Genomic DNA, 72,089 nt, shown 5'->3' on the forward strand with positions numbered 1-72,089 from the left:
GTGCTCATGGGAAGAAAATAGTGAAGTCAGCCTGATGCCGGAGGAGCTGCAGGCTAAAGTGCATGCGAAATTACTGGACCAATGGGGGTTGCAGGTACCAGGCCAGAGGTAAGAAGGAGGGGGGAGGGGCTATGGGGCTTGGCATAAAGTTTTCTTTTCCTCTTAAGTAAATAAATATAGATAGATTTCTCCCAGATGCCCCACCACATTATAGACATTATAGACACCTGACACATACTACACCACCTCGCATACATACAGCACCCCCCCCACACACAATGCACCCCCCCCCACACACACTGCACCCCCCCACACACACACTGCACCCCATCACACTACCCTAACCCTATCCCCAACCCTAACCCTACCCCTAACCCTAGTGTGACAATCTTAACCTCGTCACTGGTTCTTGGAGAAGTCTGCTGGCCAGCCTCTCACCTGTGACTATGACCCCTGCAATAGACCTGGCTAAAATACTTTAAAATGCTCTGTTCATGTGATGTATGTACTTTTGTACTCCAGACAGAGAGACCGACCGTTAGCACTATTTCTCTGGAACTGTTTTGGGCATGGGACCATTTGCACGGTCGGTCAAAAATAAGACTTCAATGAAATTCCTGAACCCCTGAACTGATCTGGGTGATTTTTGGATATGTTGGTCACCAAAATCAGGGCTAAAAGGGGATTTTGGGGGCTTTTATGTATTTTTAGGGTACTTTTGGGGTGTTTAAAAAAAATATATATGTTTTTTTTTCTGTGTTTGGAGATTATTGGATTAGAATTAGTACAGTTATTGCTCCAATTATCTCCCAAGCAGAGAGGAGGGATTGTGTGCTATGTATGGTAGTGCCTTACATTGTAAATGTGTTATTATTGGTTTGTAAGTTTGTGTCCCTGCCCCTAACAAGGTCCATGTGGGCATACACCTTGCTTGGGGACTTGCATAAAAGACCAGTGGTACTCCCATTAAAGAGATTTGTTTAGCCCTTCATGAACTCTTGGCTCATGTTTGGGGGATTGGGGAACTACATATACTCTGGGGATTGCTTTATTATAATACTCCTCTGAGTATAATCACTAGCTCTTATATGAGCTGTTCCTGCTACGCTTTCTGGACTAGGAGAGGTCTACCCACTGGAAGCTGAATCCTGGTCTGGGGTCCAGGGTGGGTAGAGGACGGCGAGACCCCAACCAAGCTGCGGCAGTTCATGGGGTTTACGGTGGTTATGGTGTTCCAGTGCAGAGCTTATGGTACTCACAAGTACTAGGAAGCAGCGATTGACGGAGGTATCCGGTTGGGGTGCCAGGCAGTCCGTCACACCTCACAACGGTATGGGTACAGAATTCCAGTGGGTATTTGTGCAGTAAATGATACTCTAACACCTAGGTGGGGTCCCCTTAACCATCACCAATAATGGAAATCACAAATATATACAAGGTGGAGTATCTTACATGTACATTTGGGAATACGTCTTTTTAGTAGGTATTAAAGAGATTTCTATTACAATCTGTATTTTGGGTTTGAAGTAAGAGAACATATCAGATGTTTGACCTGATCCGACCTGGATGACATCTACACATTCTGAATTATCAGTCTTTCAGATGTTGGCAGTGATGGGTATGCAAGGAGTATTGGAATTTCAATATATCCAAGTCGATAACAATGCTCGGTAAAATCTTGCTCCAGGATGCCAGTGCACTGTTAATCCTCTGCAGTCAGTTGTGTCCTATCTAGTGTGATGTTTGGGATTAAAGAGCCCTCAAGGTTGGCTCTGAAAACTGTTGGTATTTTCCACACTTTCAGGTTGATGTGGTGTATTGTGTTTTCTCAGCAGGTTCCCTCTGGATACAGGATCATAATATAGAAATCAGGAACCAAATAAATATAAAATACATAGAGAAAAATGATTAACAGGATAAACCCTATAATCAGTGGGTGGAGTGCTGAATAATAGAAAGGCAGATAATAGCTTACCCCTCTGTATGGTAATATAAATCTCGATATGGAGTGATACATAAAACAGAAAAAAACATAAAACAAGTCTAGTGCAGATTGTATAATATAAAATACACTTTATTTTAACACAACAAAACAGAAAGGTGATAAATAAAAAAAGCACTACGCGTTTCGACCCACTACAGGTCTTCCGCAGGTGCATCTCGTCCGTCACACCTAGACCTTAGCTCCCACAAGTAGGGGCATGCAGGAGGATTTAACCTTCCTTTTATTAATATGGGGGTCATAGTGACCCCAATAGGTTTTAATGCAGGGGATGTGGGTTTGATTATGTTTATTACAAGGAGGGAGCTGGTAGCACTGCCGGCTCCCTCCTTGTTTTATTTTGTTTTGTTTTTTTGTGCACGCACAGTATTATTTTCATCCTAATAGACAAAAACTGAATTTCGTCACAAAAATGAATGGTTTATGGCCGAAATTCGGAATTGCCGAATGAAATTTTTATTTAGTACAAAATCATTTGTGCGAAACAAAAATTTCACTTGTGCACATGTCTAGCAGGCAATTTAAACAATTAAAGAAATATCTTTCTCTAGATAAATAGATAGATAGACAGATAGAAAGGACCACATATTGCTTATAATAATAGGTAATAACATAATGCCTATTTCTTACATTATTTAGTAAAAATTGGACTGGGTGCAAAGTTAGATCAGTGGCTATTGTAATTTTCCTTTTCTTTTATTAGACAATGTAGACACAACAGATGAAGAATTCTTCTTAGTATCTTGTTTTTCCTCTCTCATTTGTATTTGAAGTGTATTATACACAGAAAAAAATCTACAACCTGTAGAGTAGCAGTGAAACCCTCATACATTGAAAACACGGGAAAAAAATTATTCTCATAAATGTCACACTTTAAAAACACAAGTATACAGTGTTCTTATAAAGTATTGCAAAGCTGGTCTCTCAGTTGAAAGTAAAATATCCTTCATCCTCCTAAAAGCTCTACAGGTGCTTTCGGAGACCACGAACTCGTCGTATTATGAAAGCTGACTTTGGCCAGAAACGATACACAAGGCAACACTTTTTCTGTTTCATGAGGGAATGCTTGAAAGTGCAGTGATATCTATTCAATCTGCAGATCCATATGTCTCTTCTTAAATACAACAAACTCAGCAAATACAAAAAACGTTCTCTACTTCTAAAGAAAAAAAAAACATTTTATCTAGACTGTTTTTCGTGTTAAAATGCTACACCTTTCTCGTTTCTTGACAGATACAAAAATGGGATGCTGCAGCAGGCACATCTTAAGCCTTTCTAAGTTTCAAATAAATCAACATTTTGATTTGATACAATTCCATCTAATGGGAATTTATTCATTCTTAATATGGTTTTTTAAATTCTACTTGAGAAAATATATAATTTTACAGTATTTTTTTTTTTTTTTTTTTTTTGCCAAATACCTTCCATTGTAGATCCAAAGTGGGATGAAGCTGACAAAACATGTATTTGGGAAAAAAAAAATATGGTGTAAATTCAAAGCCCTCCTTGGCACCTGATTACGGATTAACATCAGAAATAAGTAAGGTAATACAAGTATCTCCAAGTAGATATTAAGGTTAGAAAACAACAGTGAATAGTCAAGAATCTGACAGTGAATAGCCATAAGCATAAGGTAGATTGTATAGCAGTAAAGAGAGAGTAATATCAAAATGCTAAATGTGCTTCAACATATATTTAAATTTCACTATCAAGGTTCAGCAATATACAGACTGATACGTTACAGAACTGGGATATCCTCCAAGTCACCAGACTGGGAGGATGTTAGAGTGCCTTGTGTGAAATATTTATTTTGTTCCATTCATTGAAATGCTCAGGAGTTGCCTGACACCCCAGGAATGAAATGTTTAAATAACATTGCAAGACACCAATAGCTTAAAGGGACTGGAGCAGTTTGGTGCAGAAGTTTCCCTTCTCAATTCAAAGCCATATAGGCGTTAAATCACTTTTGTTTCTGTTTATGCAGCGCTACACCTCCCATGGCTATGACTGACACAGCATGCATTAAAAAAAGGGTTTCATTTTCAATCAGATGTTAACTTACTTTAAAAGTTTTTATCTCCTGCTCTATAAATTAAACTTTAAACACACACGGGAGGCTCCTGCAGGGTCTAGAAAGCCATTAACAGAGCAGCAGATAGGAAATTCTAAATTAAACAGAATTTGAAGTAGAGGAAGTGTAAGCATTAGATGTCACTTTACAGGAAGTGTTTATGAAGGCTGTGTAAGTCACATGCAGGGAGGATGAACTAGGGCTTTATAAACAGAGTGATTTAACTCCTAAATGGCAGAGGATTTAGCAGTGTGATTGCATGGGCATGATCTATACATCAAAACTGATGCATTAAACAAAATATGTTTTGGTGACTATAGTGCATCTTTAAACCTCTGCAGGCAGAGCAGAAATCTACAGCCACTCTAACACCCAATCATTTGAGACACAGGCCATAATGCACAGTGTGGAGTAAGGACTGATATTTTATAGATACATATTTATTGTCATTAGTTAGAAGTTATACATTGCAGAAAGACTTGCGACATTGGAAAAAGTTAACTCAGCAATGAAATGGCTACAGTTTAAGGTGGGCAAGGCCATGTGTTGTCAGACAATCACAGTGCAAACAGGATACCCTTACACCCCTCCTCTCAGCCTATTTGAAGCTGTGACTACAGTAATATATCACATCATAGATTTCATACTTTTTGGGCATGGAATAAGCAATTAGATTGAATATCTAATTTAAACCTTTTTGAGAGAGGGACATGTCATATAATCAGGGCAGATTTAGTTAGAAACTGTCATCTACTCTTCAGTGCACACATCATCTCTGCTTGCAATCACACAGCTATCCTGTATGTCATTCCTCCGTGTTCACTTCAACTCTGCTTGTATTCATACTGTTATTCTGTATGCAAGATTATTTACTTATTTCTTTCTTTCTGTTATTTTCATATACTCAGTACATGCATACTTTATTTTATTTTTGTCATGGTCTAATTTATTCCATAAATATTATGCAATGACCTCAGGGTCTTCAGGCATTGGGGTTGTTCTGTTGGGCCTTTAAGGAGTACCTATCATGCAACTTTCCACTTGGCCGAAATAAATTCCTCTTCATATTTCATGAATATAATCTGCTGGCCATAAATGCTAGCAAATGTGTAGAATTCTTCATAAAACAAAGCTAAAATCATGCTCTCTCTTCCTCCTGACAGTCAGATTATCGGCATAGACTCTATGTCTATGTCTGTTGGCATGAGAAGATGCCTAAAGACAATTCTCAATCCCAGCTTCAATGTGTTGCAATGTACACTACTTCCCAAATGGAGGCAAAGCAAACAATGAAGATTGCACTCATAAAAGAGGGTGTAGCGGACTGGATCCTGCACCAGAGTCTGCCCCAGTTTCCTGGAGGGGACTGCTTGCTCGCCTCCTGCCCTGTGATTATGGTCCCTGGGAGATAGTGCCCTTCAAGTACAATATTTGGGCATAATGGATTATGTATGACCTTACTGGCCCTTTAAGAACCATCTGGGGACATTCTGTGGAGTTACTGGGTGACCACCATTTCATGTATCAGAGGCACATGGTGAGAACAATGGATGAAGCACATGGTGAGAACAATGGATGGCGGCCATTTTAACTCACAGACATTGTTGTGACTTTTCTACACGGTGCCATCTCGCTGGTATTTGGCACACAAAGACATCGTGCAGAAGTTTTAAACTATACAACAGGGGACACATTATACAGTAATTATTTTTTATATAATCTGTATATTTTCTGCGGAATCTGCATTAAACTGTATCTTTCAAACTACTGAATGGATCTGGGTGAATTTTGGATATGTGGTTCACCCAGATCCCCTGGTTCTGAGGATATACTTTATATGGGGTTATTGCATGTTTTGGGGTCCCTGTGATATTGTTTTATGAAACTGTATTCCTCTGACTGTGATAATGAGATTACCCATTGTGTTCAGTAATCCTATTACAGGCAGAGGGGAGGATTTTGTGTGGGAGTGTCTGTGTGTATTGTACCGATTGATTGGTTATTTTGTCCCTCCCTGTGGGCGGACCTGTATTCTCAACAACTGTAATAAAAACCACGCTGGGAGTGCCAGCCTCAGTTCCTGTTTAACCCTCAAAGTGAAGTGTCGTCTCATTATTGGGGGAGGATTTATTGCATGCTGTTCCAGTTTGACTGCTAGGAGTGCAAACATATTCGTATGGTTCCTATTCAACTGTCTACAGCATTCAGAGGCTTGAGAGTATTCATATGCTTCTCCGATACGGTGATTGTGGTGTCTGCCAGAGTGCTTGGAGTCCTCAGGAAACGCTAGGAGCATCCTTTAACGGAGGTACCCAGTCGGGGTGCCAGGCAATCCGTTACAGAGGGCTAATGGCAGTGCTGGATCCGTTAGGAAGGAGATGAGTAGGCAGAAGACTCGATCAATCTCCATAAAAGGTAAGAAAAAAAAACGTTTTTGGAAATATAACAACAAAATTAACAGGTTTAAAGAAAGCATATGTTTTAACATGTTCCTTTCAATGACAGGATATTAGGTAGAGCACTCAATTTAGCCACATTAAATGATTGGACCCTGGAGTGTGTCGGTAAACATCAGTCATATCTGAGAGAACCATACTCGCATAGATTGAAGGGCCAAAACTGACATAGAGTATGTTAAAGTAATTCAAAATGATTTGATGAACCATCTGCAACCCTTCAAAACAGGATGACAGATTTATAGGTGAAAAAGATTAATAGTAAGTGGCTTTCTCCCATTTGTACAGGATCACTTAAAACAAGTGATAAAACAATGCAGAGAAGCTTGCATGCTTGGCTCTTACCCAGAGACTATGAGCCCCAGAGGTGGAATATCCCCTTTCAACTCTTAGTGAGTTAATGGACTAAAATGTAATTAACTCAATATCAACAGATGTGTTTCTTTCATATAAATGATCAACCTATATAAAAACTAAACATAACTTGAGATTAGACGATTAAAGCTTAAAGGGACACTCCACTGCCCAAACACAAAAAAATATCAAACTATTTTTTTAATAGTTATACCCCCAATAAACATGCATGCATTAATATATGTTTTTGTATTTTTAATTAGGGGTATATCTAAAGACTTTCTGTGTCTGACCAATCACAGACTGCCCAATGCAGCTCAATGAGAAGTCTTTGCAAGGCAGGTGCTCTGACCTGTTGTTGTTTCTTGAGTTTAGGAAGGGATCTGTGGGTGCAGTGATTCAGTTTGTGCTGGGAGCTAGTTGCACCCTCAGCAAATGTGACTTAGTCAACATGGAACTCTATATTAGTTGTTGCCCTGCCACTGTGTAGAGCTCCCTCCTCGAGCACCAACCTTCTTCATTATCACTCTATGAGCCCTGCACACACCTGTGATTGAATCTTCAACGCAAACTAGATGATGCACAGTAACAAAAGAGAAGATGTGGAAATGGTAAGTGTTTCACCATTTTAAAATGTTTTTAAACAAGTAAGTACTGATATTTTATAGATACATATTTATTGTCATTAGTTAGAAGTTATACATTGCAGGCATACTCCTGCCCATTAGAGTGGTCTGCCAACTCCTACCACCCTTAACCCTGCAAGTGTAATTATTGCAGTTTTTATAAACTGCAATAATTACCTTGCAGGGTTAAGTCCTCTTCTCATGGCTGTCTATCAGACAGCCACTAGAGAGACATCCGTGTTCTTAAAACACAAAAAGTGTTTTAAACGATGCTGGACGTCCTCACACTATGCATGAGGACCTCCAGCGTCGCCGGAAACCCCATAGGAAAGCCTTGGATAGTGCTTTCCTATGGGGAGGTCTAATGTCCGCAGAGGGCCATTGCCACGTATGTGTATTAGGTCTCCCCCGCAGGCTGACATCGGCAGGGGACGAGAGTGGGCAGAGCCTGACCCAGTGCCGAACGACAAGGTAAGTCACTGAAGGGGTTTTAACCCCTTCAGCAACATGGGATGGGGGCTGGGAGGGAGAGGGGCACGGCAGGGTCCTGCAGTGCCAGGAAAACAGATATGTTTTCCTGGCACTGGAGAGTTCCTTTAAGTCAGACATGCACTACAAGACAAAATCAAAAAATACAATGTAACATTTTAAAGAGACTGGAGTAACACTTTAAAATCGCACTACAGGCACTATAATTATTTAATATAATTTCTAAACCAATATTGTCAGCTAGGAAATAGCTCCAGCTGGCTAAATGACAGTCCAGAAAGTTTGGCCTACACACAATGGCAATAAGACCCTTTAACTCTCTAATAAAAGGTAAGCAATCTCAACAAATATAAATCATTTTATGTGTTTAATCTTAGTTACTAGCAGCTTCCAGTCGAAGACTTCCTCAATTAAACCTCGGACCATGGAAACCAGGGGGTAGAGTGGACGTGTGGCATTTTTGCAAATTTGTGGTTAAAGTGTTCATAAGCAGTTTAACAGTGCCTAGGATTTCCTGGTGCAATAAGAACTATGTTGAGATACATTTGTTATGATGTCGGCTGTATTCTTTTAACCTTACACCCTGCTGAATCAAACATGTACAATACATACACTCTAAATTTGCAAATCTGCACTGAAACAAGTCACCCACAGCAATAACCTCCTATACTGTGCTGTATCATTTATTCAAAATAAGATGCATTACATTGTTACTGTGACAAATTTTGTTCTGGGATGTGTTCTCTCATTTTGCTATATGTTGTTATTTGAGTATTACAGGGGACTCAATTAATGGATGCCAAAATCGAAACCTATTATTGGTTTCTGCCTCGCCCCCAGCAACACTCCTGATAGCAACTTATTACAAAGTTCCGTTTGTTTACAGTGAGATATTATTTAACAATTCTGTAGCTGCCTCCATTTTGTGACAATTGTACATGTTTTTATAAAATTATGCAGTATGTAAGAAATGTATGAGGTGATATTAACTGAAAACACACAGTATCAAGTGAGGTAAGCAGATTACGAATTAATAAAGAACATTTGTTTCATTTCTAAACAAAAACATCTCCTTTGAGGAAGTTCTACATTCAATATTAACTATGCTTCTCATATTTTTCTTTTCAAATATATATTCAACTTTCTGAAATACTGCCCAAAAGACAAGAATATTAATAGAACCACATTTTCATACCTTAATATAACTTAGGTTTCATTATTTTCAAAGGTTCTCTCTTACTACCTACTATTCTTCTTGACAAGTATTATTTTGATATTCAAACATATTGTCAAAAATATACCATAGGGAGTTGCTATTTTGTTTCAGTGGATATAGAAATCTTATGAAATAAATCTTTTGTCTGTTCTGACACTCAATAGAATGAGCTTCTTGTGATATAATTGATTGCAGAGTAGAACAATTGCTATCACTTACACTTATGATCAAAAGTATATGCAGGCTGTGATAAATCTAGAATGTTAGCTATTTCAAACTTGTTTAGCTTAAGGATTAGAAGGTCCAGCTTATAGTCAATTGGTCGGTAATGTGTGAAATATTGCAGTTTCCCTGGACAGAATCAGTGACTACGAAAAAACAAAAAATGGATTTAACACATTTTATTTTCTTAGCTATTAATTCAGTAAGAGGATTGATGTTTGATTTTACAGATGAGATATACATGGAGACAATATTATGAGGACAAGTATGAGGTCATATTCTACAGGATTCATACACCATGAACATGATGGTATTTATTTTTCCTACAATTTACTTAATGCCGAGGTTTCACTTTCCTGTATCCAGTGTGTATTTATCTAATCATCAACCCGATGCGGCAATATATTGGATTAAAAACACACTTGCATTTTAAAGGATTTAGTATCCTTCTGAGGTGCAAAAGATGTTTAACCCCTTAACCCCTTAAGGACCAAACTTCTGAAATAAAAGGGAATCATGACATGTCACACATGTCAAGTGTCCTTAAGGGGTTAAAGGGACAGTCTGGGCACAAATACATGTTTAATTCACTTGATAGATTTTGGCCTCATTAATATGCTGTATTTTAATTTTTTTGCATGCTAAAATATTTATATTATTTGCACAAAAAAAAATAAATGTTTTGCAGAATTCTGTACCGAAAGCCTGCCTCCGTAACAACGCCCCCTCATGCCAGAAAGACTTCCTTATCAAAATGTATGCACACAGTCTTATCCCTAACAGCACTGGGTAAGCTGCTTTTAATTCACAATCTGGCTGCATACTGCCAGAAAAACTAAGAACAGGTAGTAATATCCTTACTATATGCCTTTCTTGGTGACCTCTCCTTCTAATGCAGATTGTTTTGTTGTTCAGATCATTCAGTACTCTCAGTGACTGATCTGTGTGCCTATCTTTGATAAGGAAGTATTTTGATAGAGTGAGGGTGTGTGGTTAAAGAGGCAGGCTTATGGTGCAGCATTATGCAAAACATTTTTTTTAACCCCTTCAGGACCGGCCTGTTTTTGCGATGTTTGTACGTTAAGGACCAGAGCAGTTTTAACACTTTTGTGGTGTTTGTGTTTAGCTGTAATTTTCCGCTCTCTCATTTACGGTTCCCATACAAGTTATATATTGTTTTTTTCAGGACAAAAGGGGCTTTCTTTACATACCATTATTTGTATTATGTCCAATATTGTATTTAAAAAAAATAATAAAATATGGTGAAAAATTAAAAAAAAAAACATGTTTTTGGACTTTTACTTGAAAAATCTTTTACTTATCTACAAAAGCTAATGAAAAAAACTGCTAAATAGATTCAAAAATTTGTCCCGAGTTTAAAAACACCCAGTGTTTACATGCTTTATTGCTTTTTTTTGCAAGTTATAGGCCTATAAATACAAGTAGGAAATTGCTGTTTCAATATATATATATTTTAAATGTATCAATAGTGACCTTGTAACACCGTTATCTGTCATAAATCCCTGAAACACACCTAACATGTACATATTTTTTTAAAGTAGACAACCCAGGGTATTCAAAATTGGGTATGTCCAGTTTTTTTTAGTAGCCACTTAGTCACAAACACTGGCCAAAGTTAGCATTTATATTTGTTTGTGTGTTAAAAATGCAAGAAACGCTAACTTTGGCCGGTGTTTGTGACTAAGTGGCTACTAAAAAAGGCTGAACATACCCCATTTGCAATACCTTGGGTTGTCTTCTTTTGCAAATGGTATGCCATCATGGGGCTAATTCTCATTCCTTGGCTACCATACGCTCTCAAAGGCAACCTAACCAATCCGACAAATTTCAATTAAAAAAAAAGTAAAATCAAGCCTTATATTTGACCCTGTAACTTTCACAAACACTATAAAACCTCTACATGTGGGGTACTGTTATACTCAGGAGACTTCGCTGAACACAAATATTAGTGTATCAGAACAGTAAAATGTATCACAGCAATAATATCCTCAGTGAAAGTGCTGTTTGTGTGTGAAAAATGCAAAAAACTTCACTTTCACTGACAATATCATCGCTGTGATATGTTTTACTGTTTTGAAACACTAATATTTGTGTTCAGCGAAGTCTCCCGAGTAAAACAGTACCCCCATGTACAGGTTTTAGGGTGTCATAGAAAGTTACAGGGTTAAACACAGTGCTAGCAAATTAAATTATCTGGACTTTCGGCCTGGGTTGGCAGGCAGGTCCCTCAAATTGCAATCATTAAAATTACTTAATTAGGTAAAAATATTACATAAATACACATGTAGAATTTTAATATATATACATATTTATATATTTGACGTCTACGTGTATATTTATGAAATTATTTATGTAATTATGTATATGGACATATGTATATTTCGTATTGTTTTTATTTATTTATTTATACATAGATATATATATCATTACATTCTAAGTATATTTTGATATAAATATATATATATCTCAAAATACTGTTAGAATAAAATTGCATATATAAATATTTTTTTATAATTATTAAAAATTATTTTTATTTTTTGTTATTTATTTTTATTAACATATTATTTGTATTTTATAATAATATATATATACCATATATATATAGCAATTATATATATTGTATATATTCGTGTGTAATTTAAATATAAGTGTATTTTTATATTAATATACGTATATATAAATATAAAAATACACTTAATATGACATTATATATATGATACATATACATATATTATATATAGATATAATACATGTATATATATCATATATATATATACACATATTATTATTATTTTTTTTACACTGATTTTACACTGTTTTTTTTTTACTTTATTTTTTTGATTTTTCACTTGCAGGGAGACTGCCTGTCAGCACAGACAGTCCCCCTGCAGGCAGATACACAGACACCTATTGCGGTCATGTGATCGAGTGATCACATGGCCGCAGGGTCCTGATCTGCCGAGGGGGGACTGCCCGGGCAGACAGGCAACCCCCCTGGACCGGGTGGAGCACTGATCGCCGCCGTGGGACCGACGGCGATCAGGTAAGTAGCCCCAGACCGTTATGACGGTTCAGGACCGTCAGCGGTCCAAACGCATGTTTTACCGCTGACGGTCCTGAACCGTCAGCGGTCCTGAAAGGGTTAATAAGATTTGAGAATGCAAAAAATATTGCATATTAATGACACCAAAACCTATCAAATATGTTGAAGTTGTATTAGTACCTGCAGTGTCCTTTTACCCCCTTAAGGATGGAGGCAATTGTGCAAATTCTGATCAAAACAAAATCTGGAATTTGTGCTATATGTCTGTTCAACCACAATTTACCTCTTTCACCCATGCTTATTATATATTATTTTGTGAGAAATGAAAACATTTTGTTATTTTCTTAGTTCTGCATGGCACTTAACTGGGAATGCCATAATACTGTTAATTTTTACTCCAATAAAATATATATTTTTGTGTTCAGCAATGTCTCACGGGTACACAGTATCCCCCATGTACAGGTTTCAATGGGTTTTGTAAAGTTAAGGGGTCAAGTATAGGACTGTCCTTCTTTTCAGTTTATACACATTGAAATTTGCAAGATTAGTTTGCTGTGGACACAGGGCAGCCCATTAACCACATTATGTCCTTCCATTTGCAATAGTAGGCAACACAGGATATTCAAAATGGGGTATGTCCAGTCTTTTTTAGTAGCTACTTAATAAAAAACCCTGGCCAAAGTTAAACTTCATATTACTTTTATGCATTTTTCACAAATAAACTGCTTTTTCACTGATGATATCACCAGCATTATACTTTTTATTGCTTTGAACACTCATATTTGTGTTCAATATCTCTTGAGTACAACAGTGCCTCCTTAGTCCAAGTTGTATGGATTTTTGGAAAGTTACAGGTCAAATATAAGACTTTTCCAATTCAGTTTTTACACATTGAAATTTGCCAGATTGGTTATGTTGCCTTTGAGACCATATGGCAGCCCAATAATGAGAATTACCCCCATCATAGCATACCATTTCAAACAAGTAAACCACCCAGGGTATTCAAAATTGGGTACGTCCGGTCTTTTTTTAGCAGCCACTTAGTTACAAACCCTGGAAAAAGTTATCATTCATATTTGTTTCATTTTTTACACATCATTGTAATGCATTTTCTCTATTTTGAAACACTAATAATTGTGTTCAACAATGTCTCCTGAGTGCAACAGTACCCCACATGTATAGGTTTTCTGGTGTTTTGGAGAGTTACATGGGTAAATATAGAGCTTGCAAATTAAAGGAACATTATAGGCACCCAGACAACTTCAGCTCATTGAAGTGGTCTGGGTACAGTGACCCTGTCCCCTTATCCCTGAAATGTTAATTATTGCAGCTTCTGAGAAACTAATTATATTGCAGGAGTAAAACTGCCTCTAGTCGCTGTCAATCAAACAGCCACTAGAGGCACTTATTCCATGAGGATATCCAGCATCAGTAAAATCCCAATATGAAAGCAGTGCAGCAATGCATTCCTATGGAGAGGGCCTAATGTGCTTGCATCTCTTGTGCTATCTCGTCGGGTCACATTGGAGGAGACAGAAGATGCAGAAAAGATGTAGCACCGACCCATCGCCGAGCTCCCTGTGCGCTAGAATCAGGTAAGAACAGTAAGGGTTTATTAACCCTTACACTGCCAGGCAGCGAGAGAAAGGGGGACCCGAGGGAAGTATAGTGCTAGGAATAGATTTGTATTCCTAGCACAATATTATCCCTTTAAATTCTTTGAACCTTCTGCTGGCGTCACATAATTATGTAAAACGATTACATAAATATACACGTAGAATTTAAATAGAAATACATATACACACACACACACACCAATATTTCTCTCTCTCTCTCTCTCTCTCTCTCTCTCTCTCTCTCTCTCTCTCTCTCTCTATATATATATATATATATATATAGAGAGAATTGTAAAGATGATAGCACTCTCAGGACTCCAATATAAGATTTAACTTTTAATGATTCACAGGATAAAAGATCGACGTTTCAGTCTGCTATACACAGACTTTCATCAGGACTAATGTTAACAGTACAAATACACACTTATATACACAGAAAAGAACAAGCAATTAACTTACCCACCACCGGAAATAACTCCCATTCACTGTCCAGCCGGACCGAAAAACGCGCGGATTCTGCCATGGGTCACGTGTGCGTACGTGACGTCATCACGTGACGTCGGCGTCATTATCACGTCACGTGATCGGCCGGGATTGCAGCCTCATTGGGAGAGTGTTGCTATGCGACCTCCGTGTCCATAGCAACATAAAAACAAATAAAACATAGCTGGAAAGCCTTCTAGTATCATATTTATAACGGGCATCCCCCAGGTAATCTGTACTGAGAATAATATATCTTACAGCATAAAGACAAGAAAGGAGAAATTCAAGATGGAACAAGTCTATCTCGAAAAATACTCCCAATGGGTTACAGAGATATCAGAAGGGCATGAACCCCATATATGTTAAACGAAAAAAGACTAGAGTGAAGTCGGGTGTTCCATTCAAGTTGGAAAAGAAATGGACCCCTGTTTCACTGAAAGATATCTCTATAAAAATTAAATAAATGTACGGTATAACCTTTATTTGGCCGCTTACGGACAACATACAAAAAAATATGTACAGTGAAGTGATAGTGACACACTCGTGAAAATACAAGTGAATTAAAAGCTGAGTAACTGCAATGTGGATATTGTCCACAGGTATTGGGAATGGCAGTGGTATCTAGATTGTAGTTAGAGTATAGAGTACAGTATATAGTACAATATAAATTTAAATCAGATGTCACATACACCAAATTCCTCTAGAGTTAAATATCCACAGTCTGTAAGACTTAACAAGTATTTCGGCTAGAAGAGGTGGGATTGCACCGTTAGGCTGAGGTGAATTGTCTATCAGTACTATTGTTTGTTACAATCAAAAGTAGTACATAGGAGACTGTTTGGTCACTGAAGACCGTGATAGCAGCCCCTATGTATATACTCATATATACACAATCACACAGACTAGGTCAGTGAATACTGTCTAAATATCCAAAGTTCTCCTTGTAATAGTGTACACTAGACGGGAGATACATTTGGTAGTAGGTAGATATCGTTACACTGGGTCAGCACAGTAGTGAGGGGGAGTATCTCAGAACAGACAGTAGGGGTATATCGTGCATAGGTATAAGTTTAGGGGTAAAGGGATGGTATAGCCAGGTCTATCCAAAAGTAAGTTCAAGTAACTGGTTAGGCAGAGAATCCCATACACAGGCTGAAACTTGCCAGCCACCCCACTAATCCCCAGATATAAAGGTCATATAGTCACATAAACCACCTAGATAAGTTATAAATAATACAAAAATAGGTTCCTCACATACTGCTGCTTCAAGGCAGCCTAGCGCTTATAAAGACAGCTATCTAGCTAACTAAAGAAAGTAGCTTATTACAAAGGCATCCAGTATCAAAAAGGCTTGCATTAATACTACTGTTAAAAGGAGTGTCTCGTTCTGTCTCCTGTCAGTATTCAGTGTTACTGCTATAACCAGCACTGAAAGGGTGTAGATCTAGTGCTGAGCTGGCTCCAAGGCACAATTCAATCTGTCTCCCCTATTCCCTCAGTGCTGCTGCTGCAAGCCCTATCGTGCAGGCAGTCTGATACTGCATATATCTGAATGTCCAAATGAAAAGATTGCTATAGACAGTGTTAAATCCCCCACAACCCCCAAAGGGTAGCCGTTTGCATTTCTCAGCGTTAAAATAACCGGCAAACGCTCGACGCGCGTTTCGGCGTGATCACACGCCTTTATCAAGAGCTCCTGGTACAGCTGTAGGGAGGTGAGTATATACCGGGTGGAAGTCCGCCCAGCGCCAGTTTACTCCAATCGGCGTTAGCTGGGGAGTGGCTAAGGGCGGGATTACAGCCCGGTCAGATCTGTTCAGGGACAGTTATCCGGATGTCGGGTAGCTCGTTATTGTTTGGCCATCACCATGGTGATGTAGCCGGTCGTACACTGTGCGCGCGCAGAGTAGATCATGCGCCTGCGCAGAGACTTAAGTTCAGCAGCCCGATCTATGAACCGAATATAATGGAACAACACAAATCAGCATACTATGCATATGTCATAAGTAAATGTATAGCTAAATGCTATATAGATTTACTGACTTTTTTATATATATGATATATATTTCTTTAGATGCAGGGGGTCCGTCCATTTAAAGGGACAGGAGGGTATATGGAAAAACAAACATATATAGTTTCATACAGAACCTAGTCATTCCACTAAACCCTCCCTAATTGTTGTCAAATCGTCCCTGTTTGGACCGATGTTCTATCGTTGAATAGTATGGTATGGCCCCCAGTTTTTGTATGTTCCATGAAGTTGATTCGGTTGAAGGGGACCCAATAGATCACGGATCCACCATGTATAGTCTTAAAGTAGACCATCCGGACAAACTAATTTCATTAATGAACAGAGGAATGTACACCTCAATTCTATGGTCATAATCCCCATTGGATTAGACCAGTACCAGGTTAAGGTATAAATACCATAAAAATATTACAAAAAGGATCAAGGTATAATCATAAATATCATGTATGCAGGTCAAAAACAGGGAGGAGGTGTATATTTGTGGAAAGTTATATTCATATAAACATATTTACATATTTACATTATTGTTACTGTATATATTCATGCACACAGTGCTTGATGTGGCGTACAGAGTTCATCGATGCCTCAATATAGTTGTATATTATATACGTTTATATTGATTTACTCAGTCGGAGAACGTAGCTGTGTCTAAATTGTTAAATGGGATCACCCACTGTAGATTTTTCCTAGTGGTAGTTAAATGTATGGGGAGAAGGAAAAGCCCTCATTCAGGCCTTTAGGGCTCAGGGATTTCAATTTGTATATCCACCTACATTCCTTTTGGCGTAGGAGTTTATCGAAATCCCCTCGTCTCTGGTCCCTCTTAACCCATTCTAGGCCGCAGAACCTAATATCATGAGATATACCATCATGGACGTTTTTTAGGTGTCTGGAGATTGGTGTTTCCATACGATTTTTAGGGGATCTAACGTGTTCCTTTATACGTTCCTTGAACGGTCTAAATGTTTTACCCACGTATAGCATTTTGCAGCTGCAGGTAAGAAGGTATACCAAACCAGCTGTATTGCAGTTAAAAAAGTGGGTGATTTCAAAGGTCTGTTGTCCATCACTATCTTGGACTTTTTTCGAATCTCTTAGGATGTATTTGCATGCAACACATCTTCCGCACTTAAAGGAGCCACAGGGGGGATTTCAGCCCAGCCAGGTCGTTTTATTATGTTTGATTGAGAAATGGCTCGGTACCAACACATCACGGAGGTTTTTACCTCTACGTGCTGTGATGGTTGCTCTAGGGCTGAGGACGTCTTTCAAATGAACGTCTTTCAGGAGTATAGGCCAGAATTTCTCTATTGACTTTTTCACTGTGTCCCATCCTGTGTCAAAGGTTCCGATCATGCGGATGGATTTATTTGGCAGCGTTAGTTTGGGTTGATCTGAGATAAGATCGTCTCTGTCCATTTCAAGGGCCCTTTGATATGCCCTTTTGAGGCATTTATTCGGGTAGCCTTTTTCCCGGAACTGTTGTCTCAGTAAGGCTGCTTTGATCTTAAAGTCCGATAGATCTGTGCAATTTCTACGCACCCTCAAGTATTGTCCTACCGGTATACCCTGTTTCAAAGGTCTGGGATGAAAACTATCCCATCTCAATAGTGCATTAGATGCTGTTGGCTTCTTGAACAGAGTTGTTTTCAGGGAGCCGTCTGTATTAATTGATATGGTTATATCCAGAAAATTCAAGGTTTGTCCCCCAAATTCTGTCGTAAATCTGAGGTTCTCCTCATTGACGTTCAGTAGGGAGACAAATTCATTGAATTCTTCTTCCACTCCCAGCCAGACAATGAAAATGTCATCTATATACCTGAGCCATGTGTGTATTTTCGGTATATAGACAGACAGGGTATTGGATTTCATGACTTGTAACTCCCACCATCCTAAATGGAGATTGGCATAGGATGGCGCACACGCCGTACCCATTGCCGTCCCCCTTATTTGGTGAAAGAATTTGTCATGAAAAAGGAAATAATTGTGAGACAGAATGAAGTTTAGTAGTTGTAGTATAAACTTGGTGTGGGCAGTATGTTTTGGACCTCTCTGGTCCAGGAAGTGTTTTGTGTGTTCAACACCTCTTTCGTGGGGAATTGAGGAATAAAGGGCCTCAACATCCAAACTACATAGCTTCGCTGTCGTTGGTAGCCGTAGATTTGATAAGAGGAACAGTGCCTGTTTCGTGTCCCTGATATATGAGGGGAGTTGTTCAACAAAAGGTCGGAGTATTTTCTCAATATACAGACTGCCATTCTGTGTTAGGTTGTCAACACCTGAAACGATAGGCCGCCCAGGAGGATACTGTGTGTTTTTGTGGATTTTCGGCAGGCAGTAGAAGGTTGCTATCCTGGGACAACGGTTCAGAATGAATTCGTATTCGTCCCTGGACAGCAACCCCCCACTGCGGCCTTCATCCAGTATCTCCTTGTACTTGGTTAAAAATGAGTTTGTAGGGTCGGTCTTTAATAACATGTAGGTTTCATTATTCCCTATGACCCTCTGTACCATGTGTTCGTAGTCAGATGTGTTCATAACTACCACATTGCCCCCCTTGTCCGCTGGTTTGATAACCAGCTGTTCATTATCTTTGAGTGATTTCAGAGCTGTTTGCTCTGCTCTGGAGAGGTTGTCATTGGGGAAGGAATTGAAGCAGTTACTCTCTATGCCTTCAATCTCACTTTTTACTGCTTCTAGGAACAGATCCAAATTCCTAAAGCTCGAGAAGTTAGGAGTAAACCGGCTTTTGGGTTTTAGCTTGGTGTATTCCATAGGCATTTGAATGTCACTCTCATCTAAGAGTGATACTAGTGTGTTCACTAGTTCTAAATCTTTACACGACAAGCCAAGAGCTCTAGACTTTTTCTCCTCATTGATAGTATGGTACTTATGCAGGGCCAGTTTACGTACAAATAGATGTAAGTCTTTGATCCACGTAAATTTGTCAAAGACAGGTGTCGGTACGAAGGAGAGTCCCCTTTCCAATACTTTGATGTGGTGTTCATTTAGGGTAAATGTAGATAGATTGACCACATGTGGTTTTTGTACAGGGGAAGGCACTGTCATTCGATTCAAGTTTAGTATCGTCTCCTCCGTGCTCGCCCTCTCCCTCCCCCCCCCCCTTTCCCTGATTCCTGGATTGATAGCGTGTCTGATAGTTGGGAATGTCGTCTTGTTGGCCCATGGCTAAAAAATTAACGCCTTTTTTAAGAATACTACGGGGGTTGCTAGTACTGGGGGTTATGGGAGTTTGTATTTGGTCAGAGGGTGTGCTCTGCGTGGTGGAGTCAGTATCTGATGAGTCGTACTCTGAGGTCAGATTGTTTTCAGAGTTAGTTCTCATGCGCCGATTTGGAAACTTGTATACATTCCCCAGTTGGTAATCTTTGAGGTCTCTCATGTATTTCTGATGTTTTCTAAGTTTTATAGAGTCTTGGTACCTATCCAGGTTATTTTTAAGTTTATTCTCTAAAGTAAGAAAGTTTGGCTCGCTTTTGAACACGTTAAGTTTATCAATTTCTTCATCTAGCTTTTGGTTGACGTTACCTAATTTTTCTTTTTCAAAAGTACAGATTATCTCCATAAACTTCATCGAGCATGTTCCAGCTGCTAACTCCCACTGTTTAGTAAAGTCAGGGTTTTCATTATAGGTTGTTGGAATATTACGAACCCTTAGGCCTCTAGGGATCATTTCTTTTTTGATGTAATTATCAAGTGATGAGATCTCCCAGCATGTTTTAATTTGTTGCTTATAAAGCTTAGTGACAGAATTAAATGAATAGTAAATATCGGTTGGGGTCTGGTTCCTTTCCAGATTCTCATTAGAGAACACACTCTCTGCGTCCCTACACCAGGTATTGAAGTCCTGTTTATTTGACAGGAAGCCTGCCATACTTTTGATTGAATTTTGATTTTTTGATCGGTAACCCAGGTATTGAAACCTAAAAATTAATTATAAAGACAAGAAAGGAGAAATTCAAGATGGAACAAGTCTATCTCGAAAAATACTCCCAATGGGTTACAGAGATATCAGAAGGGCATGAACCCCATATATGTTAAACGAAAAAAGACTAGAGTGAAGTCGGGTGTTCCATTCAAGTTGGAAAAGAAATGGACCCCTGTTTCACTGAAAGATATCTCTATAAAAATTAAATAAATGTACGGTATAACCTTTATTTGGCCGCTTACGGACAACATACAAAAAAATATGTACAGTGAAGTGATAGTGACACACTCGTGAAAATACAAGTGAATTAAAAGCTGAGTAACTGCAATGTGGATATTGTCCACAGGTATTGGGAATGGCAGTGGTATCTAGATTGTAGTTAGAGTATAGAGTACAGTATATAGTACAATATAAATTTAAATCAGATGTCACATACACCAAATTCCTCTAGAGTTAAATATCCACAGTCTGTAAGACTTAACAAGTATTTCGGCTAGAAGAGGTGGGATTGCACCGTTAGGCTGAGGTGAATTGTCTATCAGTACTATTGTTTGTTACAATCAAAAGTAGTACATAGGAGACTGTTTGGTCACTGAAGACCGTGATAGCAGCCCCTATGTATATACTCATATATACACAATCACACAGACTAGGTCAGTGAATACTGTCTAAATATCCAAAGTTCTCCTTGTAATAGTGTACACTAGACGGGAGATACATTTGGTAGTAGGTAGATATCGTTACACTGGGTCAGCACAGTAGTGAGGGGGAGTATCTCAGAACAGACAGTAGGGGTATATCGTGCATAGGTATAAGTTTAGGGGTAAAGGGATGGTATAGCCAGGTCTATCCAAAAGTAAGTTCAAGTAACTGGTTAGGCAGAGAATCCCATACACAGGCTGAAACTTGCCAGCCACCCCACTAATCCCCAGATATAAAGGTCATATAGTCACATAAACCACCTAGATAAGTTATAAATAATACAAAAATAGGTTCCTCACATACTGCTGCTTCAAGGCAGCCTAGCGCTTATAAAGACAGCTATCTAGCTAACTAAAGAAAGTAGCTTATTACAAAGGCATCCAGTATCAAAAAGGCTTGCATTAATACTACTGTTAAAAGGAGTGTCTCGTTCTGTCTCCTGTCAGTATTCAGTGTTACTGCTATAACCAGCACTGAAAGGGTGTAGATCTAGTGCTGAGCTGGCTCCAAGGCACAATTCAATCTGTCTCCCCTATTCCCTCAGTGCTGCTGCTGCAAGCCCTATCGTGCAGGCAGTCTGATACTGCATATATCTGAATGTCCAAATGAAAAGATTGCTATAGACAGTGTTAAATCCCCCACAACCCCCAAAGGGTAGCCGTTTGCATTTCTCAGCGTTAAAATAACCGGCAAACGCTCGACGCGCGTTTCGGCGTGATCACACGCCTTTATCAAGAGCTCCTGGTACAGCTGTAGGGAGGTGAGTATATACCGGGTGGAAGTCCGCCCAGCGCCAGTTTACTCCAATCGGCGTTAGCTGGGGAGTGGCTAAGGGCGGGATTACAGCCCGGTCAGATCTGTTCAGGGACAGTTATCCGGATGTCGGGTAGCTCGTTATTGTTTGGCCATCACCATGGTGATGTAGCCGGTCGTACACTGTGCGCGCGCAGAGTAGATCATGCGCCTGCGCAGAGACTTAAGTTCAGCAGCCCGATCTATGAACCGAATATAATGGAACAACACAAATCAGCATACTATGCATATGTCATAAGTAAATGTATAGCTAAATGCTATATAGATTTACTGACTTTTTTATATATATGATATATATTTCTTTAGATGCAGGGGGTCCGTCCATTTAAAGGGACAGGAGGGTATATGGAAAAACAAACATATATAGTTTCATACAGAACCTAGTCATTCCACTAAACCCTCCCTAATTGTTGTCAAATCGTCCCTGTTTGGACCGATGTTCTATCGTTGAATAGTATGGTATGGCCCCCAGTTTTTGTATGTTCCATGAAGTTGATTCGGTTGAAGGGGACCCAATAGATCACGGATCCACCATGTATAGTCTTAAAGTAGACCATCCGGACAAACTAATTTCATTAATGAACAGAGGAATGTACACCTCAATTCTATGGTCATAATCCCCATTGGATTAGACCAGTACCAGGTTAAGGTATAAATACCATAAAAATATTACAAAAAGGATCAAGGTATAATCATAAATATCATGTATGCAGGTCAAAAACAGGGAGGAGGTGTATATTTGTGGAAAGTTATATTCATATAAACATATTTACATATTTACATTATTGTTACTGTATATATTCATGCACACAGTGCTTGATGTGGCGTACAGAGTTCATCGATGCCTCAATATAGTTGTATATTATATACGTTTATATTGATTTACTCAGTCGGAGAACGTAGCTGTGTCTAAATTGTTAAATGGGATCACCCACTGTAGATTTTTCCTAGTGGTAGTTAAATGTATGGGGAGAAGGAAAAGCCCTCATTCAGGCCTTTAGGGCTCAGGGATTTCAATTTGTATATCCACCTACATTCCTTTTGGCGTAGGAGTTTATCGAAATCCCCTCGTCTCTGGTCCCTCTTAACCCATTCTAGGCCGCAGAACCTAATATCATGAGATATACCATCATGGACGTTTTTTAGGTGTCTGGAGATTGGTGTTTCCATACGATTTTTAGGGGATCTAACGTGTTCCTTTATACGTTCCTTGAACGGTCTAAATGTTTTACCCACGTATAGCATTTTGCAGCTGCAGGTAAGAAGGTATACCAAACCAGCTGTATTGCAGTTAAAAAAGTGGGTGATTTCAAAGGTCTGTTGTCCATCACTATCTTGGACTTTTTTCGAATCTCTTAGGATGTATTTGCATGCAACACATCTTCCGCACTTAAAGGAGCCACAGGGGGGATTTCGGCCCAGCCAGGTCGTTTTATTATGTTTGATTGAGAAATGGCTCGGTACCAACACATCACGGAGGTTTTTACCTCTACGTGCTGTGATGGTTGCTCTAGGGCTGAGGACGTCTTTCAAATGAACGTCTTTCAGGAGTATAGGCCAGAATTTCTCTATTGACTTTTTCACTGTGTCCCATCCTGTGTCAAAGGTTCCGATCATGCGGATGGATTTATTTGGCAGCGTTAGTTTGGGTTGATCTGAGATAAGATCGTCTCTGTCCATTTCAAGGGCCCTTTGATATGCCCTTTTGAGGCATTTATTCGGGTAGCCTTTTTCCCGGAACTGTTGTCTCAGTAAGGCTGCTTTGATCTTAAAGTCCGATAGATCTGTGCAATTTCTACGCACCCTCAAGTATTGTCCTACCGGTATACCCTGTTTCAAAGGTCTGGGATGAAAACTATCCCATCTCAATAGTGCATTAGATGCTGTTGGCTTCTTGAACAGAGTTGTTTTCAGGGAGCCGTCTGTATTAATTGATATGGTTATATCCAGAAAATTCAAGGTTTGTCCCCCAAATTCTGTCGTAAATCTGAGGTTCTCCTCATTGACGTTCAGTAGGGAGACAAATTCATTGAATTCTTCTTCCACTCCCAGCCAGACAATGAAAATGTCATCTATATACCTGAGCCATGTGTGTATTTTCGGTATATAGACAGACAGGGTATTGGATTTCATGACTTGTAACTCCCACCATCCTAAATGGAGATTGGCATAGGATGGCGCACACGCCGTACCCATTGCCGTCCCCCTTATTTGGTGAAAGAATTTGTCATGAAAAAGGAAATAATTGTGAGACAGAATGAAGTTTAGTAGTTGTAGTATAAACTTGGTGTGGGCAGTATGTTTTGGACCTCTCTGGTCCAGGAAGTGTTTTGTGTGTTCAACACCTCTTTCGTGGGGAATTGAGGAATAAAGGGCCTCAACATCCAAACTACATAGCTTCGCTGTCGTTGGTAGCCGTAGATTTGATAAGAGGAACAGTGCCTGTTTCGTGTCCCTGATATATGAGGGGAGTTGTTCAACAAAAGGTCGGAGTATTTTCTCAATATACAGACTGCCATTCTGTGTTAGGTTGTCAACACCTGAAACGATAGGCCGCCCAGGAGGATACTGTGTGTTTTTGTGGATTTTCGGCAGGCAGTAGAAGGTTGCTATCCTGGGACAACGGTTCAGAATGAATTCGTATTCGTCCCTGGACAGCAACCCCCCACTGCTGCCTTCATCCAGTATCTCCTTGTACTTGGTTAAAAATGAGTTTGTAGGGTCGGTCTTTAATAACATGTAGGTTTCATTATTCCCTATGACCCTCTGTACCATGTGTTCGTAGTCAGATGTGTTCATAACTACCACATTGCCCCCCTTGTCCGCTGGTTTGATAACCAGCTGTTCATTATCTTTGAGTGATTTCAGAGCTGTTTGCTCTGCTCTGGAGAGGTTGTCATTGGGGAAGGAATTGAAGCAGTTACTCTCTATGCCTTCAATCTCACTTTTTACTGCTTCTAGGAACAGATCCAAATTCCTAAAGCTCGAGAAGTTAGGAGTAAACCGGCTTTTGGGTTTTAGCTTGGTGTATTCCATAGGCATTTGAATGTCACTCTCATCTAAGAGTGATACTAGTGTGTTCACTAGTTCTAAATCTTTACACGACAAGCCAAGAGCTCTAGACTTTTTCTCCTCATTGATAGTATGGTACTTATGCAGGGCCAGTTTACGTACAAATAGATGTAAGTCTTTGATCCACGTAAATTTGTCAAAGACAGGTGTCGGTACGAAGGAGAGTCCCCTTTCCAATACTTTGATGTGGTGTTCATTTAGGGTAAATGTAGATAGATTGACCACATGTGGTTTTTGTACAGGGGAAGGCACTGTCATTCGATTCAAGTTTAGTATCGTCTCCTCCGTGCTCGCCCTCTCCCTCCCCCCCCCCCCTTTCCCTGATTCCTGGATTGATAGCGTGTCTGATAGTTGGGAATGTCGTCTTGTTGGCCCATGGCTAAAAAATTAACGCCTTTTTTAAGAATACTACGGGGGTTGCTAGTACTGGGGGTTATGGGAGTTTGTATTTGGTCAGAGGGTGTGCTCTGCGTGGTGGAGTCAGTATCTGATGAGTCGTACTCTGAGGTCAGATTGTTTTCAGAGTTAGTTCTCATGCGCCGATTTGGAAACTTGTATACATTCCCCAGTTGGTAATCTTTGAGGTCTCTCATGTATTTCTGATGTTTTCTAAGTTTTATAGAGTCTTGGTACCTATCCAGGTTATTTTTAAGTTTATTCTCTAAAGTAAGAAAGTTTGGCTCGCTTTTGAACACGTTAAGTTTATCAATTTCTTCATCTAGCTTTTGGTTGACGTTACCTAATTTTTCTTTTTCAAAAGTACAGATTATCTCCATAAACTTCATCGAGCATGTTCCAGCTGCTAACTCCCACTGTTTAGTAAAGTCAGGGTTTTCATTATAGGTTGTTGGAATATTACGAACCCTTAGGCCTCTAGGGATCATTTCTTTTTTGATGTAATTATCAAGTGATGAGATCTCCCAGCATGTTTTAATTTGTTGCTTATAAAGCTTAGTGACAGAATTAAATGAATAGTAAATATCGGTTGGGGTCTGGTTCCTTTCCAGATTCTCATTAGAGAACACACTCTCTGCGTCCCTACACCAGGTATTGAAGTCCTGTTTATTTGACAGGAAGCCTGCCATACTTTTGATTGAATTTTGATTTTTTGATCGGTAACCCAGGTATTGAAACCTAAAAATTAATTATAAAGACAAGAAAGGAGAAATTCAAGATGGAACAAGTCTATCTCGAAAAATACTCCCAATGGGTTACAGAGATATCAGAAGGGCATGAACCCCATATATGTTAAACGAAAAAAGACTAGAGTGAAGTCGGGTGTTCCATTCAAGTTGGAAAAGAAATGGACCCCTGTTTCACTGAAAGATATCTCTATAAAAATTAAATAAATGTACGGTATAACCTTTATTTGGCCGCTTACGGACAACATACAAAAAAATATGTACAGTGAAGTGATAGTGACACACTCGTGAAAATACAAGTGAATTAAAAGCTGAGTAACTGCAATGTGGATATTGTCCACAGGTATTGGGAATGGCAGTGGTATCTAGATTGTAGTTAGAGTATAGAGTACAGTATATAGTACAATATAAATTTAAATCAGATGTCACATACACCAAATTCCTCTAGAGTTAAATATCCACAGTCTGTAAGACTTAACAAGTATTTCGGCTAGAAGAGGTGGGATTGCACCGTTAGGCTGAGGTGAATTGTCTATCAGTACTATTGTTTGTTACAATCAAAAGTAGTACATAGGAGACTGTTTGGTCACTGAAGACCGTGATAGCAGCCCCTATGTATATACTCATATATACACAATCACACAGACTAGGTCAGTGAATACTGTCTAAATATCCAAAGTTCTCCTTGTAATAGTGTACACTAGACGGGAGATACATTTGGTAGTAGGTAGATATCGTTACACTGGGTCAGCACAGTAGTGAGGGGGAGTATCTCAGAACAGACAGTAGGGGTATATCGTGCATAGGTATAAGTTTAGGGGTAAAGGGATGGTATAGCCAGGTCTATCCAAAAGTAAGTTCAAGTAACTGGTTAGGCAGAGAATCCCATACACAGGCTGAAACTTGCCAGCCACCCCACTAATCCCCAGATATAAAGGTCATATAGTCACATAAACCACCTAGATAAGTTATAAATAATACAAAAATAGGTTCCTCACATACTGCTGCTTCAAGGCAGCCTAGCGCTTATAAAGACAGTTATCTAGCTAACTAAAGAAAGTAGCTTATTACAAAGGCATCCAGTATCAAAAAGGCTTGCATTAATACTACTGTTAAAAGGAGTGTCTCGTTCTGTCTCCTGTCAGTATTCAGTGTTACTGCTATAACCAGCACTGAAAGGGTGTAGATCTAGTGCTGAGCTGGCTCCAAGGCACAATTCAATCTGTCTCCCCTATTCCCTCAGTGCTGCTGCTGCAAGCCCTATCGTGCAGGCAGTCTGATACTGCATATATCTGAATGTCCAAATGAAAAGATTGCTATAGACAGTGTTAAATCCCCCACAACCCCCAAAGGGTAGCCGTTTGCATTTCTCAGCGTTAAAATAACCGGCAAACGCTCGACGCGCGTTTCGGCGTGATCACACGCCTTTATCAAGAGCTCCTGGTACAGCTGTAGGGAGGTGAGTATATACCGGGTGGAAGTCCGCCCAGCGCCAGTTTACTCCAATCGGCGTTAGCTGGGGAGTGGCTAAGGGCGGGATTACAGCCCGGTCAGATCTGTTCAGGGACAGTTATCCGGATGTCGGGTAGCTCGTTATTGTTTGGCCATCACCATGGTGATGTAGCCGGTCGTACACTGTGCGCGCGCAGAGTAGATCATGCGCCTGCGCAGAGACTTAAGTTCAGCAGCCCGATCTATGAACCGAATATAATGGAACAACACAAATCAGCATACTATGCATATGTCATAAGTAAATGTATAGCTAAATGCTATATAGATTTACTGACTTTTTTATATATATGATATATATTTCTTTAGATGCAGGGGGTCCGTCCATTTAAAGGGACAGGAGGGTATATGGAAAAACAAACATATATAGTTTCATACAGAACCTAGTCATTCCACTAAACCCTCCCTAATTGTTGTCAAATCGTCCCTGTTTGGACCGATGTTCTATCGTTGAATAGTATGGTATGGCCCCCAGTTTTTGTATGTTCCATGAAGTTGATTCGGTTGAAGGGGACCCAATAGATCACGGATCCACCATGTATAGTCTTAAAGTAGACCATCCGGACAAACTAATTTCATTAATGAACAGAGGAATGTACACCTCAATTCTATGGTCATAATCCCCATTGGATTAGACCAGTACCAGGTTAAGGTATAAATACCATAAAAATATTACAAAAAGGATCAAGGTATAATCATAAATATCATGTATGCAGGTCAAAAACAGGGAGGAGGTGTATATTTGTGGAAAGTTATATTCATATAAACATATTTACATATTTACATTATTGTTACTGTATATATTCATGCACACAGTGCTTGATGTGGCGTACAGAGTTCATCGATGCCTCAATATAGTTGTATATTATATACGTTTATATTGATTTACTCAGTCGGAGAACGTAGCTGTGTCTAAATTGTTAAATGGGATCACCCACTGTAGATTTTTCCTAGTGGTAGTTAAATGTATGGGGAGAAGGAAAAGCCCTCATTCAGGCCTTTAGGGCTCAGGGATTTCAATTTGTATATCCACCTACATTCCTTTTGGCGTAGGAGTTTATCGAAATCCCCTCGTCTCTGGTCCCTCTTAACCCATTCTAGGCCGCAGAACCTAATATCATGAGATATACCATCATGGACGTTTTTTAGGTGTCTGGAGATTGGTGTTTCCATACGATTTTTAGGGGATCTAACGTGTTCCTTTATACGTTCCTTGAACGGTCTAAATGTTTTACCCACGTATAGCATTTTGCAGCTGCAGGTAAGAAGGTATACCAAACCAGCTGTATTGCAGTTAAAAAAGTGGGTGATTTCAAAGGTCTGTTGTCCATCACTATCTTGGACTTTTTTCGAATCTCTTAGGATGTATTTGCATGCAACACATCTTCCGCACTTAAAGGAGCCACAGGGGGGATTTCGGCCCAGCCAGGTCGTTTTATTATGTTTGATTGAGAAATGGCTCGGTACCAACACATCACGGAGGTTTTTACCTCTACGTGCTGTGATGGTTGCTCTAGGGCTGAGGACGTCTTTCAAATGAACGTCTTTCAGGAGTATAGGCCAGAATTTCTCTATTGACTTTTTCACTGTGTCCCATCCTGTGTCAAAGGTTCCGATCATGCGGATGGATTTATTTGGCAGCGTTAGTTTGGGTTGATCTGAGATAAGATCGTCTCTGTCCATTTCAAGGGCCCTTTGATATGCCCTTTTGAGGCATTTATTCGGGTAGCCTTTTTCCCGGAACTGTTGTCTCAGTAAGGCTGCTTTGATCTTAAAGTCCGATAGATCTGTGCAATTTCTACGCACCCTCAAGTATTGTCCTACCGGTATACCCTGTTTCAAAGGTCTGGGATGAAAACTATCCCATCTCAATAGTGCATTAGATGCTGTTGGCTTCTTGAACAGAGTTGTTTTCAGGGAGCCGTCTGTATTAATTGATATGGTTATATCCAGAAAATTCAAGGTTTGTCCCCCAAATTCTGTCGTAAATCTGAGGTTCTCCTCATTGACGTTCAGTAGGGAGACAAATTCATTGAATTCTTCTTCCACTCCCAGCCAGACAATGAAAATGTCATCTATATACCTGAGCCATGTGTGTATTTTCGGTATATAGACAGACAGGGTATTGGATTTCATGACTTGTAACTCCCACCATCCTAAATGGAGATTGGCATAGGATGGCGCACACGCCGTACCCATTGCCGTCCCCCTTATTTGGTGAAAGAATTTGTCATGAAAAAGGAAATAATTGTGAGACAGAATGAAGTTTAGTAGTTGTAGTATAAACTTGGTGTGGGCAGTATGTTTTGGACCTCTCTGGTCCAGGAAGTGTTTTGTGTGTTCAACACCTCTTTCGTGGGGAATTGAGGAATAAAGGGCCTCAACATCCAAACTACATAGCTTCGCTGTCGTTGGTAGCCGTAGATTTGATAAGAGGAACAGTGCCTGTTTCGTGTCCCTGATATATGAGGGGAGTTGTTCAACAAAAGGTCGGAGTATTTTCTCAATATACAGACTGCCATTCTGTGTTAGGTTGTCAACACCTGAAACGATAGGCCGCCCAGGAGGATACTGTGTGTTTTTGTGGATTTTCGGCAGGCAGTAGAAGGTTGCTATCCTGGGACAACGGTTCAGAATGAATTCGTATTCGTCCCTGGACAGCAACCCCCCACTGCGGCCTTAATCCAGTATCTCCTTGTACTTGGTTAAAAATGAGTTTGTAGGGTCGGTCTTTAATAACATGTAGGTTTCATTATTCCCTATGACCCTCTGTACCATGTGTTCGTAGTCAGATGTGTTCATAACTACCACATTGCCCCCCTTGTCCGCTGGTTTGATAACCAGCTGTTCATTATCTTTGAGTGATTTCAGAGCTGTTTGCTCTGCTCTGGAGAGGTTGTCATTGGGGAAGGAATTGAAGCAGTTACTCTCTATGCCTTCAATCTCACTTTTTACTGCTTCTAGGAACAGATCCAAATTCCTAAAGCTCGAGAAGTTAGGAGTAAACCGGCTTTTGGGTTTTAGCTTGGTGTATTCCATAGGCATTTGAATGTCACTCTCATCTAAGAGTGATACTAGTGTGTTCACTAGTTCTAAATCTTTACACGACAAGCCAAGAGCTCTAGACTTTTTCTCCTCATTGATAGTATGGTACTTATGCAGGGCCAGTTTACGTACAAATAGATGTAAGTCTTTGATCCACGTAAATTTGTCAAAGACAGGTGTCGGTACGAAGGAGAGTCCCCTTTCCAATACTTTGATGTGGTGTTCATTTAGGGTAAATGTAGATAGATTGACCACATGTGGTTTTTGTACAGGGGAAGGCACTGTCATTCGATTCAAGTTTAGTATCGTCTCCTCCGTGCTCGCCCTCTCCCTCCCCCCCCCCCTTCCCTGATTCCTGGATTGATAGCGTGTCTGATAGTTGGGAATGTCGTCTTGTTGGCCCATGGCTAAAAAATTAACGCCTTTTTTAAGAATACTACGGGGGTTGCTAGTACTGGGGGTTATGGGAGTTTGTATTTGGTCAGAGGGTGTGCTCTGCGTGGTGGAGTCAGTATCTGATGAGTCGTACTCTGAGGTCAGATTGTTTTCAGAGTTAGTTCTCATGCGCCGATTTGGAAACTTGTATACATTCCCCAGTTGGTAATCTTTGAGGTCTCTCATGTATTTCTGATGTTTTCTAAGTTTTATAGAGTCTTGGTACCTATCCAGGTTATTTTTAAGTTTATTCTCTAAAGTAAGAAAGTTTGGCTCGCTTTTGAACACGTTAAGTTTATCAATTTCTTCATCTAGCTTTTGGTTGACGTTACCTAATTTTTCTTTTTCAAAAGTACAGATTATCTCCATAAACTTCATCGAGCATGTTCCAGCTGCTAACTCCCACTGTTTAGTAAAGTCAGGGTTTTCATTATAGGTTGTTGGAATATTACGAACCCTTAGGCCTCTAGGGATCATTTCTTTTTTGATGTAATTATCAAGTGATGAGATCTCCCAGCATGTTTTAATTTGTTGCTTATAAAGCTTAGTGACAGAATTAAATGAATAGTAAATATCGGTTGGGGTCTGGTTCCTTTCCAGATTCTCATTAGAGAACACACTCTCTGCGTCCCTACACCAGGTATTGAAGTCCTGTTTATTTGACAGGAAGCCTGCCATACTTTTGATTGAATTTTGATTTTTTGATCGGTAACCCAGGTATTGAAACCTAAAAATTAATTATAAAGACAAGAAAGGAGAAATTCAAGATGGAACAAGTCTATCTCGAAAAATACTCCCAATGGGTTACAGAGATATCAGAAGGGCATGAACCCCATATATGTTAAACGAAAAAAGACTAGAGTGAAGTCGGGTGTTCCATTCAAGTTGGAAAAGAAATGGACCCCTGTTTCACTGAAAGATATCTCTATAAAAATTAAATAAATGTACGGTATAACCTTTATTTGGCCGCTTACGGACAACATACAAAAAAATATGTACAGTGAAGTGATAGTGACACACTCGTGAAAATACAAGTGAATTAAAAGCTGAGTAACTGCAATGTGGATATTGTCCACAGGTATTGGGAATGGCAGTGGTATCTAGATTGTAGTTAGAGTATAGAGTACAGTATATAGTACAATATAAATTTAAATCAGATGTCACATACACCAAATTCCTCTAGAGTTAAATATCCACAGTCTGTAAGACTTAACAAGTATTTCGGCTAGAAGAGGTGGGATTGCACCGTTAGGCTGAGGTGAATTGTCTATCAGTACTATTGTTTGTTACAATCAAAAGTAGTACATAGGAGACTGTTTGGTCACTGAAGACCGTGATAGCAGCCCCTATGTATATACTCATATATACACAATCACACAGACTAGGTCAGTGAATACTGTCTAAATATCCAAAGTTCTCCTTGTAATAGTGTACACTAGACGGGAGATACATTTGGTAGTAGGTAGATATCGTTACACTGGGTCAGCACAGTAGTGAGGGGGAGTATCTCAGAACAGACAGTAGGGGTATATCGTGCATAGGTATAAGTTTAGGGGTAAAGGGATGGTATAGCCAGGTCTATCCAAAAGTAAGTTCAAGTAACTGGTTAGGCAGAGAATCCCATACACAGGCTGAAACTTGCCAGCCACCCCACTAATCCCCAGATATAAAGGTCATATAGTCACATAAACCACCTAGATAAGTTATAAATAATACAAAAATAGGTTCCTCACATACTGCTGCTTCAAGGCAGCCTAGCGCTTATAAAGACAGCTATCTAGCTAACTAAAGAAAGTAGCTTATTACAAAGGCATCCAGTATCAAAAAGGCTTGCATTAATACTACTGTTAAAAGGAGTGTCTCGTTCTGTCTCCTGTCAGTATTCAGTGTTACTGCTATAACCAGCACTGAAAGGGTGTAGATCTAGTGCTGAGCTGGCTCCAAGGCACAATTCAATCTGTCTCCCCTATTCCCTCAGTGCTGCTGCTGCAAGCCCTATCGTGCAGGCAGTCTGATACTGCATATATCTGAATGTCCAAATGAAAAGATTGCTATAGACAGCACCTATCACCCTAGATGGATACACCCCCTAATATTATTGACGCTATATATGCCAGAACACCACTAAAGACACAGTAACTACTGGAGCAAATATCAATAGGGAGTAAACGTAATTCTACCAAATACATAATAAAAATGTACACTTGTAAACGATACCCTCCTATAAAACAAGGAAGCAAAGTATCTCAAGATGCAGGGAAATGCTATAGTATCCAGAATATCAAAGTATCAGGCAAGAGGTGCATATCCTATAGTACGGAGGGGTTCGGATGTGTGCCTTTCCCCCAGGGTGGGCAACGTCATCCCAACTCCACCTCCTTAGGCTAAAGAGGTGCACAAATACTACCAACGGAGATAATGAAATCAATAATGGTCACAGGCGCTACAGAGGGTGATAGGTGCTCATTTATATTTTCTGACTAGTTATCTTGCACCTAGGAGCTATCCTGTACTTTGGAAAGGGCACTTTCCCTGAGGAATGGGTATATATATATATATTGAGTGGTGTTATTGGAAGAACTATGTAAATATCTATTTTTTGAGAATATTCAAGATATGTACTTCCTATGACTAATTTGGATGTTTTGCTACATTTACTATTCTATTATTTATTTGTTTGTTTCTTTTTGCTACATATTGTTTCCTGTTTCGTGCTGTAGGTCTAATTACATGGTTATGCATGCTTTTGTCTGCACAATTGGGCTGTAATGTATACATCCGGGTTTATGCTGTAAGATATATTATTCTCAGTACAGATTACCTGGGGGATGCCCGTTATAAATATGATACTAGAAGGCTTTCCAGCTATGTTTTATTTGTTTTTATGTTGCTATGGACACGGAGGTCGCATAGCAACACTCTCCCAATGAGGCTGCAATCCCGGCCGATCACGTGACGTGATAATGACGCCGACGTCACGTGATGATGTCACGTACGCACACGTGACCCATGGCAGAATCCGCGCGTTTTTCGGTCCGGCTGGACAGTGAATGGGAGTTATTTCCGGTGGTGGGTAAGTTAATTGCTTGTTCTTTTCTGTGTATATAAGTGTGTATTTGTACTGTTAACATTAGTCCTGATGAAAGTCTGTGTATAGCAGACTGAAACGTCGATCTTTTATCCTGTGAATCATTAAAAGTTAAATCTTATATTGGAGTCCTGAGAGTGCTATCATCTTTACAATTCTCTACATTTTTGCTTGACAAGCACCAGGCAAGTAACTTTTTATTTCATGGAGTGCAAGATTATTTTCCATTTATATATATATATATATATATATATATATATATATATATATATATATATATATATATATATATTTAAATTATATGTGTATATTTATGCAATTATTTATATAATGATATTTTTATTTTAAAATATTTCTTAATAAGTGCAATGTTAGAAATGTTGTTTTGTTTGCTTCTTTCATTTAGTATTGGATTTATTCTCCTATACTGATAAAAGTATAAAATTAGTCTTCATATAAAGTAATATTCATAATAATAATGTAAGTGTTGATTGCAATACTTTATTTTCCAGTATTTGAAGTTGGATTATTGGAATATAACTTAAGTACACTTAAGCCATTACCATATAGCAATTTGTAAGATTTTATTTGTATTATATTTGTTTTGGTTAAAAATGTAAACTTGTTCCTATCCAGATTTCCTACTTATGAAGGGATTTAAATACACATTTTTATGCAAACAAACATTCCCTGAACTATAAATTTGTTTATTAACAAGTATGAATATTTTATTACCTTTTTCGATATGAAACACATATATCAAAGTGATTCATCAAACCTCATTACCAGACATCATGCTGTACATATAAAAGAATCATTGAATTTGTTAGTAGATATGAATTACTTAACTCATCATTCCAACAATTTCATTAAGTCCATTTCAGGAAAATAAAATAAACGCATTGTTATTATTTTTTTATTAAATGTATATAATATTATATTTTATATATTATTTTTCATGATCTTTAGATCTGTCCGTGATACCAAAGAAAGGATGATGTAAAAAATATAACTGATGCTTGGTAGACAGCTACTAACGTTTGATTTTATTTGCATATCAAATGAGAAGTAAAAAATAGAGGGTAAAAAGAGGAACAGTGAAATAATCTATATTTATATATTAATATATTTTATAGTTTATATTTTCACTTCTTTATTTCCTCTGTTGGATACTTCTTCTCACATTGTCTGCAAACCAAATATGCCTATCAGTGTACTTAAAAAATATAGATAATATATGCACACTGTTAAAAGAAAAAAATAGACACAGAGTGGAAAAACATCTCGCTATGAAACAGTAGAATTCTAAATGCAACTTGATACTCTTTTAATGGTGTAACTATTCTGCTGGTGAAAACATGCATTGATTTTTAAAAGAAATTCCATAGCTCAGGGAGTGTGTAGGATTGCTTGGATACATTGCCGCCTACCATAGTTTGGCAGGGAATGAACATATGCAGTAAATGTTACTCTGTTAGTGACACCGTGGAGAGTAGCAAGATGCCAATTCCCTTTCTGTGATGCTAAAAGTGCACAATAATAAATTTAATGTGATATGTTAAGTGTGTTAAGAGTAAATATCCAATATTCCTTATTTTGCTAGTTTGACATCAAATGGCTGCAACAAACTGGTTCTTACATAAACTATTAGCTAATATCCAAATATGAGAAAACTGTATTTACACTTAAAGGAATACTCTGGGCTCCATAACAGCTTCACATAAATTAAGTTGTTATGGTGCCAGGAGGTCCCTGGTGTTGGCTAACCTTAAGCAGTTGAACAGTTCAAGAAAGTCTTTGTTCCAGTACCAAATCTCCCTGCCTCTCTGCCCTTCCATTTTCTAAAATTATCTAAAATGTAAGGATTTTGCAGAATCGGACAGCGGCACCGCTGATTGGCTGAGAGAGGTCAGCTAAAGTACTCAGCCAGTCAGTGAATCAGCCATTCATAAAACTGGCTTTAAAAGGTATGTTTCTTCTCAAGCCAATTAGCGGCACCACTGATGGATTTTGCAAGAGGTTTTTTTTTTTAGAGATTTTGAAAAAACTGAAGGGCAGAGAGGCTGGAACAAAGACTTTGGGTTAAACCGTTTGAGAAGTTTTAGTATAAAGATCATGTCCCTCTAGTTTCACTGCTCGATTCTCTGCCATTTAAAAATTAAATCACTTTTGATTCTGTAACACTATAGTTAGAGTTAAAGGACTGTTTGTGCAGTCCTACCTGCACCTCCCCTGGCTGTGATTGACTCAGCATGTATGAAAGAAAATTGTTTTTATTTTAAATCAGATACTATTTTAAATTGAACTTTAATCACACACTGGAGGCTCCTGCAGGGTCTAGAAGGCTATTAGCAGAGCAGGAGATAAGAAATTCTAAACTAAAAATAATTTGCAATAAAGGAAGTGTAAACATTAGATGACTCTTTGCAGGTGTGTTTGGAAGGCTGTGCAAGTCACATACAAGGAGGTGTGACTGCATAAGCAGAGTGATTTCTTCAAAATGTCAGAGAATTAGCAGTGAGACTGCAGGGGCATGATCTTTACACCAAAACTGCTTCATTAAGATAACCTTGATTTGGTGACTATAGTGTCCATTTAAGCTAAAGTATAACAAATAACAAATATTGGAACTCTTAATGCTTATTGGTTGTTGAGTAGTGATCATCCATAACTAAATAAAAAAGGAGCAGCTCATCTACAACAAGAACACCAGTAAAAAAAAAAAAATATTCAGTCAATCTGAAATATATAATGGATCATATGGATATGAAAATAGATCCACATGGTTCTACCCAGTAAGGTATTATAGAAAAATCAGTTGATTAAATTCAAATGAAGGCACTGGTTTCATATTGTTATATAGATACACTTTTTAAATTATGTGATATTTTTTTAATTCACTTTAAAATAATTGTTTTCCAAATATTAAACATTTTCAAAGTATTAAAATGTAAAAAACAAAATCATATATAAAACATACTAATATATAAAAAAATATCTGAATATTACAAAATAGAAATATTTTTCATAATATTAAATCATTTAAAAAGTTTATCCAAAAATATTAGATAATTTGAGAAGCTTATCTAACGGCTTAGGTCAGTGCAATAAGAATTCCTATATACGAACAATCAAGTGCAAATGGGAGAGTGGCCGAAAAAACTTCATCATACTTCATAAAATGTTGAATTTATTTTCTCTAGTCAGGGATCAGAGTACTTGTATTATTATCATCAAGAGGTCCAACTCAAAGGTGAGCCAAGGCATGACTTATTATCAAATTAATTACTGTAGTTTATGAGAAAAACAAACTGCAGATATTATCTTCTCATTAGCTATTTTGAACCCAAATGTGCACAGATGAGTTTTCAATTAGTAAAATTATCCACAACACACATTGCAGGAAAGGCATCCAGTATGACTGTCACCAAGTGTCATCCTGGTTAATGGACTCCTTGTGCTGCTGACTCCATAACTAGGAAAAGCTGACCTCCCTAAGAAAATACCATAGAGCACATAGACTTGAAACAAACTGGCACAAATTCTGATTGCTACTAGAGATAACAAGTACTTGATCATCTCCAAAAAGTGCTTCCTTATAGTCTCTTACTAAGCCCTGCTTAGCATTCTGGAGGGCCATTTGTTTCCCATATACACACACAGGTACTTTACATTTGAGAATTCCCACCATTATGATCACACAAAAGAGCTGAGCTGTTATTTGTTAGTTAAAATAGTGTTGATTAGCAGAAGAAGTAGTGAACATCCTGATACTATACTTCAACACATATATGGAAATCAACATTTTATTTGTAATATTAGTCAACTTAACACATATATACCAATTATAGCAGTGTTTTATTGGTAATATAAGTCAACTTAACACATATATACCAATTATAGCAGTGTTTTATTGGTAATATAAGTCAACTTAACACATATATAACACGTATAGCAGCATTTTATTTGTGATATTAGTCCAATTAACATGTATATAATATGTATAGCAGCATTTTATTTGTAATAGTCTACTTAACACGTATATAACATGTGTAGCAGCATTTTATTTGTAATAGTCTACTTAACACGTATATAACATGTGTAGCAGCATTTTATTTGTAATATTACTCCACTTAACATGTATATACCAAGTATAGCAGTGTTTTATTTGTAATATTAGTCCACTTAACATATATATACCAATCATAGCAGTTTTTTATTTGTAATATTAGCCCACTTAACCATATAACAATTATAGTGGGTCTCAGATGACTAATTCACTGAAATGTAGCTGTGTGACCTTAAAACATCTGACCCGTTGTATAGGTGTAATATGGTTTGTACTTCATTTTATGGAATTCAGTGCAGACATAACTCTTCTTGATTAACTCCTCTTTTTACCACATCCTGTTATAATGAGTTCATTTGTACATTGTGGTTTGTTTGTACTACTACCCTGTAGTAGTAATTACTTTTTTTGCCAAAGTTCATGCTTTAATGATAAAAGTGTTCTTTAACATTCATAGTTAATGCTTAAATAGACAATCCTAACAAATGCTTACTCATAGATAGTGTATATGTGTGTATATATATATAGCAATACATGTATTAGAAAAGCAGAAGTGGGTTCAGTGAGTAATACTTATAATTTGTATCTTGTATATTCTGGATAATAGTAAACAAGTAAAAGAGAAAAAATAAAGCATATGCACAATATAGTACAAATCGATAGGTAACATATATAATAAATATTAACTGTTCCAAAGTATCTGTGTTTAAATGTAGTTTCCAATATGTTCACTCAATAATGAAAATATGTTGTATTATTGAAATATACACCCCTAAATGTGCAAAATATTTATTATTTAGTGTAGTTGTATACAAAAAAATATAAATATGGAGGAGCAATGACAACACTCACAAAACATAAAATAGAATAAAACAAAGTAAAAAAATATATGGAGATTTTCTTCTATAACTGAAATTGTAGTGGCAGTCACAAGATAAAGAGTCTAGACTCAACTCTTTTGGAAGACCCCGGGATAAGAACACCAACCAGTCAAATCTCCGTAACCAGACGGAAGACCGGAGTAGCAATGACCCCCAGCCAATAAAAGTGTCTTGTGCAAAGATGTTATAGGACGTAATGAGGTGAAAGCAATATGATTTAATTTGAAAGATAGCAGCTTGGTAATCAAAAGCAGAATAGGCAATACACTTAGAAAAACTTTATTCAGGCTCCACGCCAGTCCTTTTGGCTAATTGCTGGAGGCGATGCCTACTCCTCATCTTACAGCTTCGAACCACGTTTAGTAGTGTATATTTCAGTGATACTACATATTTTCATTCTTGCTGTCTAGAGATACAGGTGAAGGTATTTTTTTTTTTCTTGTCAAATTTTTTTTTCTTGAATAGTTTTGCAATATTTAACGAAGGAAACCGTAATAATAATCCATATGTGTCAAGATAACAGAAGTGAATGAGCACTCATTAAGAAAAAAGTACCCATCGGGGGCTATTCAGGTATAGGTTTTAAGCATTTCACCTGCACCAGCTGTCTGGCAGCGAGCAATGGACAAGCTGTTGGCTGGAATTCTTGGAACACAGGTCCTGTTAAATGACATGCTGGTGATGGTTAAATTAGAGGAGGAACAGAAGAGGCAGTAGAGGCAGTTTTGCAAAGACTTATAAAATATGGGTTAAAGGTGAATTCGCATAAATGGCAATTCATGCAGGAATGTCCTGAATTTTGTGCTCATGTAATTGACAAACATGTGCTACATACAATGGATGAGAAGGTCAAGGTTTTACAGAATGCTCCAACTCCACAAAATGTGACACAAATAAGATCCTATCTTGGTCTGTTAAATTATTACAATTGTTTTTGCCAAATTTAGTTCATGTGCTGTACCCTTTACAACATCTTCTAGAAAGTAAACGAAAATGGCGCTGGACAGTGGAACGTGCTTCAGGTTTCCATACGTCAACATAACTCACTCCACATCTGACTTTCTCCACTATAAAGGTTTGCTGTGCTCTTACAGCTTGGCTCTTTCCTCTGCAAAAGTAAATTACTTAAATCCCCTCATAACCACATTCTCCCGCGAACCCAAACAACTATTTCACACTTTTAACTCTCTTCTTCTCCCTGTTGCTCCTCCTCCTTCTACCAACCTAACCGCCACAAACTGTACAATTCACTTCAATGACAAGATCTCTACAATCAGGGAAGATATCTCTGATCTCACTCCTTCCCCTTGCAATACTTGCCCCAACCTCACTCCCTCTGCTGTTCTGTGTTCATTTGCACCCACTACAGCGGAAGAGGTTTCTGATCTGCCTCCCGCCCCTCCATCTGCTCCCTTGATCTTATTCCCTCGCATTTCATCCAAACTCTGTCTCCTTTTCTTGCTTTGCCTATCACTAAAATTCTCAATCTCTCCCTCTCCTCTGGCAAATTTCCATTACCCTTCAAACTTGGAACACTAACCCCATTTCTAAAATAAGCCAAACCTTGACCCAAACTCTCCGTCCAACTACTGCCCAATCTCGCTATTGCCTTTTGCGTCCAAGATCCTTGAAAGACTTGTGTATGTGAGATTGACAGACTTCCAATTCTCTGCTCGACCCACTTCAGTCTGGTTTCCGCGCTCAGCACTCTGTGGAAACGGCTCTGACCAAAGTGTCAAATGAACTCACTGCAAAATCTCACAGTCACTACTCTATTCTAAATCTCCTTGCCCTTTCTGCTGCTTTTGAAACTGTTGATCATCAACAGCTTCTTCTCATCCTCCGTAATCTCTGTCTATGAGATATTACTCTCTCCTGGTGCTCCTCCTACCTCACCCAGCGCTCTTTTAGTGTCTCTTTCTCTGGTTCTGCCTCTTCCTCCCAACCTCTCTCTGTTAGTGTCCCCCAAGGTTTAGACCTTGGTCCCCTACTGGTCTCGATCTATACTGCCTCCCTTGTAAACTCATCAGCTCCTTTGACTTCCAATATCACTTCTATGCAGATGGCATGCAAATCTATCTCTCCTCCTCTTAACTCTCTTCGCCCCTCTGGACTAGTGTCTCTGACTGCCTCTCTGCTATTTCTAACTGCATGACTGCCCACTTTCTTAAGCTCAACTGGTCCAAAACAGAACTTTTGGTCTTTCCTCCCTCAAGTGTTGCTACTCCTGTTTTTGTCTCCCTCCACGTTAATGGTGCTACCATCAGCTCCACCATTCAGGCTTGTTGCCTAGGTGTTCTTTTTGACTCTGACCTCTCCTTCACCCCCCATGTCAGTCGATCACAAAATCTTGCCGCTTTCATCTCAAAAATATTGCGCGCATCCACCCCTACGAAACGCAAGATGCGGCTAAGGTTCTGGTCTATGCCACTGTCCTCTCTCTCGTTGACTACTGCAATCCACTTCTCAGTGGTCTTACGTGTTTCCAACTTGCCCCATTGCAGTCTCTAGTGAATGCCGCCACGAAGCTCATCTTCCTGTCCGCCCGCACCTCCCACACCTCCCACACCTCACCCCTCTGTCACTCCTTGCATTGGCTTCCCATAAGATAAAGGGCGCAATATAGAATTCTGGTTCTTGCTTTCAAATCTCTACATAATGCTACTCCCACCTATCTATCCTCCCTAATACAGAAGTATGTCCCGACTAGATCCCTACGCTCTGCCGAAGACCTGCGTCTATCCTCTGTTCGTACTCCCATCTCTGATGCTCGCATTAAAGACTTCTCTAGGGCTGCACTGTTCCTGTGGAACGCCCTTCCCTTTTCCGTTAGACGCCCAACCAGTCTCTACTCCTTAAAAAAATCATTAAAAACTCACTTTTTCACAAAAGCATATCAATTAAACTGTTAATAGCTCATAAAAAAACACCCATTGAATACTATTCTACCAATCTACTTCCCTAATACTTCCCTTACCTTTTTTGTCACTTTACCCCACTCACTCTAACATGTTAGCTTATTGAGCAGGGCCCTCAACCCCTCTGATCCTGTGCATCAAACATGTCTGGTTACAATTACATGTTTGTTAGTCCATCCATTGAAAAGCGCTATGGAATTTGTTGGTGCTATATATATATATATAATAATAATAATTTGTAGTTCGCATCTTCTAGTACACTATGATTTGAAAAGTCAGCTTCCATTGCTTGGGACGCATTACCTTATGGACTCGGGGTATTTCTGTCTCATTCCATGGCTGATGGGACAAACAGCCCAGTGGCTTTTGCCTCTAGATCACTCACAACTGCAGAAAAAAATATTCTCAAATAGAATTAAAAGCTTTGGCAATCTTATGGGCAGTAAATCAATTTCATCTTTGGATATATGGGTGACCTTTCACACTGTTTACAGACCACAAATCTTTATTGGCAATGTTTAACCCACAGAAAGGTGTCTCAATCATGACAGTATCAAGGCTTCAGAGGTATGCCTTAACTCTGGGGGCCTTTCAGTATCAGATACAATATCATCTGAACGACATGCATGCTAATGCATAGACTTTCATTGAAAATGGATTCACAATTAACTACCACCAAAAGATCTACAGTACATTTTAGTGAGGTGATAACAGCTAAAGACATTGCACAGGAGACAGCCGAGGACTCTGTGTTGAGGGAAATACTTGCCTATGTACGCAAAAGTTGACCACTAAAGACTCCATTCCAAAAAGAAGTTAGGAATTCAAGATGGATGCTTAATTTAGGGAGAAAGGGTTGTTATCCCTTTTGTGTTACACCAACATATTCTTTAAATTTTAAATGCAGGTCATCCTGGCACAGTCCACAGAAGCAGTAGGTAAGAGGTCATGTATGGTGGACAGCCATTAATGAGAATATTGCCCGTTATGTTTCAAGTTGCACTGGCTGTACACAAGCACAGTTGACTTGCCACATGGTGCCATACAACTTTGGACCTGTATATTTATAAAGCAATAGGAGTGGGCTCAATGAGTAATACTTATAATTTGTATCTTGTATATTCTGGATAAAAGAAAACATGTAAAAGAGATAAAATAAACCATATGCACGATATAGTAAATATAATAAATATTAACTGTGCCAAAATATCTGTGTTTAAATGTAGTGTTACCAATATAGTAATAGTGGACCTGGCCTCTATCACCATGGTAGAGAATTCACATAGACTTTGCTGAACCAGTGAAAAATAAAATGTATCTGATCAGACCCCTGCGGAACCTACTATTAAAGCATTACAGAAACTATTTTCAACATTATTTTGACATAGTTACTATTTAATGATATATATTACCTATTGATCTGCACAAAATACTTTTTATTGCTGAATTGCTATGTACTTCTTAACTAATTTGATACAATACTGTTATTAGGAGCAGGATTTTTTTATCTGTTGCTCACTATTTTCACTTACGTTCACTTAATTTAGAGCACCGTGTGTTCATGTATATTTATAAATATATATACATATATTTTACAAAAAAAAAAAAATTATTGCAGTATGCATTTACATATTCATTGTTATAGAATGTTAACATTCACTTACAAGATAATGACATAATTAGACTTCATAATGTAATGATATATATAAGCACACAGGAATTTAATTGCATTGTTTCCAGCATTCATCAACCTAGTCACTTAAAAAATAAATTTTGATACATTATTGCAGGAATTTTGTTAAAATAAAAGCCGTGCAGCTCTCAGTTTGAATAATAATGATATGTCAAATACAGAAGTCTGTTCCAAATTTCCTTTTACTGTAACCCATAAAATAATGACTTTTCTGAATGAGTTATATCAATACCTGCTTTAATGCCTGATGTCCAGATTCATCCCAATGTCATCCGTAGCTGTAAGGCAACAGACTGTTAAGTGAAAGTCATTTTGTCTATTCAATATAACCTGCAGAACAGTGTTATTCCACATTTACTGTGCAGTTTCAAATTCCGGATCCTTGAAGCCTTTTTAATCACATTTGTGCCACAAGTCTTTTTCCTGTCCTCTGAATCTGATCTTTCAAACTGCCTTTCACACACTGAAAGATACTGTATGATTTTGTGAATTCTTTGTACTCTGGTTAGACAAAACATGCGCGCTAAGTTTTTTGTGGTGTGCGTCTTTCCTCCAGATATGTCTTTTACACTTTTTTTTTTATATATTCTTCTCTGGTTAATCTTTCTATTATAGAAAAAAATATGCATCATTATACAGGCAAACATTTCTTATTCAGTTATGGACAGGTACAGAGAATGGATGTTACGCATCATAACAATGTTTCTGTGAAAGACAAAAATTCTTTGAAGTTCAGATTCTTGGGAAAAAGGAGAAAGAAAAGCAGATAAATCGTACTGAATTCTTGGAATTACTGCTAAGAGTACAAAAAATATATTTTATTTAACATGGTTGGACAATGATCAATTACGTTCAAAAAGGGTCAATTGAATATCGGCTTTGTATTCATGTTTATAAAAATACTTGATTTGTGACAATTTTATAGTGTATCACTTTGGAACTGTGTTTGAAGCTGTGGCTAAAAATGCTGCAGAAAACGACAAACCTTACATAGGAAATTGCACAGTATCTTGTTATACATCTGTAGTTGGGATATTTTTTATTTTATTTTTAGCAACAAAAAAAAAGAAACATTGAAATTCAAGAGCTTCAACCACACAAGTACCATTTGCAGTTTGAAAATATGGTGGCAGAATAAAATCACTCAGACTGTTTTGAGAAATGTTCTTATATAGTAGTTGTAATTAGTGTATTTCAGTTTCAACAACTGTAATTAAATCTGACCTTTTTCGTTAATTATGTCTTGACATTTATGATGTTAAACTAACTTTCCCCATGGTGTCAACATGTTATATATATGGATGCTAATAAGCAGCTTTTACATTGCACGAAAACCATAGTTACACATTTCAGATGTTCATACATTGTGATCTGATTCAATTCTGTCATGCTTGAGAGTTAAAAAAGTGGTTAGGATTTATATGTAAAATATTTTCTCAAAAATGTGAATGAACAAAAAAGCATTTTGAAAGTGAAATGATAAATATTTAGGCTAGAATAACTTAGAGTTACTTTCTACTTAAAGTCAGTCTTAATGGGACATGCTAATTGTTACTTAACATTTGGTTTCCAAATGGTTTCTAACACTGTTGAAACAGTTACTGTTTACTCACAGTAAAAAATCACAGTGAGAAGCGCGGAAGCACCTCTAGCGGCTGTCAATGAGACAGCCACTAGAGGCTGGATTAACCCTATTGTAAACATAGCAGTTTCTCTGAAACTGCTATGTTTACAGCAGAAAGGGTTAATCCTAGATGGACCTGGCACCCAGACCACTTCATTGAGCTGAAGTGGTCTGGGTGCCTATAGTGGTCCTTTAATATTTCGGGTTCTTGGTTTGTGGACTTTTTGGAACTCTCATGAGTTTTGTTAACCTGTTGAGCTATTCAGCAGCAGTTCTTGGTTGGTTCCTGGTTTACTATTGTAGCAGAGTCTTATAGGTAAATATTTTGCATTAAAACTTGATGTCCTGAAAGTCCAGAAATGTTCACTAAACATCATTGTGAATGTCTGCTTATGGAAAAAAAGTAGACATACTTTACTGAGTCACATGAGTACTGTGTAATATGTTCTGCTAATATTACAGACAGAGATTACACCTAGTATTACTGTTCATGGAGACTATATATATATATATATAAATATACAGTGAGTGCAGAATTATTAGGCAAATTAGTATTTTGACCACATCCTCCTCTTTATGCATGTTGTCTTACTCCAAGCTGTATAGGCTCGAAAGCCTACTACCAATTAAGCATATTAGGTGATGTGCATCTCTGTAATGAGAAGGGGTGTGGTCTAATGACATCAACACCCTATATCAAGTGTGCATAATTATTAGGCAACTTCCTTTCCTTTGGCAAAATGGGTCAAAAGAAGGACTTGACAGGCTCAGAAAAGTCAAAAATAGTGAGATATCTTGCAGAGGGATGCAGCACTCTTAAAATTGCAAATCTTCTGAAGCGTGATCATCGAACAATCAAGCGTTTCATTCAAAATAGTCAACAGGGTCGCAAGAAGCGTGTGGAGAAACCAAGGTGCAAAATAACTGCCCATGAACTGAGAAAAGTCAAGCGTGCAGCTGCCAAGATGCCACTTGCCACCAGTTTGCCCATATTTCAGAGCTGCAACATCACTGGAGTGCCCAAAAGCACAAGGTGTGCAATACTCAGAGACATGGCCAAGGTAAGAAAGGCTGAAAGACGACCACCACTGAACAAGACACACAAGCTGAAATGTCAAGACTGGGCCAAGAAATATCTCAAGACTGATTTTTCTAAGGTTTTATGGACTGATGAAATTAGAGTGAGTCTTGATGGGCCAGATGGATGGATTGGTAAAGGGCAGAGAGCTCCAGTCCGACTCAGACGCCAGCAAGGTGGAGGTGGAGTACTGGTTTGGGCTGGTATCATCAAAGATGAGCTTGTGGGGCCTTTTCGGGTTGAGGATGGAGTCAAGCTCAACTCCCAGTCCTACTGCCAGTTTCTGGAAGACACCTTCTTCAAGCAGTGGTACAGGAAGAAGTCTGCATCCTTCAAGAAAAACATGATTTTCATGCAGGACAATGCTCCATCATACGCGTCCAAGTACTCCACAGCGTGGTTGGCAAGAAAGGGTATAAAAGAAGAAAATCTAATGACATGGCCTCCTTGTTCACCTGATCTGAACCCCATTGAGAACCTGTGGTCCATCATCAAATGTGAGATTTACAAGGAGGGAAAACAGTACACCTCTCTGAACAGTGTCTGGGAGGCTGTGGTTGCTGCTGCACGCAATGTTGATGGTGAACAGATCAAAACACTGACAGAATCCATGGATTGCAGGCTTTTGAGTGTCCTTGCAAAGAAAGGTGGCTATATTGGTCACTGATTTGTTTTTGTTATGTTTTTGAATGTCAGAAATGTATATTTGTGAATGTTGAGATGTTATATTGGTTTCACTGGTAAAAATAAATAATTGAAATGGGTATATATTTGTTTTTTGTTAAGTTGCCTAATAATTATGCGCAGTAATAGTCACCTGCACACACAGATATCCCCCTAAAATAGCTATAACTAAAAACAAACTAAAAACTACTTCCAAAAATATTCAGCTTTGATATTAATGAGTTTTTTGGGTTCATTGAGAACATGGTTGTTGTTCAATAATAAAATCAATCCTCAAAAATACAACTTGCCTAATAATTCTGCACTCCCTGTATATATATATATATATATATATATATATATATATATATATATATATATATTTAATAGATATTTGCAATTTATTTTGTTCCAAATTAAATATTGTCCAATTCGTCTTCATCCATTTGGAAGCCTTCGAATTTCCAAACTGATGGAAACCCAAATGGAAATAATTTAATTTAAAATTAAACAAATTATTTCTAATACATTCACTTTGATAAGGATAGAAAATTAGTTACCTTCTAAACAACTGAAAGAAAACAATTAAGAAAAGGGCTTTCCTTAATTTTTCCCTTTTCAGCTGTTTAGTAGAAGGCTCCCTAATTTGCTACCTATACATAGAATTGCCATAATTAGTAACGGTTATTAACGGTACCAAGCTATGAAGTTACCTACTTATACCTGTACTTTATTGCTGCTATTTTCTGTACATTCATTTTCTGATTATTATTTTCATTGAATGCGTCCAACCAATATTTCATGTACACATAGTTAATAATATTTTGGCTGATAGAATCTGGTTGGTAAACATTTCAATGGTATACAACCAATGTTTGCTCTGCCCACCCCCTCTCTCTCTGTCATTGTCCCTCCTAGTTGTAAATACATTTATATAGTATTGCCTCCATCCCTGTTCCTCAATCCACACACCCAGCTCACAGCAATACAAAGGCTCTTCATTTTCACTAAGCGTTTTTCTTAATTCTGATCTTTTAGCTGTTTAGAAGATAGCTCCCTAATTTGGTATTCTTACATGGGTCATAATTAACAACAGACTTCCAAATTAGGGTGGTAACTACTAAATGGCACATACGGATAGTAAATTACTTAATAGCTGAAAGATCAAAATGAAGATATAGTAATCCGGGTGGTGTGGCACTCAAGGTTATCACTGGCTCCAAGATCAGCAGCACCCAGGAATACCGTGAAAAATGGATCTGCGATCCCTCATCATAGAATCTAAGTATAATCCACAGGTTACATATTGCAGGTAATATATAGAAAGATTTATTGGTGCACACAGCATACAACAAAAATATGGAATGTTTCCGCCTACTTTGCCTTAGTCATTCCTTCTTTTTTTTGTGTGTGCACCAATACTTTTTTCTATAATGACACCTGCATTGTATTTACAGTGAATTCTACTTAGATAAAAACTTAGAATATGGCTTTTCTTACTTTTGCTCTACGTTGGTACCATGGGGAATGGACTTCCAAAATCAGAAAATTAATTATATTTTTGGCCAAAATGAAGTTTGTATGAATAAATATTTTGGAAAAATACTTGGATGATTCAGAATTTAAAAATGAATAAATCCAAACAAAATTATTTTTTTTCTCCTGTGCAGATCCCTGATATTTCAGTTCTACCATTTAAAAAAAAAAAAAAAAAAAAATCATTGTGCATTGCAATCGCATAGTTGACAGTAGATATGTGTGCAAAAAAACATAGATTATAACACAAGTCATGCATATCCTGATTTATGCACCTTTATTTCTTGTTAGTTAACAAGAAAACTTGAAATTAGGGACATCACTGTGGCAAAGCATCATGGGCATCACTGCTCTAGTGTATAAATAGTGGGCAGTATGTTCACTGATGCCTGAGTGTAAGAACATGCTAGCACAAGTTGAAGACAGAGGATGCATATAATGAGTAAGTACTAAGGACAAGTTGCCTAAGAAGCCTGGGAAAGTGCTGGCAACTAAAAGTAGGGAGATGGAGGGAGGGGGGTGCATTCACGTGGGTAACCCATGACCAAGGGGCAGTTCTACCATTATTGACAAGTTAAACTATATTCCCCAGAGTCAAATATCATTCTGTATCTGACCTTCAGCTTTGGCAGACTCAGATTTCAGTCAACAGATATAATTTAGAAAAATAAACGGATATATGGATATATAGCTAGGTGGAAAGAAGTTGGTGAGACCAAACATGATAAAACTTTCAAACAGTCATTTTCCTATCAGCACTGTGGGAAGATTTATCTTGTTTGGTCTCCCTGCAAACGTTGCTATACACTCTCAGAGAGACTTCAACTTCTAGAATAGAACTTGGGCCATGCTGACAAGGTCAAATAGGTCAAAACTATACAGTCCATAGCTGGTTTTTGGTCACTTGTCCTCCTGGGTCACAACCAATCCTTTCTTTAAAAATAGCTATTTTTAAAACATAATCCTTTGCTAAGGGTTGATAGGTGCAATTAAATCAGACTTATTGGTGATGAACCCAACCAAATCTAACCAGATATCAAGTATTTTTTCTTAAATACAATATAATATATTACTCCATATTACAAAACTGCATTATTGCTGTTTTACAATCTTTATTATACATGCAGAACCAGAGATTTTGTAGGGGCAAAATATTGTTTTCATTTATTTATATTATGTATAATGACCAAAGCCAAGCTTGGTACATAGTAGATAACCAAAATATAAAACTGCAGATAACCAAAATATAAAACAGCACTAACGTTTACAGTGAATAACATTATATTTAACCGCCAGTTAATTTGAAACATTATAAACAATTAGACAAATTAGTTGTTTTAACTGGATTCTGAATTAAATCCATTCTGAATTTTTGGAAGACAGTGCACCAGAATGTTGCACCTGCTAATTATTCTCCATGCTATTTATAGTCACAGCAAAAGTACAAAAATAGAATTACTATTAAATTTTGATTGATAATTACCGTATATACTTGAGTATAAGACGAGTTTTTCAGCACATTTTTTGTGCTGAAAAACCCCAACTCGTCTTATACTCGAGTCAATGTCTGTATTATGGCAATTTATATCACATAGTAAATTATACATAATACAGACAATGGGGCTGTGTGCGTTTACTTACCGCTCCTGCAGCTCCTGTCAGCTCCCTTCTCCTCTGCGCCGGTCCGGTCAGCTCCCCTGTCAGCTTCCAGTGTAAGTCTCACGAGAGCCGAGGGGTCATAGTGCGGCTCTCGCGAGACTTGCAGTGGGAGCTGACAGAGGTGCTGACCGGACCGGCGCTGCAGGAGGGAGCTGCAGGAGAGGTAAGTCAATGTTCTGCCAGCCCCCTCCTACACAGTGCCCATAGACTGGACCACCAGGGAGTGAAAGCCCCCCTCCCTGGCCAGCTAACAAGCAGGGAGGGGGGACGAAAAAAAATATACATAAAATAAAATTTTACAATATTTTTTTTTAATAATAAAAAAAAAAATATTAATCATAAAATAAACAAATTAATATTAAAAAATAATAATAGAAAAGGCCCACCCCCACCAAGGCTCTGCATCACACACACACTGCAGTCACACACACACACACACACACACTGCACTCATACACACTGCACTCATACACATACACTGCACTCATACATACACACACACTGTAAATAAATATTCAACTAATATAATTTTTTTAGGATCTAATTTTATTTAGAAATTCACCAGAAGCTTCTGCATTTCCCACCCTAGTCTTATACTCGAGTCAATAAGTTTTCCCAGTTTTTTGGGGTAAAATTAAGGGCCTCGGCTTATATTCGGGTCGGCTTATACTCGAGTATATACGGTACATCATAATAGGTGCACTTATTATGTAACCATGTAATTACAATGGCATTCCTCTTGAATAAATTACATATATATATATATATATATATATATATATATATGTATATATATATATATATATTGTTTTTTTTGTTTTTTTAAATGTTATTTACTCTAAAACATTTTAAATTTCAGGTCATATATATATATATATGTAATACATCTTAATGTAATGCAGTGAGCAATACATCGTAATGTGCTCACAGATGATATAATTTTCCACTAGTGCTGGGAGCTAGACTTTTTGTTACAAACTGCAATTCATGTAAATTTGGGCCAATCAGGTGATCTTTTGAATTCCCGAACCATGAGCCAAAATGTAGTTGAATGGTGAAACAAATGAAGCACACAATAGCGGATTATGTTCATTTTAATTTGTGCTTTTGGTGCCAAAAAAATAGATCAAATGAGAAGTGTCCAACATAGCAACAAAGGAGGAGCGGTAAACACATCTATATTAAAATATTATATAGCATACTGTTAATAAAAAACTAAATATATAAGTAGAGATTTTTTTACTGATCCTCCTATTTTCCCCTCTATTGTTTACTTTTATTCATTTGATCTGTGAACCAAATCGTGGGAAAATGCACCCATTATTGTACTGCTCAATATATACAAAATATTTATATTATCTATATATTTTTTCCAGTACTAGCACTACTTTTTTTTTGTAATCATTTTTTTACATATATATAAAAATATATAACAAAAAAATTATATTATGTATATATTTTGCAGTACTAACACTTATTGTCCAATTTTTGTACCTTTTAGTTTGTCTGATTTGTTTTCCCGAATCTTTCTTCATTAAAGAAATTCAGCCAAGCCAAACCATCATATGGTCGAAATTCAGCCATCCCAAGAAAAATTGTATTTTCAGCAGAAGTGATTCAGAGCAAAAACAAATATTTCAGCCACACACAAGTCTACATGGAACTGCAATTTAATTACCTATGGAAAAAGCTTTACAGGTATTTATTTAGAAATCTACCACATTTTGTATCTGTATTGATCAAGTGCATTTTGATTAGCCTGAGTGTCTTATTATGTGAGTATGTCATATTCAAAGTCACACAGGCATTAAAAAATGAAGTATAGTAAAGAAATACTAATTACAAGGCTTGTAATCAGACTTGTATTAAATTTACATTTGTTGTGCATAATGAGCATACATCCATTAAACAGCACTTGTCTTGCTATCGCTTCACATTTCTAGGTTATTTAATGGATGTTCTTAATTCTGAAGACTTCTATTACAGTAGGGAAATAAATGCATTCCAGTATGTAAATGTATGGCTATATGTGTCACCGACTGCATGGGAATTCTAATAATATAGGACAAGTCATTAGGAAATACTTGGTTACCATTTGTATTTTTCTCTGTAATCAGTGAGTATTATTTTCTGTTTCTTTCTTTCACAGTTTTTTGTTCTTAAATGTGTTTGAGATGTTTTGAAACAATACATTTTTCATTCATATTCCTCATACAAAGTAAATCAGAAATATTACAAATTAATTAACGACAGACCAAATTTGTATTATACAGTAGCTTTAGAAATATTAAGAATGAAAGTTTCTAAGTGGCACAGAAATGCTAAGCATGATAATTCACTCAAAAAAAAAGGTGGAAAGGCGAAAGCTCTCAAATTGCTCGTGAACAAATTCATATTTTCTCTTGAAATACAAGATTGATGAAAAATATACATGGTACAGCCATTTAGTAGAATTTACCAAACTACTGTTAACTGGTAAATTTAATGAGACCCTCTAAGCACCATACCACGTAACTTTAGTGAAGTGGTTATGGTGCAAAGACCTTGTTCCTGCTGCCTTCCCTTTTAATAAAAATGTAATTCCGGATATACAGGTTGTTTTTTTCCTCCATGGATAATTGCCTCCATGGGTTGTCAATTAGGCAGCTAGAGCATTCATTCATGGTTGGCAATAGTAGTTTTGTGCAACTTTTGCTTTAACCCCAGCCACCAGGTACCTTGAACAAGCTGCCTACGGCTAAGTAAATAACACACTTATCCTGTTGGTCTGCCTTCAGGCAGTTTAATACTTCACACCCTTATAAAAATAGCCATTAAGTGTTTTTTTTTTTTTTATCTCTGATCTTTATATCTGACCTTCCAAGGTGGAGAGGTCACAGGAAAAACACTCAAGCCAATCTGTTGAGAATGGATGTCCCTTCAAATCATGTGCAAGAATGTGCCGACCCCTGATGGACTACACCTATCATGCTAAGTGATGTTCTAGCTGAGACAGGTGGGTAATAAACTATAAATCCGAGCATTTTTATAGCACCAACATATTCCACAGCATTTTACAATTATTGTAAGGAAATATTTGAGGACCTGCTCAAAAAGACATAATAATCTATCAGGAATTGAGATAGGCAGATGTATATCGTTAAATGTCTTCCCCAATGACACTTACTGGTACAGTGGTCTGACTTGGATGCAAACATGAGCTTATCAGTTCCACGGCAGTTACATTACCACTGCTATAACCAGCCAAAATAATGGAACAGTGAGGCAGCCACTTGCTAAACAGCTTATTGTAGAATAGAACTCTGAACAACCTCATCTAGTGGTTGAGCCTGATAACACATTAGTCTAGAATAGCTCTATATATCAAGTCACCACTTTAATGGACACATAAAATTAAATGCTTAAAACAGACACTTGACCAGCTTTAAAGTATATATATATATTTTTTAAATCTGTAAAGCTCAATAAAAGCACCCATCTGTATGAGAAGCTTTGGACTAGAGCTTTGTACTCACTGCTTCTCTTTTGGAAACATTTGACTGGACAATGCCCGACACTAACAAGACAGTAAGTAGTACTGGTAAAAAATGTTTCTGAGTTTTCATTAGTTGCAGAGGGGAGTGCGTAGCTAATTAAAAATATGTTTTCAGCGCTTAGTAAATATTTATGTAAATTTTAGTAAATGCATATATTTCTAACAATTAATTATTTGCATAAAAAATGTTTTGGATATAGAGTTTCTCATTAAACTACCATGTAATAATCATGCCCTGTTAACCAATGGACATTCAACACCATTGATTAGTGAGCATCGGTAATTATATTATTACTATATTAGGGAATGACTGGCTCCTTCTTATTTCACCATGCCCAATATATTTTTCCCTAAAACCCATAATTATTTAACTAAGAAGTGAGAAAAAAAGACAGTGATATTTTTTTTTTTTTTTTTTACTGATCACAGGGTTGGTTTCAGAGATACACCTTCAGCATATATTTTGCTATTCACATCAATATTTGCATGACTATTTTCAGTACAAATAGGTAGAAGGAAAGGAATGGGTCACGCAGGACCATACATAATAGTAAACTAAAAATGTATGACATTGCATAATGAAGTCCATGGAGTCAAGGATGCAATTAACACATAACATTGATATTCTGTTTTTCTATGGTAGCATCCCTCATGTCATTTTGATGCCTAAAGATTGAGCTTGAACGATTTCTGGTATACCAACATCAATGACCCTGTGATATATTCCTATTGGTCCCATAACTGGTTCATAGCAGGAATGATATTTGCATGCTTTCGCATTGAATTTATAGGGCTTGCAGCATTGGCCGACTGTGTGGACATCGCATCTGTATGATAACTAAATTAAAGACGGCTACTCATTTTTAAAATCAGCTACTTTAGCAAAGAAATATGGGAGATACAGCACCACCATATGACAATATTGTGTTTAGACCAACATTTCTTCACAGTACCCCAATATTGGTAGGTAGGTCCTGCACTAATTTTACCACAGGAGAAAAACATGCTAGCTAATTTATGCTTTCCTGCGGTCACATCCAAAGGGGTATCTATAGCAGAGGGACAGGGTGCTCACTACATGTGCTGTTAATAAATAGAACAGAGGGTGCCCAGTCCCCTGTTGCTAACAGCCATAGGACTTGAAGGTGACCACACCTTATAGACCTAATAATATTCACATCCTTAAATAAGACCAAGGGATGCCCAGTTTCCTAGTCTGAATGTGTTAACTACCTCATCTTTCCCTTCTGCCGTAATGAGTGGTATCTGTTAGATTTGAATCAGAGAAAAGCACCTCTCTGCTTCAGCTACTGGCCAACTGAAGTGGCTGGTGTGAGGTTAAGAATTTAGCTTATAAATGGTTTCAGATTGTTTTAAATTTAATTTTGCAGAGGTTTAGGAGTGTAAATAAGATTAGTTCTGACTCAGAGGATGAAACGTACACAGATTTCATATGCATTTTATGTTTCTATGCTTTTTTTATCCAGATGTTAACGTGCTTTAGAAATTGTTATCTCCTCCTCTGTAAATTGAACATTAATCACATAGCGTCTGCAGGGTCTAGAAGGCTATGAGCAGAGCAGGAGAGAAGACATTCCAAAATGAAACAGACTGAGCAATAAAGGAACCTAGAATATCTATGTTCCTCCTCATCAAGTGTTTAGGAAGGCTGTGCAGCTCACATGCAGGGAGGTGTGGCTAGGGCTGTATAAACAAAATAATTCAACTCCTAATTTGAAGAGAATTCAGTAGTGAGATTGCACATGATCTATACACCGAAACCAAAGTTATTTTGGCACATATAGTGTCGCTTTAAGCGGCATTGAAAAACAAAAAAATGAATAAATACATTTCGAGGAGATTTTCTTTGCTGATAGCAGACACTAAAAGTGATTTCACATGTTATATAACTAAATTACTTTGTATAAGCACATTCATAATATTTTATACTTTATGTGAAAGTTATATTTAATTTTTGGCTGATTATTCATATTCAAATGATTTAGTTTAATTTTGTTGATGAGCCTAGGCAGCAGTAGCTTTTCTTTTCTTTGTGCAATATTTATGTGTTGGCATTTTATTTTGTGTATTTTTAATTATCATAATTTTATGTTGCTACATTTTTTGGTATATTAAAAAAATGTATCTTAACTTTTTTTTAATTTCACACAGTATGCATAGTAGTAACTTACTAATTAATTCTCACCATTTGTTTTTTTAAAAATATTTCAGGTGTTAGGATGCTATAAAAGACACACACTGATAAAATGAAGAAGACGATAATAAATAAGAAAGTAGCAGATGAGTGCAGGAACAACTTACCAGGCATGTTATTAAGTCTTTTTCCAGACTCGGTGTGAATCTCAAAGTCTGTAGTAGGCAAGTGTATTTTTGCATACTTTTTAATTATTCGTGGTTTTAATTTATTTATTGATTTAAAGAGTTCTACCAGGAGGAATACATTATGAAGTCACTTGTTTTTCAAGAATGCCCTGTAAATCGTGTACAATACAGTGTTACATATTTAATTCATGGCAATTTAACAGCAATTCCTCTATTGACTATAATGGGAAAATTGCAATTTAGATACTGAAGATAATCTAATTTCAGGAAAGGAATACAACCCTTGATGTTGCACACCATATTCATCATGAGTATGGAAGGAAACTATAATAAAAATGTAGCTCACTACAGCAATGACTTATTATTTTACTGGTCAGGTAATAAACAGCAGTTGGGGACTAAAATATTTTTAATCACTTTCCCCCCCCATGCAAATTTACTTATTCGTCACTTTATAGTATTTAAAATAAATATAAATTGTTTGTGTGGTCAAATGAACAATCTGATCATAATCCTGATATGTGTCAGTGCAATAAAGCCTCACTATGTTTATTTAACACTGTCTCATGAATGTAACAGTGACACTATGGATGTTTCGTGATTTTGTTTGGTAAATCACACAGCAAATTATATTAGAGGTCCTTTTCAACTTTTAAAATTAACAAAGAAATAGAAAATCACCAGAAAAGGGATGTGCTCCCCTTCTGATGAAATAGGAAGGTTATATAGTGGTCCCAGAAAGAGGCAAGTAACTTAATCAAATCCCAGAAAAATAACCCACACCTTAGGTTAAAAATATTATAAACAGATATAAATAGCAAAAAGAAAAAAGAATCAAATTGCTGGTACCAGGAGATAGTTACTGTCACTTATCATGCTTGAAGAGGAGATATAATTTCACTAAACTCGGTGAAATGGCAATATGAACAAGCAGAAAAGGGGTTGATCGACTAAACAATGTTATATCTTAAAAATAATACAAATATAAAACCTTGGAGAAATAAAAAGAAGCAATGATAGTATTAGTCCTTAGAAATTGCTAAACCAGCAAAGTAGTCCAAATAAGTTTATATTGAGTCAATCGATCTGTATGCTCCTCTTAAAATACGGCTAAAAACCCTTCTATTGGGACAGAAGGGAAAACTAGCCGATAGGAGCAACAATATTACTATAGTAACACACTAAAAAATAAAGCCTCACTATGTTTATTTAACACTGTCTCATGAATGTAACAGTGACACTATGGATGTTTCGTGATTTTGTTTGGTAAATCACACAGCAAATTATATGAGAGGTCCTTTTCAACTTTTAAAATTAACAAAGTGATTTTCTGGGCCTATGTCGCCTTTGAGAAAACATGGCACCCTAAGAAAGAATTGCTCTCATGATGGCATACTTTACAAGTATTCTAAATGTACTATTTTAAGTTGTTTGATATAGCCACTTTATAATGGCTGGGCTTGACGTAAACTGGGAAAGGCCAAAGTCAGGGGACTCCAGAAGCCAGAGCAGTTGGTATAATAAGCCAATAAGTCAGTACAGTCAGCTAACAAAGAGTACTCAGGACAAGCTGAGGTCAGAAATCCAGAACAATCAAATTGACTAAGTTCCATACAGAGTGATCAAGTTGACCAGCTCTGTATGGTAGACTCTTAAACAGTCTGTTATGTAGAAGGCAGGTAGAGATGGGTAGAAAGATAATAATTGTTGTCCTTTCAAACTGCTTTTTTATAGAAAACAACACTTTTTCCGAGGTGACTTTTTACAGGGTGTTGGTGGGATTTGGGAAGGAAAGTGCTTGCTGCAAAGACTCAGTACATTCTCTTCCAAAGATGGAAGATTGGGGGACTGGGTAAAAAAATTATCAAACTAAAGTTTTATCGTAAAATAAAAGACATTTGGGTGCCATAGCAGTGTACAAGACATTGGCATTATCTCTTTTATTTTTAAATAGTAGAACAAAACAAGCAATGCACACATGTCTCAACTGGAAACGTTGACTAAACTAGTAGCGTTATACAGTAGCACTGACTACTAGTTGATCAGGCTTGACTTGAGTATGGTTACTGCTTATTGTAAAAACAACATTATCTAGCAGAAAATTTAAATATCATGCTTAGCCAGACATGGGATTAACAATTGAACAAAAATGCTGTGTAAACATGCTTTATTAACCAGATGTAAGACCACTGCCACAACAGGAAAATGTTATATGACCATGTAACGACACATATACCATCATCATAATAGTATACTATTAGGGTTTCAGATGGGGACATCGTAAGGTCACATCTCTGATGTATAGAGTCAGCCGATGCCTGTATTGTGGAAAGTCAGCATACGTATAGTTGCGAGTATCATGGCAGGTCTCCCTCTGAAGTAAAAAATTTTGCAAACTTTAAAATAAAATATAACATTTGGACAATGAATTTTGGAATTTTGCCTACACACATTTAGCTATCAGAGGATTTTAGTAACACTGCAATGACCATTACTGTGTAATCTCAACTACCATCCTCAATGCAAACCTCTTGATTCCAATGCTAACAATTCACTTTGCTGCTACCATTAAAAAGTATAAATGAGAGAGAAAGGGAGATTATTATGAATCCATTCAAACAAATTAACCCTTAACCACTTCACTACCATAGTCAAGTATAAACGTTTTACTTTCATGCATTTTGCAGAATGAAATGTGGTCACTCTTATTTATACTCTAGGGATATACCAGCATGTATAGAAATGAAATAATCCATCAGAGGTCACTGGTCTCTGATTTAAAGGATCACTATAGGGTCAGGAACACAAACATGTATTCCTGACCCTATAGTGTTAAAACCACCATCTAGCCCCCCTGGCCTCCCTAAATATAGTAAATTCTTACTTGTATTCAAGTCTGCAGCTGTTGGCTCTGCCCATGTCTGCCTCTGACCTGCCCCTGTCTGCTGACATCATCAGAAGTTGTGGTCTAAGCCAATCACAATGTTTCCCCATAGGATTGGCTGAGACTATCAAAAAGGCAGATCGGGGCAGAGCCAGCACAAGCAAAACACAGCCCTGCCCAATCAGCATCTCCTAATAGAGATTGATTAAATCAATGCATCTCTATGAGGAAAGTTCAATGTCCGCATGCAGAGAGTGGAGACACTGAATGGCATTGCTGCTGACTGTTCAGCACTGCCCCAGGAAGCACCCCTAGTAGCCATCTGAGGAGCGGCCAATAGAGTTATCACTAGGCAGTAATGTAAAAGCTGAATTTACTCTGAAAAGACAGTGTTTACTGCAAAAAGCCTGAAGGGATTGATAATACTCACCAGAACAAGTACAATAAGCTGTAGCTGTTCTGGTGACTATAATGTCCCTTTAATGCTTGCAAGTTTGCTGAAGGTGTTTTCAAACAATAAAGAAAGCTTTCTACTGCCAAGGGTGGTGGTGGTGAATAGAATCTACCATTTTACTGTTAGCACTACATTATCATTTAAGAAATTAATAAAGATTGACTTTGCACTTTTAAGTATCTTTTTTTTGTTTTAGAAATAGATTATTTCACTGTATTTACTGTGTTCAATGCATTCATTCTTTTTACATTCTGTTGCAGGTTTCAGTAAGCTGTACTGCTAGTAATGCATTCATTATCCTTACAAGCATTACAAGTACCTATGAACAAGCTGTTTTACATTTTTATATTTACCTATATTTTTTTCACATCTATTGTATGTAAGAAAAAAAATGCATTTTTGCTTTTCTATTAACTTTTTTGACCATGAGTGAAATTTCGTAATATCAAGGAGAGCTTGTACTGTCTGTACCATTTCATTGCCCAAATATTTTATACAGGTTGAACAAAAAAAGTAACACAATTACATGTGTTCTGATGCGTTTAAAGACATGTTTATATACTAGCTATGCATCACTCGCTTTAAATAACTGGCATGCTAATAATGTGTCAACTAAAAAGTGGATGGTAGGCACACATGGGGTAATACTAATCACCTCTGTAATATAAATATCTACAGGAGAAAGGGTCACCATTAATTAGAACATTTTCATTTACATCAATCCAACTAGGTTACCTTGAGGACCTGCAGCATTGTTTTATGGAGCTAAACTCCAGATTTCAGGAAGTCCCTGTAGTGACTGTCTGGTTTTACATTACAGAATTCTCTTTGTTTTCACTTACGATGACCGTTCTTATCTTTCTAACTTTAATTTCCATTTCAGTGAACTGCAACTTGAAATGTATATATATTTTTTTCACAACATGTACATATTTTTTTTTTTTACCGTAAGCGACATGACTGTCTTGGTATAAACACATATTTATTTGCTTATTTTGTGCACCATGAGAGTCATTATAAAAGGGTCATGTATAAATGTTAAATGAACCTTAAGGCTCAGTCGGGCACAGTTTCTGGACTTTAAGAAGTGTGACCTTTTCATTGACTGTATTTACTAATTGGGAAGCTACGATTGCACTGCTATGGCTATATAGGGATGATGTCTGGTTGTTTAGTTTGAACACGAAAATCAATCTGACAACGGGTGACCAAAACAAACCTTACAGAAGAAGAAGAGTGACCCTTTGCCTTGACATGTATAGATGCAGTCTTGGACATTTGTGAAGGAAGTCTATTTCTCAGATAATTAATAGGATACAGTGTGTTTGAAAAGGAAATATGTTACACAAAATACATTTAAAGTGTATGACGCAAATAACAGATATCCTGTGTTTATTGACATATCTATAACCTTTGTCATGGGAACAAACTAGAATCTACCAGTCAATGCAAAATAATTGATAACTTTTCCAATTTATGTAATGTGCTCTCACTCTCAACAAAGCCAAATACTGAATCAAAGTTAGACATATTTGTATTGTTTGAAAACATTTTTCAGTTTTTGTAGCCACTAGTTTTGCAGGTTCCCCCCCCCCCCCCCACATACCACCCCGCCTCTTATTGTTACATGCTTCATTAGTGTTTTTTCCTAAGTATATATATTATATAGTCCTTCTTTGGGCAAATTAAAATTGCTTGTAGTTTATGTATATTTCTTAAACATTAAAATCTTATAGTTTTGTTTGAAATAAATAAAATAAAAATAATAATATTTTTTTATTTTTTTGCAGTATTATCATTGCACATGCTTCCTTTGTTCATGTGCATCTGACACCAAATTACAAAAATATTTAACTCTATATAAGCAAAAAACAAACTAGGGACTCAATTTTAAAATAGTATATCCCTAGTTCAATTATATATTTTTGTCTTTTCATTCAAATTCTGGATTACAGTTTTCAGATTTTTTGGCATATGCAAAAATGTTCATATTTGTATTATCTTAAATTTGGCACACTTACCACTTTGTTACATTTTGCAATCCTATACATTCTTTTTCCCGGTGGTCTTGTATTAAGTTCAGCCACTGTCATGTCCCACCAAACAACTCTTTGGTTTGATTTAACTTTGTACGTTTTTGTTTCTTCTTAACTGTGTTTACATGCTGAGTTGTTCTATCCTAACTGTCTTGACTCAAGTCAATGAGAATTTTGCTCACTCATCCTTTTCTATGATCATAACGTAACAGCCAATCCGATGCTTCTCATGATCATTTTGACTATTTTTTCAATGTTTTACTATTTTATGTAGTCTTTTTGCAAAAATACAATTTTAAAACAATATATTCATAAAGCATAAAATTGGAGCAATTGCATAATTTGGAACAATGACCAGCAATATTTTATTGGTTTATCTACTGATTCTCAGACATTTAGACGACTGAAAAATCTGTTTAATTAGGCTTGCTTTTCCAAAGTGTATATTTCAGGACTATGTTGGATAAAATTAAATGATAGACTGCCCTCTACAATCGCTGTCACTTTGGCCATATATTCCTGGATAACTCGAAGTTCCCCATTCATTTGGAATGTACTGTTTTAGAGGCAATTGTGCTGTCTTTACGTATAACATGGATGTATTGCCAATTTCTCTGAAATGCCTTTGGAGAATGCTTATGGTAGAGAAATTAACATTTAATTCACAGGCAACAGCTCTGGTGGACATTCCTGCAGTCAGCATGCTACTCTCACAGTCTAATGTCAACTCCTTGGTTTTGCACCCCTCCCTGTCACAGGTGCCTCATCTCAGGTCCCTATTTAGTCTTGTACTGCAGAGAGCCTCAGATGGAATTTGTTCCCCAAGTAAGTGGGTTAATCTCATAAGAGCAGACATTAGACTGTGAGAGTAGGACCTGCCAAAGATGGGGTACATTGACGTTGTGGCAGGCTTATGCAATGTATGATCATATAATGTAACTAAATCCCCATTATTTTTTGCCTAGTTAAGGTGTTTTTAAACAAAACCTTTTAAAAACTAATAAATCTGTCAACATTGAAGTTGCTGTTTAGTAGATAGGAGAGTGCGCTGGATCTTGTGTATTGTTTATTGTATAATATGGCCCCCAGCAGCACCCCATTTAAGCATGTTCAGGTGAGTGCAGCCACCCCCCCCCCATGTTCCATATGTATGTATATATATGTATAAAATATATATATATATATATATATATATATGTATATATATATATAAAACGAGGCAATGGTATTAATCTGCATGCTTCATTTTATTGCATTTTAGATGCAGCTCAGCAGACATTACACAGCCTGCTTTTTTCTTCTACCTTGTTATAGTGATTCTTCATATTATCATGCCTTGCACTTCATTGCGGCATAATGATTATGGGATATTTTCATGTCAACACTGATATAGTTCATGAAGCATTATCATACACTGGCATGTGATTATACCATGTAAATTAATTATCACATAGTTTGCAATCACTTTTTTAATGTGTGTTTATGGATGTTATACATCCTTGTAAACACACCAATTATGTCCAATAACCTCTCCTCACCTGATCAAATCACACACACCGTGTTCCTTTTAACCCTTCTCTCTCCATTGAGAGTAATTATCCCATCCGGAATCCTTGTTTAATATGCAAACTCCAAATTCCCCTACTAATGTTAAGCAATCTTTTTTTCACTTTTATCTTTGCTTCTCTCAATGCTAAAATATCTCTTCTTTCTGCTTACCTGTTCCTGCAGACATAATCTTTATTGCCCCTGCTTTACCTCCCTCCCATCTCTATTCATCCCATGCACTTTTCTCATACATATCCACCATTTCTCAAACTCAATCCAAAGCCTACAAATACAAGCTCTGTCCCCAAACATTTATTCTTACCTCCACCTCCTACCCCATTCCATCCTTCTGCTCCTGGCAACTGGTGATGTATCTCCAAACCTGGTCCATACTCTGCTTACCTACCTTGTGCTAACAACAGAAACCACACCAATCTTCTACTCATACCATATCGTTTTCAATTGAAGTCCTCCTTGCTCGTTTCCTCTAAAAAAATGCATGCTCTATGTGCAAAACCACTAAACCAACTGCTGTCCATCACTTATTCATCTAGCATTCACTAAACTTACTGAAACATGGATATCTCCCTCTGACAATGTTATCCCTGCCTTGTTATCCTTTGGTGGACCTAAATTAACTCTCAGCCCTAGATAACCTGACAGTAAGGGTGCTGGATTAGGGTTTCTGCTTTCACCCCACTGCTCCTTTAAACCACTGAAACCCACTCCACCCTTCTCTTTCTCCTAATTTAAAGGTAAATTAATTCACCTGTTCAAACCCATGTGTGCAAACATTGCCATTATTTGCCACCTCTCTGATTTCCCTCTTCTCTTCCTTGACTATTTTGCTGAATGGCTTCCCAATTTCCTTTCAAGTAATATTCCTTTTATAATTCTTGGGGACTTTAACATTCTAATTTACCCCCCCCCCCCACCCCCCTTAACCTCCATAGCCTCAAACCCAATTTCTTCCTCCCTTGGGATATCCCCAGAGGCTAATTCTCACATGAATATCTGATCTTATTTTTTCAGACACATGCACATTCTGTAACACTTTCCTTTGTCAGATCACCACCTCTTAATTTTTGTTCTTCTCCCAACATTTACAGCCTATCCCTCCTCAACTGAGGAAGAACATTAATTATCTTTCCTATTGTGTTCTTTTATACCCCACATCCTCTAGACTGTAAGCTTGTTTTAACTGGGTCTTTGTCAACCAATTGTTCCTGTAACATTTTGGAATTCTCTCATTTATTGTTCAATCTTCCCCTTTTAAAATATTGTAAAGCTTAGCAGAATATGTTGGTTCTATATAAATTATATTAATAATCATGTCCATTCTCATCTCTAATCCATTTATCTTGCATTCATACAGCACAGCCTCCATCCTTGCTAAACAATCATACTTTTCCTCTCTCATTAGGTCATGTTCCCACCATCCCAGATGACTTTGTAAAACATTCAACTCTCTGCTTCACCCGGCTTTGACCAACTCAAAGTAAACTTTCAGTTGATAGCCTTGTGTGATATTTTACTGACAAGATTAGCCAGCTAAGGAGAATTCCACCCCTTGCTCCTCTCTCTCTCTCCACCACACTTGGACCGTACCTATTCTACCCATCTGGCTTTCTCCACGGCTACTGAAAAGGAGGTGGCTGTTTTTTCCTTTCCTCTTGCCCCACACTTGTCTATTTGATTCTGCCCCTGCTCATCTTATCAGATCTCTCACCTCCTGTCTTGTGCTAGCCCTATTGCATATCTTCAACCGCTCTCTTTCTTCTGGCATTGTCCCCTCTCCGCTTAAACATGCAACGGTTGTACCCATCCTTAAATAGCCATCACTTGACCCATCTTCACTTTTTAACTATCACTTCAAATCCCTGCTCCCGTTCTACTCAAAGCTTCTTGTCCTTACCTGGCTGACTTGCTTTCTCAATTTCAAATCTCTCTTTGACCCCCTTCATTTTGGCTTACACCCACTCCTCTCTACTGATACCACTCTGATTGAAGGAACTAATGATCTAATCACGGCTAAAACTAACGGCCACTACTCTATACTAATTTTTACTGACCTCTGTGCTGCCTTTGACACTGTTGATCATGTCCTCGTTTTTTAACCTCTTCAATCCCTCGGTCTCTGTGACACGGTCCTCTTGTAGTTCTTGTCCTATCTATCTCAACATTTATTCTGTATCTCCTTTTCTAATGATCTAATGACACCATTTCCCCTAATCCTGTCTTAGTTGTAGTTCCCCAAGGCTCAATTCTGAGTCCTTCTTTGGATTTCCCTACCATCTGTGTGCAATTGACACTCTCAGATATATCTGTCCTTCCCTGATCTCTTTCCCAATCTGCTAGAACTCGTCAACGCTTGCCTTCCTTCCAACGCTGATTAAATGTCCTCCCACATTCTGAAACTCAATCTCTCTAAAACCGAGCTTCTTATTTTTCCTCCTCATAATGCTGGTCGTTCTCTTTCCCTCTCCCTGCTTTTCCCTGCAAGTTGATGGTACCCGCCCCAATCCATCAATGCAATATCGCTGTCTTGGTGTTATCTTTGATTCTGGCCTCACCTTTACACTTCATGTCCAGTCTGTTGCCACATCCTGCTGTTTATACCTTTAAAACAATGCCCGCATCTTCCCCTTTCTTAAGCAAGGAGAGTGTACATGCTGTAGTAATATCTTACATTGATTACAGTCTGTAATGGATGTTACAGCTAGGCTGTTTTTTCACTCCCTCATACCTCGCCCCTGTGTCAATCCTCATATTGACTTCCTGTACCTTATAAAAGTCAATAACAAATATAAATCTCTAAACAACTCTAGCACCTGCTACATTTCTTCACTAATTCATAGGTAGGTCCCTTCTCAATCTTTCTGCTCTGCCGGTGACCATCTCCTGTCTGTTGCTCGCACCATTACCGCTAACTCGCTAAGCTTCCCAGATAAATTTATTTTTCTTAAACCTGTCTCTTGCTCTCTCTCAAAGGGCCATGCTTCACTGTCACCTACCAGTTCTGCTACTTTCCCACCTTGTTGCTTAGTTGCTGTCCCCTTCAATGCCCTTCTTGTTGTGTTTTCATACTTCACATCCTCTAGGTAGAAAGCCTATTTGAGCATGTCCTAATTAACCTATTGTTTCTGTAACATTTTGTAATTGTTTATTCATTTATTGAAAGAAAACCTTTATTAAATTGTAACGTGCTGCAGAATAAGTTGGAACTGTATAACTACCAATAATAATAAAAATTGTATAAATTAAGAGAGTAATTTGAATAAACAAAATGTCAAACATATATTTGTGGAGGTTTTTTTTTTTCGTAGAGGTACCCGGGTGTCACTGCCAAGAATTACTTTTTCTCAAAGTCATAGCTTGTATAGCTATGTCACCCAAGTCTTAGGGAAGAGTAAAAAAGAATTGTTTTATTGGGTCAATGATCACACTTTTATACATTGAGCCCTTAACAGAAGGTTCCCAGGAGAACAATGGAATTGCATAACCCTGGGTGGTAACCAAAAATTCATGGTACATGGAGCTCCCTCAAGTCAAGGGTGTCATTGAATGCCTCATCAATTCCTGTGTCATGGCTCCTAGGTGACTCAGCAACCGAGAGTGCTCTGAACAAAGTTTCATCACACCATGGCTATTCTGCGATCCATTGAGGAATTCTAGCAGTTGGTGGTTGCCTTTTCAATCTTCCTGTGAGCCTAGGTTGCTTCTGAGGCCACCTATATGGGTGCTGGGCTGGGCGGCACAGGCTGGAAGGCTAAATATGGTGAACATAGCTACTCTTTTTGGAGGAAGGTGATGGTTGGGAGTCATGTACCAGTCTTGAGTCTACAATATTATCTAATCTGCAACTTGTATCAACTGGCAGATCATGTTTTAGAATCTCATACGACATGGATTTTGATGGCATTCATACCAATTATTTTCCCCCGTTATAATGCAGGGATTACCTCTGAGAAGTCTTGGGGATACTAACCTTGAGTAGAACTAAGACCTATATGTCCCAGTTTAGTCAAGGTTAATACAAATTATACACCTTTAATAATGGCAGCTATAAACTGCTGCATGGGACTAAACTCTGGCAGCACTGGGACATGTATGTCCAAGTAGTTTTCTTACAATAATGTCATCCTCTTACCCTTGCACTACTTTAGCACAATACCGACAAATTAAACCCACACTACATTAAAGGAACATTATAGGGTTAGGAATACACACATGCATTTCTAATGCTATAGTATTATTCTACCTACTTAGTTGTCCAACACCCTTTTTAAAGGTAAGTTTTACTTAGCTTACATCCTGCACTGCTTCTCTCGCTGCCACTCTGCCTCTTTGATTGTGATCATGTATGTTGGTGATATCACCCAAACGAATGCTTTCCCATAGGGAATGATTAAATGGCTAGTGCAAATGTACAGCAAAACATCACGCTGCACCAATCATATACTCTAAATTAGAATCATTTGTGTTTATCTCGATTATAGCTATGGAAGCATCTCTAAAGTTGTGTTGTACCTGCAATAAAACAATGCCGTTCCTGCAAATTGGCAATGTTTTCAGTTAAAGGGTTAAAAGTTGCAAAGCAGCAATGTTTTAAGTTGCAGAGTTGAGTTAAAGTGGTCTGAGCGTCTAAAGAGTACGTTTTACCTACTATACTACATATTAACTTCTGCATTACCCTATGCTATTATGCTATCCCTAAACGTTAACTCTGTAGTACCTTATCATTAAGAAATACTTCCTTTTTCTGATAGTCATATTCATCTGGTACATGGAATCTTCTATTCATCCTGTATTTAAGAGATGGGCATCCCTGGAAAAATAAACCTAAATTATTTGCTACAGAACTCCATTATAAGTCACTCATTGTTACCATATTCTGGTTCCTAAATTAACACAATTAAACATTTTCATCTACTTTTTCATCATTTACATTAATTAAGGATGTGATAAAACATTTTAAGAACAAAATGAGAAATAATTTGGTTGATATTGATAAAGTATGTTGTGATGTGGAAATAACATTTTTGTGCATATCTGGTGGAGTTGTCTAATAATTACACATTTTCTGAGACAATTTTTTATTTTTACAAGTAATTTGTGTGTTATAATGATAGCAATAAATCCAGAACTAGCCTTACTCCACTTAAGAGTAGATTACAAAGAGGCATGCACTGTAAAACTAATGATTGCTAGGAACTGGAAATCTCCCAACATCCCAAATTGGAATAGACCAGGTGAACAAATAATTTGGCAATGTAAGATGAAGTTGGGTTGTGCTGAAGTAAAAAACTGAAATTCCCAAAAAGTGGAATTGTGGGAATACTGAGTTAAAAGACAAGACCCCACTAATGAGCAAGACTGTTTTAATTTGTGGATCTGCCTTTATAGGAAGTATAAGCAGCTCTCTCTCAGGTCAATGCTTTCTTTTCGTTGCTTGATTTTCTATTCTTGTGAATGTTTTAGCATTTAGCTGTTTAGGATAAGTATATTTAAATAGATTACGGCACTGTATGCTGACCCATCAGTGAAAATATGCATTAATGGAGCTGACACGGACACATTCCACATACGCAACAGGACCAGGCTGCCCACTCTCGCCTTTGCTGTTCGTCTTGGCCCTGGAACCGTTCTTACAGGCAATTCGGAGAAACACAGATATAAAAGAAATCAAGTCAGGACCCTCAACACATAAGGTGGCTGCGTACGCAGACAACCTGATCTTCTTCATCTCGTTACCTGAGACAACCCTCCCCAACATTATGCAAGAATTTGAACTCTAATGAAGGATCTCTAACTTAAAGATTAACCTCACAAAATCCAACCTGCTTAATATTAACCTACTTACAGAGAGGGCCGATGCACTACGCCAGAGTTTCCTCTTGCACTGGTCCGACAGGGTGATCAAATACCTGGGGACATGGGTACTCCAAGACCTCACTCAACTGTATAGTCTCAACTTCACCCCGATGCTAAAAACTTCAAGAAAAACCTTGAAGAATGGAAGTTGCCTCATCTTTAATTGCTTGGCCGTGTAGCAGTGATAAAAATTAATCTATTGCCCTGCATCTTGTACCTGTTGCAAACACTTCCCATACTGATCCCGACAGCATACTTTATGTCTCAGAGGTCTCTGATGATTAAATACCAAACACTCACACGCCCGAAACTTGAAGGTGGACTGGCAGTTCCTGACTTCCAACTTTACTATCAGGCTTCCCACCAACAACATGTTCTAAAATGGGTCAAGGACGGAGTAGTCAAGCCTTGGAATGAGATTGAGTGAATTCACACTGGCGGCTCTCTAAATGCATTGACATGGATGAGCCCAACAATGGGACGACGTGTCTCGCAACATCAACCACTGGTGAAAGCCACCCTGGCAGTATGGCACAGAATGGCCCCACTGATGGGCCTCCCATCTTTCCCGTCTCCTCTCTACCCAATCACGAACAACCCAGACTTAACCCCGGGTATGGACCTGCAGGCATTTGCTAGCCTGACACCACTGACACACATTCAAGTTAGACACGTGATGATGAAAGACAGCAACATCAAACCCCTCAGTGACATCCTTGATGGCCCACACCCTACCTTTCTACATACGAAATACAAACAGACCTGACAGTTCCTGATAAATTTGCCACAGCACCCTGACCTTAACAGGACTTTGATCCCGATGGAGAGCCTGGGACTTGACCCGGACCCGCTCATATACGCCATCTCCCACCTATACTCTCTACTCCTACACAATAGGAACCACCCACCACCTTCTTACATGGGAAGATGGAAATGATGATGGATGGAGGAACTGTGAGGACTTGAAGACTTGACGTTCACAACACAGGGCTGCTCACACACGTGGCCAGACATATGGACACATTGGCTAGTAGCAGCATAACGCCCAGATTTCTGAAGCATGATGACGTGTAGCCGACAGGGGGATGACACGGGGAGTGAGGAAGAAGACATTGACCCAGACGTAGCATTGACACAGACGTAGACAGGAACCTTGGGTCACTGGCCCATCCAGGATGATGACCGATGCTCTTCCACCCTGGCCCGCTGCTCATGCCTACACCACCACATACCGGGGCGGAGGAGGGAGGTGGGAACGGGGACACACACGAAAACCAACCAGACAGCAAGTCCCAGAGGTGGGCGGGTAGTCTAGAGTGCCAGGGGGCACACTTATGGTTGGGAGGCTGGACATAGGAGCCACATCACTAACTCAAGCTAAATTGAATACCACTAACAGTACGCTACTAAAAGATACCATAGGCTATACCATGACACTACCCATAATACCTAAACATATGTTGCTACGGTTTGATTCAATATATATGTTGGTTTGTAACCTTCACAATATTTATGATGCACAGTATAGATTGTTTGCCCTTAACTGTTTGATTTGACTCTCGAAGCCCTGCGTGGCTAGCTGGTTGAAGTATATTTGCATGCCATGGACCTGCAAGTCCTACCTCTTTACTGCATCTTAACAAGTAACGAGAAGCTCAACGAAAATGTAAATAAAAAAGTAATTTACAAAGTATATTTAAATAATGGTTTGCCACATGATTGTCTTTTTATCTACTTGTTATTGAATGCCTGTTTAATTTTGTAAAAAAAATTTATGTGAATTAAAAAAAAAAACATTTTCAGAAAAGAGATTATATAGGATCTCGGCATATGTGTAGTATGATTGTTCACTAATTTGTGAATTGTAAGTAATTCTAAGTGAATTCTCAGTGAATTTCATATATTAGGTTTAAAAGACCAAATTGGAAAGACTATCTGAGTTAGCTATTTTTTTTTATTACAAATACAATCTTGAGAATGGCAAAGGCTGATGCTGCAATCACCTGTGTGAATTACTCAAGACACACAATTAAGGTGCAATATAGGAAATAAAAAAGTGAAAGCACTCAAATAATTCTAAAAGTTACCACAAGCGTAGGTTGTAACAAAATCTAGAAATATAAATAAAGAGAGAGACCATAGGTTAATACAGTTAAAACACTTTTGGTAAAACACTTTACTGGTCCAACTCACACGATTCTGAGCCACTTGAAAAAGCTGGCTCAGACTAGAAGCTTTGAACGGAGGATACAGAGGATCTTTGTTGAAGTCTGGATATTGTTATTTCCAATCTTTATGTTCCCGGTACTCCACCAAATAAAATCCATGCAGGATAAGGATGATAAAACACGGTTAACATAAAAAACTAACTTCTATAAAAACAAAGAAAGTCCACTTATCTCCTGCCACTTGACGCTTTTCGGTGAACTGCTTTTCTCAAAAGTGGTTTCATTTTACTTTCCTCCATAGTCTAATTTCTAAATACAAATTTGGCACCTTTTTCTAATGGATCCTTGCTGTTCCGGTATGAGCTTCCGCTGGCGCCATCTTTCTGTGTCCGGCGCTTAAGTTTACGTGCATCATGACGATATCGACGCAATGACGTCAGACCCAGAAGTACTGCCGCTTAGATCCTTTTTGTATTCTGGTTTATCTCAATTGTATATACCTCTATTTTGTCGGCAATTCTCATATTTTTTTTAGGTTGGTTACTTTTACCTAAAATTCACATTCACTTTGAATTAACTTTCAATAACCAATTACTTTATTGAATAACACTGTATTGAATCACCTTGTCTAGTGAACATAGAATTCTCAAAGCCCTTCTGGCTGTTAGTATACAGTCATGAAGTAATTGTATCTAAAAAAAAAAAAAAAAAGAATAGATCAATTAGGAAGAATGGAGAAAGAA

This window comes from Pelobates fuscus, chromosome 6 (genome assembly GCF_036172605.1).
Source record: "Pelobates fuscus isolate aPelFus1 chromosome 6, aPelFus1.pri, whole genome shotgun sequence".
NCBI classification, from domain to species: Eukaryota; Metazoa; Chordata; class Amphibia; order Anura; family Pelobatidae; genus Pelobates; species Pelobates fuscus.